We start from the raw sequence: 72,089 nt of genomic DNA on the forward strand, positions 1-72,089 counted from the left end.
TTTGTTTGCATCCACCAACAAGATCATGTATGGGTACCAAAGTTTATTGAAGTCTTATTTATCCTTGATGAACTATGTTAGTCATTCCAATCCGATGCAATTACACACAGTCCTTCCTTTCACATTTTCAGAGTAGGAGCCTGTAGAAGTCTAAAGTCCAGAATGTGTATGATTTGAGGTGTAAATAAAGTTACTGTGTACTGGTATATATTCCAAGTATGCACAGTTTAGCACTGAGGAGTACATTCATTAATAAACAATTCAAAATGTAATTCCAGAATATTTGAATATTTTTACATTTCCACATACAATGCGTTTCTCACTCAAACATTCGAAACAGGTATCTGGAATATCGAATGACATAATCTGATGCATAATTAGAGTTATGTACATTCTCTTCATTAATACTGTAAGAGTTGAAAGCTTGCATTAATAGTTTGTTTCTGTGATTTGATGCAAGTGTCATACTCGTCAAAAGCCTCCTGTGATTTTACTTTCCAGGCATTTAATGTGTCCATAGTTGTTACAGTGCTATGGCAATTATGGCACACTAATATATGACAGTATTTTGAAACACAGCCCTTTCCCCCGATGTCAGCAATTGTGATTTCCTCTAAGTTTGTTAAGGGTGGTGTTGATGACATGTAGCTTTTCAATTGAAAATATTTGAAGTTATTTTTCGGCTTTTGATATTGCTTACAAAAATATATTGGTAGCGATCCCCTATCTTTTGTACACATGTACTATTGCATAATCTAAATCAGGGGTGCTCACACTTTTTCTGCAGGCGAGCTACTTTTCAATTGATCAAGTCGTGGGGATCTACCTCATTCATATATATAATTTATATTTACTTATTTATGAAATATATGTTTTTGTTAACAAGTTAAAGGTGTTTAATGATAATACAAGCATGTTAAACACATATAGTTAATATTGTTAATAAATTAAAGGTGTTTAATGATAATACAAGCATGTTTAATACATATTAGGGACGGCGTGGCGCAGTGGAAGAATGGCTGTGCGCGACCCAAGGGTCCCTGGTTCAATCCCCACCTAGTACCAACCTCGTCATGTCCGTTGTGTCCTGAGCAAGACACTTCACCCTTGCTCCTGATGGGTGCTGGTTAGCGCCTTGCATGGCAGCTCCCTCCATCAGTGTGTGAATGTGTGTGTGAATGGGTAAATGTGGAAGTAGTGTCAAAGCGCTTTGAGTACCTTGAAGGTAGAAAAGCGCTATACAAGTACAACCCATTTATCATTTATATAGTTAATATTGTTTACAAGTTAAAGGTGTTTAATGATAATACAAACATGTTTAATACATATAGTTAATATTGTTAACAAGTTAAAGGTGTTTAAAGATAATACAAGCATGTTTAACACTTATAGTTAATATTGGTAATAAGTTAAAGGTGTTTAAAGATAATACAAGTATGTTTAACACATATAGTTAATATTGTTAACAACTTAAAGGTGGTTAAAGATAATACAAGCATGTTTAACACATATAGTTAATATTGTTAACAAGTTAAAGGTGTTTAAAGATAATACAAGCATGTTTAACACATATAGTTAATATTGTTAACAAGTTAAAGGTGTTTAAAAATAATACAAGCATGTTTAACACATATAGATTCCTTTCTTTCATGAAGACAAGAATATAAGTTGGTGTATTACCTGATTCTGATGACTTGCATAGATTGGAATCAGACAGTGGTGCCGATAATGTCCGCATTTTCGAATGGAGGAGAAAAAAAGTCCTCCTTTCTGTCCAATACCACATGAAAGTGGTTGGTTTTTGCCATCTATTCGTCCAGCTTCCATACTCCTTTGTATACACTTTACAAGAAATACATTGTCGGCAAACTCCGTAGCTTGCTAGCTTGTGCACGCCAGCTTTCTGAGACTCTTATTTTGTAAGGCAGGCAGGATGAAGCAACACTTTTATTGTGCAACTGTGCAGTCGGTCTTTGGCGTTTTGACGACAGGTACGGCGCCAGAGTCTGTTGAAATAAAGTGTTTCTCGCCTTTCAGTCGGTAATTTTAATGAGCTGGCAGCAGCCAGCGTCATCTCAGAAGACCCTCGGGTGCCGTGAATGTAAATCAGGTGACGAAAGTGACGTCATAGTGAAGCTTTATGATCGCTCATTTTAGGTCTATTTTTTTAATGCCTGGCTGGTGATCGACTGACACAATCTCCACGATCGACGTAGCTCGCGATCGACGTAATGACAACACGTCTATTTGGGACAACGACAATTTCACAATAAAGATAAGAAGGCAGTAAGATGGAAGATTTAGAATCTAAATCTTCCATCTTTACTGCCTTCTTATCTTACGTGTTGCCTTTGTTGAGCACTCTTGGAGACTAATACAAAACCCAAAACCAGTGAAGTTGTGTAATTCGTAAAGAAAAACAGAATACAATGATTTGCACATCCTTTTCAACTTATATTCAACTGAATAGACTGCAAAGACAAGATATTTAATGTTCGAACTGAGAAACTTTTTTTTTTTGCAAATAATCATTAACTTAGAATTTAATGGCAGCAACACATTGCAAATAAGTTGGCACAGGGGCATTTTTACCACTGTGTTACATGGCCTTTCTTTTTAACAACACCCAGTAAACGTTTGGGAACTGAGGAGACCAATTTTTAAAACTTTTTAGGTGGAATTATTTCCCATTCTCTCTTGATGTACAGCTTAAGTTGTTAGCCTGTTCACCTGTGGGATGTTCCAAATAAGTGTTTGATGAGCATTCCTCAACTTTCTCAGTCTTTTTTGCCACTTGTGCCAGCTTTTTTGAAGCATGTTGCAGGCATCAAATTCCAAATGAGCTAATATTTGCAAAAAATAACAAAGTTTTCCACTTCGAACGTTAAGTATCTTGTCTTTGCAGTGTAATCAATAGGTTGAAAAGGATTTGCCAATCATTGTTTTCTGTTTTTATTTGCGATTTACACAACGTGCCAACTTCACTGGTTTTGGGTTTTGTAAATGTTTCCCAGTTTACACACTAACAAGAACATTTTCACACAGTAACATGTATTTACAGTCAAGAAGCAAAACCTTTGTGGTATTATAGGCTTCATATTGCACAACACATTTTCAATGGGATACAGGTCTGGACTACAGGCAGGCCAGTCTAGTACCCACACTCTTTTACTATGAAGCCATGCTGTTGTAACACGTGGCTTGGCATTGTCTTGCTGAAATAAGCAGGGGCGTCCATGATAACGTTTCTGGGTGTTGTTGATAAATGGCTTTGGCTATGCATAGTAGAGTTTTATCTTGCACTTACAGATGTAGCGACAAACTGTAGTTACTGAAAGGGGTTTTCTGAAGTGTTTCTGAGCCCATGTGGTGATATCCTTTACACACTGATGTCTCTTTTTGATGCAGTACGCCTGAGGGATCGAAGGTCCGTAATATCATCGCTTACCATCCATCCATCCATCCATCTTCTTCCGCTTATCCGAGGCCGGGTCGCGGGGGAAGCAGCCTAAGCAGGGAAGCTCAGACTTCCCTCTCCCCAGCCACTTCGTCCAGCTCCTCCCGGGGGATCCCGAGGCGTTCCCAGGCCAGCCGGGAGACATAGTCTTCCCAACGTGTCCTGGGTCTTCCCCGTGGCCTCCTACCGGTCGGACGTGCCCTAAACACCTCCCGAGGGAGGCGATCGGGTGGCATCCTGACCAGATGCCCGAACTACCTCATCTGGCTCCTCTCGATGTGGAGGAGCAGCGGCTTTACTTTGAGCTCCCCCCGGATGACAGAGCTTCTCACCCTATCTCTAAGGGAGAGCCCTGCCACCCGGCGGAGGAAACTCATTTCGGCCGCTTGTACCCGTGATCTTGTCATTTCGGTCATAACCCAAAGCTCATGACCATAGGTAAGGATGGGAACGTAGATCGACCGGTAAATTGAGAGCTTTACCTTCCGGCTCAGCTCCTTCTTCCCCACAACGGATCGATACAGCGTCCGCATTACTGAAGATGCCGCACCGATCCGCCTGTCGATCTCACGATCCACTCTTCCCTCACTCGTGAACAAGACTCCGAGGTACTTGAACTCCTCCACTTGGGGCAGGGTCTCCTCCCCACCCCGAAGATGGCACTCCACCCTTTTCCGGGCGAGAACCAGGACTCGGACTTGGAGGTGCTGATTCTCATTCCAGTCGCTTCACACTCGGCTACGAACCGATCCAGCGAGAGCTGAAGATCCTGGCCAGATGAAGCCATCAGGACCACATCATCTGCAAAAAGCAGAGACCTAATCCTGCAGCCACCAAACCGGATCCCCTGCGCCTAGAAATTCTGTCCATAAAAGTTATGAACAGAATCGGTGACAAAGGGCAGCCTTGGCGGAGTCCAACCCTCACTGGAAACGTGTCCGACTTACTCCCGGCAATGCGGACCAAGCTCTGACACTGATCATACAGGGAGCGGACCGCCAAAATCAGACAGTCCGATACCCCATACTCTCTGAGCACTCCCCACAGGACTTCCCGAGGGACACGGTCGAATGCAATCTCCAAGTCCACAAAGCGCATGTAGACTGGTTGGGCAAACTCCCATACACCCTCAAGGACCCTGCCGAGAGTATAGAGCTGGTCCACAGTTCCACGACCAGGACGAAAACCACACTGTTCCTCCTGAATCCGAGCTTCGACTATCCCATACTTGCCAACCTTGAGACCTCCAATTTCGGGAGGTGGGTGCGGGGGGCGTGGTTGGGGCGGGGGCGTGGTTAAGAGGGGAGGAGTATATTTACAGCTAGAATTCACCAAGTCAAGTATTTCATATATATATATATATATATATATATATATATATATATATATATATATATATATATATATATATATATATATATATATATATATATATATATATATATCCCCGCGACCCCGAAGGGAATAAGCGGTAGAAAATGGATGGATGGATGGATGGATATATATATATATATATATATATATATATATATAAGAAATAATTGACTTTCAATGAATTCTAGCTATATATATATATATTTATATATATATAAATAAATAAAAGAAATACTTGAATTTCAGTGTTCATTTATTTACACATATACACACACATAACACTCATCTACTCATTGTTGAGTTAAGGGTTGAATTGTCCATCCTTGTTCTATTCTCTGTCACTATCTTTCTAACCATGCTGAACACCCTCTCTGATTATGCATTGCTGTGTGGAACGCACAAAAGTGCTTTCATCAAATGCACTAGATGGCAGTATTGTCCTGTTTAAGAGTGTCACAACATTGCTGTTTACGGCAGACGAACTGCTTTATTGTAGATGTTCTTTATATTGTGGGAAAGCGGACTCAGGTCCGCATGGAGCTGGAGGGGGCGTGGCCTCCAGCTCCGCCTGAATTTTGGGAGATTTTCGGGAGAAAATTTGTCCCGGGAGGTTTTCGGGAGAGGCGCTGAATTTCGGGAGTCTCCCGGAAAATCCGGGAGGGTTGGCAAGTATGGACTATCCGGCGTAGCCTCCTCTCCAGTACACCTGAATAGACCTTACCGGGAAGGCTGAGGAGTGTGATCCCACGATAGTTAGAACACACCCTCCGGTTCCCCTTCTTAAAGAGAGGAACCACCACCCCGGTCTGCCAATCCAGAGGTACCGCCCCCGATGTCCACGCAATGCTGCAGAGTCTTGTCAACCAAGACAGCCCCAGAGCATCCAAAGCCTTAAAAAACTCCGGGCGGATCTCATCCATCCCCGGGGCCTTGCCACCGAGGAGCTTTTTAACTACCTCAGCAACCTCAGCCCCAGAAATAGGAGAGCCCACCACAGATTCCCCAGGCACTGCTTCCTCATAGGAAGACGTGTTGGTGGGATTGAGGAGGTCTTCGAAGTATTCTCTCCACCGATCCACAACATCCGCAGTCGAGGTCAGCAGAACACCATCCTCACCATACACGGTGTTGATAGTGCACCGCTTCCCCTTCCTGAAGCGGCGGATGGTGGTCCAGAATCGCTTCGAAGCCATCCGGAAGTCGTTTTCCATGGCTTCCCCGAACTCCTCCCATGTCCGAGTTTTTGCCTCCGCAACTGCTGAAGCCACACACCGCTTGGCCTGTCGGTACCTGTCCGCTGCCTCAGGAGTCCTATGAGCCAAAAGAACCCGATAGGACTCCTTCTTCAGCTTGACGGCATCCCTCACCACCGGTGTCCACCAACGGGTTCTAGGATTACCGCCACGACAGGCACCAACTACCTTGCGGCCACAGCTCCAATCAGCTGCCTCGACAATAGAGGCGCGGAACATGGTCCACTCAAACTCAATGTCCAGCACCTCCCTCGTGACATGTTCAAAGTTCTTCCGGAGGTGGGAATTGAAACTCTCTCTGACAGGAGACTCTGCCAGACGTTCCCAGCAAACCCTCACAATGCGTTTGGGCCTGCCAGGTCTGTCCGGCATCCTCCCCCACCATCGCAGCCAACTCACCACCAGGTGGTGATCGGTTGAAAGCTCCGCCCCTCTCTTCACCCGCTTACGTGGAGGGATTTCTCCAGATTCTCTGAACCTTTTGATGATATTATGGACCGTAGATGGTGAAATCCCTAAATTCCTTGCAATAGCTCATTGAGAAATGTTGTTCTTAAACTGTTTGACAATTTGCAAACGCATTTGTTCACAAAGTGGTGACCCTCGCCCCATCCTTGTTTGTGAATGACTGAGCATTTCATGGAAGCTGCTTTTATACGCAATCATGGCACCCACCTGCACCCAATCAGCTTGTTCACCTGTGGGATGTTCCATATAAGTGTTTGAGCATTCCTCAACTTCCTCAGTCTTTGTTGCCACTTGTGCCAGCTTTTTTGAAACATGTTGCAGGCATCAAATTCCAAATGAGCTAATATTTGAAAAAAATAACAACGTTTTCCAGTTTAAACGTTAAGTATCTTGTCTTTGTAGTGTATTCAATCAATTATAGGTTGAAAAGGATTAGCTAATCATTGTCTCTTATTTTTATTTACGATTTACACAACGTGCCAACTTCACTGGTTTTGGGGTTTGTACTTCATGCAATATTTTTTATTTGTCTACACTTTACAGTCGTAAGAAAAAATGATATTTTGTTCTGATTCTTATTGTTGATTGATATGTTACTGTAATTGTGTAATACTAGATATAACTATTTTAAGTATGCAGCATTAGTTTGTGCAGTGCTTAAGTTAGTTTTATAGTGTTTGTGTACTTTTTCTGAATACCTCAAATGCTATGGGTTTGTCAAATATTTTTGTCATCTAAACCAGAGATTCTCAAACTGTGGTACGTGGGCTATAACTAGTGGTATGCCAAAGAAACGTTTGATTAAAATACAGTTTTTGTTTTAAAATACAGTTTTTGTTTTCCTAAATTCAAACACAGTGGTACTGTTCAATTTGTGTATACGTCTTGTCTCTGGTTTATAATTACACTATGTCCAGCACTGGCTCCCAGTACACTTGAGATGCCAATTGAAGGTTTAATTACTTATGTACAAAATATTCAACGGTTTAGCATAATTTTCTCTTGCTGATTGTATTGTACTCAATGTTCTGTCCAAAAACCTAGGTTTCAAGAACGCCGGCTTATTAGTGATTCTTAGAACCCCCAAAAATAATCTGCAGTCTCTACAGCGTTCTCTATTAGGGCCCCAGTACTCTGGAATGCCCTACCGGCAACAGTCAGAGATGCCACCTCGGTAGAAGCATTTAAGTCCCACCTTAAAAGTCATCTATAAAGTGTAGCTTTTAGACCAGTTGACCTGCCACTTCTCTTTTTTAATAATACCAGTCTGGAGGACGTGCTCGCTGTTCTAAGCCATGACCAAGTGTGGACCATCCAATAGACTGGACTCTCACATTATCATGAATACATTTGCAATAACTGTACCCAATTGGCATCCATTGCAGCCGGTCACCCAGGATGTGGGTTCAGACCAGTGATGTCATTTTGGTTTGTGCAGCCCTTTTAAACACCAGTGATTAAGGGCTATATAAATATATGATTGATTGTTACTGTGGCCAAAAATATGAAAATGTTTGTTAAATAAAACCTTTGCCTCATTTTTAATGAATACTTAGGCATCCTACGATACTGTACGTTAATGTTGGTCCTTATGGTGTTTTATAAGTGTTTTCTTATACTTTGTAAAAGAAAAAAATGTTTTAAAAAGTTTGAGAACTAGTGATCTACATTATCCCTTACATAAAAACGTCTGGCAAAAAAAGTTGAAGTTGAGTTTTACACATGTGTTTTGTATAGATTACAGTGGTGTGTACCTGACTGCAATACTCTGGTCATTTGAAGACTACCCGTGTTAGTGGCATGAGAACAAAAAACATTTGTATAAATATGTGTATGTTTTTAAAATATGTTTCTATATTTTGACTGAAATGTGTCATTGTGCAAAAAAATTAATAAAAATATGCCAAATTAATATAGTGGCTGGTAAATTGTGTGAATATGTTTGAAAAAAGAAGCCCTATTTTCATAATGGGAAAAAAAAAAGGAATAGATTCAACATTTCTAATTTGTAGTACTTTTTTTTTCTTTTTCTTTAAAAAAAATATTTTTTATGTTTTTTTGTAGAATGTGTGTTAGGGTCTTTGTAAAAAAAAAAAATTGCATTTGATTAATGCCCCGGGACAGCACCTTGGATTTGTCTGATCTAATATATTGTATTCAGTTCGAACAATCCATTACTGAAGACTTGACGCGTGGCGCCACCTAGTGTCTAACTTAGTTCATTGCATCACATAATAATTATTGTAAAACTAGTAACGCTGTACTTTAAAACTAAGTGGGTATGGTTGATTATAAGACTTTTGATATTGTATATATACATTATTTGCTCGCGATTTGTAGATAAAATACTATAGTAACACAGTAATGGGAACTCTGCAATTACAAGGACCGCCACTCGATGGCAGCAGAGATAGTAACACAAATAAGCAGGATAGTGACAACAAATATATCAATATAATCGATAGACTGTGTACACATTTTACAACCAGCACTCAACTATATTACTAAGTTGTATTATTCATTTCATTCTCATTTGTTTATTCAATCAATCATGTAGATTTTTGATGTGTTCATACTCTATTGATGGCTCCTACTTGGCCCTCGGTCATCAATTTCCTTCAAAGCATGTCAGTGTTTTTATTAGTATTATAAATAAACACCTTCAACCCTTTAATCTTGAATATGATTTACAGTATATGTATCCATTAAGTAGATAGTCAGCAATGATTGAAAAATAGGGCCTACTCCTGCATTTTGTGGCATCACATAACCACCAAAATCAATAAAGCCATCAATAATTCAGGTTGCGTGGTCGCATGCATGCACAAAATCCTGCAATATCTATTTCTTCCTTTTGGGACACAAGTTGCAGTCATTTCTGGGAAACTGTATGTCCCCTCTGGGATTTTTCTTCTTCTTCAACCATTTAAACCCATGCAGCCCAGGAAGCAGAAGGCTAACTGCTTCTTGTGCCAATGATACGCCACATATACTCCACATATACTCTATGTATACACTCCACATATACTCCACATATACTCTACATATACTCCACATATACTCCACATATACTCTACATATACTCCACATATACTCCACATATACTCCACATGTACGCCAGAACAGCAGAAAAACCACAACAATTTTATAAAAACAGAAAACAATTGAAACTACTGGCACAATTATCCATGTACACCTTGTCCATGCACGCTAATACTGTGTATCATTTATGTTTGCTTATTCAAGCAAGACTAGGTTCAAAATTCCCTTTTCCCCCATTTTCGGTGTGACAGTATAGGCTACAATATATCAATGTTGCTTTGTCACAATAAACACATTCTATTTTATTATATTCTATATAAATGCTATAATTACATCACTGTTGTCTCATGCCTGGCAGAGGGAGTACCGTGTGTGTGTGTGTGTGTGTGTGTGTGTGTGTGTGTATGTCATTTGTCAGCACTTTAAGCATCTGCCAGGCCCTCAGCACAAATGTGTTTACCAGCAGAGACAACGAGGGGATTCACAGATAAAAGCTCAATCAAAAATAAGAGCACAGGACAATCCACTCTTGTACTGGATCCACCGGGATCAATGTGGATCAATGTGGATCAGGTGGAAATGTCAGAAAGAATAGATTGGACTAAAAAAAAAACAGGCTGTTTATTCCATCCATCCATTTTCTATCGCTTGTCCCTTTCGGGGTCACGGTTTATTGTACACCAAAAATGAGTGCATGGAGCACGAAGGAGAATTATGTGTATTGAGGATTGGTGTCAATAAGAGTAAAACTGTCTTGTATAAAGCATGTGAAGGCCAGCCATATATAAATAAAAGTTAAGATACCTACCAGAAAAATATTTTAGTCTTAAAGGAGCAGCATTTGTAAAGTAAAAATGTACTGAAGTATAGAGAGTAAAAGTACATATGAGAAGTAATATCATATATTCATCATCACTGTACACTTATACTGTATGTCTTACTGTAAAGCTCTTTGATTTTCTACAGAAAAGCACCATAGCAGTGGTTCTCCAACTTCTTTCACCAAGAACCACCTCAGACAACACTTGGCTCTCTAAGTACCACAATAATGACCAGCATTAAAATACAGTAGTGTAAAAGGCCTCAGTATTCATTAAAAACCAGGCAGAAGTTTCATTTAAAAAGCATATTTGATATTTTGGCCACTGTAACATTACACACAATGCACTAACATATATATTTACAGAATTATTTGGCATACCAGTAAATGCAGCCACTGTTTGAGAATCACTACACTATATACCTGTAAATCCATCCATCCTCAACCACTTATCTAGAATCGGGTCGCGGGGACAGCAGCTCTAGCAGAGACCCCCAGACTTCCCTCTCCAGAGCAACATTAGCAACTTCCTCCTGAGGAATCCTGAAGCGTTCCCAGGCCAGAGAGGAGATGTAATCCCCCTATCTGGTCCTTGGCCTGACGCGGGGTCTCCTCCCAGTGGGTCGTGCAATGAGGACCTCCCTAGGGAGACGCTCGTGAGGCATCCGCACGAGATGCCCGAACCACCTAAGCTGGCTCCTTTCCAAGCGAAGGAGCGGCGGCTCTACTCCGAGTCTCTCTCGGGTGACTGAACTTCTCACCCTATCTCTAAGGGAGATGCCAGCCACCCTTCTGAGGAAACTCATTTCGGCCGCTTGTATCCGCGATCTTATTCTTTTGGTCATGACCCACACTTCATGACCATAGGGGAGAGTAGGAATGTAGATTGCTCGGTAGACCGAGAGCTTTGCCTTCTGGCTCAGCTCTCGTTTCGTCACAACAGTGCGGCAGAGAGACTGCAATACTGCCCCAGCTGCTCCGATTCTCCGGCTGATTTCCTTCTCCATCTTTCCCTCACTTGTGAACAAGACCCCGAGATACTTAAACTCCTCCACCTGGGACTCTCGTTCTCTACCTGGACTGTACAAACCATCGGTTTCCTGCTGAGAACCATGGCCTCAGATTTGGAGATGCTGATCCTCATTCCAGCCGCTGAACACTCGGCTGCGAACCGATCCAGTGAGAGCTGAAGGATATATATATATATCATCCATCATCCATTTTCTACTGATATACATCCATTTTCTACTGATATATATATATATACACAGACTTAAAAAAACAACAACTTACTGTTTGATCAATACCAAATAAAAAACTATAAAATATTATTACAATTAAATAATCTTAACAAATAATGTAGTATATATAATATAAAATTAGATGAAATTAATACAAATCAATAGATTAAAGTAAGAAGCAATACATGCCATCAAATAAAAAAAAATTAAATAAAAAAATAAAAAATAAATAAATATACATATTATATATATATATATATATATATATATATATATATATATATATATATATATATATAGGGCAGCACGGTGGAGAAGGGGTTAGTGCGTCTGCCTCACAATACAAAGATCCTGAGTAGTTGTGAGTTCAATCCCGGCCTCGGGATCTTTCTGTGTGGAGTTTGCATGTTCTCCCCGTGACTTCGTGGGTTCCCTCTGGGTACTCCGGCTTCCTCCCATCTCCAAAGACATGCACCAGGGGATAGGTTGATTGGCAACACTAAATTGGTCCTAGTGTGTGAATGTGAGTGTGAATGTTGTCTGTCTATCTGTGTTGGCACTGCGATGAGGTGGCGACTTGTCCAGGGTGTACCCCACCTTCCACCCGATTGTAGCTGAGATAGGCTCCAGCGCCCCCCCGCGACCCCGAAGGGAATAAGCGGTAGAAAATGGATGGATGGATGGATATATATATATATATATATATATATATATATATATATATATATATATATATATATATATATATATATATATATATATATATATATACATACATATATTTCTTTTTTTTCTTTTTTTTCTTTTGATAGTATTTGCATTTTTGCCTTTGTCCAGAGTAGACTAAAGGGATACCTTGTGTGTATTATACAAAATAAGTAATCAATACTTAAGTGATAAATAATGTAATAAATGATTAATTACTCCAAAAACAATCGAATATAAACCATTTATAAAATATCAATCAATCAATCAATCAATGTTTATTTATATAGCCCTAAATCACAAGTAAATCACAAATAATACATACAAATACAGTACTTAATGATATAAATACAATTAATTTAAAAACATGCTGTATTTTAAATTATATTATTTGTAATAAATGTATAATTACTTTTCCTACATGTTCAGACTTTAGGGACACATCATATAATAAGGGTTATTGCTGCGAGGGGTGGGCGTGACTTATTCGCATGACGTCACAGCACACTCCTCCCTCAGTGTCGAGCGGGTCTTCTCATGTCCTCTCATGTCTTATCAGGGTGCAGAGTTGAGTGTCTGCTTATCCCTTTCTCTGCTCCATTACAAGCATTTTCTCTTTCAGCGAGCTGGAAGACAACATGACGAACACAAACAACTTGTAGCGATGGTAACTACTTTTTTTATCATTACGCAGTATTTTTCTAAATAGTGTGTGGGCGCGCGCGCGTGGGTGTGTGTGTGACTGAGCATTTTATTGTGGAAAGTAAAACACATGAACACAACTTTATGTTGGTACTGCCTTTTAGCACTCATACTAAATAGCTCGCACGTGTGTTCAGTGAGTTTACATTGAAATTCAGCAGGCAGCTGACAACAACAACAGGACAGTAATATATTCTTTCACATTTGCATTGTTTTGTTGTCCAAAGTAACTAACATTGTACTAACATTGCACTAACGTTGTATTACAATTAGAATAACATTGTACTAACATTGGACTAACATTGTATTACAATTAGAATAACATTGTACTAACATTGGACTAACATTGTATTACAATTAGAATAACATTGTACTAACATTGGACTAACATTGTACTAACATTGGACTAACCTTGGACTAACATTGTACTAACATTGTACTAACATTGGACTAACATTGTACTAACATTGGACTAACATTGTACTAACATTGGACTAACATTAGAATGACATTGTACTAACATTGGACTAACATTGTACTAACATTGTATTACAATTAGAATAATATTGTACTAACATTGGACTAACATTGGAATAACATTGTAATAACATTGTAGTAACATTGGACTAACATTGTACTAACATTGTATTAAAATTAGAATAACATTGTACTAAAATTGGACTAACATTGGACTAACATTGTACTAACATTGTATTAAAATTAGAATAACATTGGACTAACATTAGAATAGCATTGTACTAACATTGGACTAACATTGTATTAACATTGTACTAACATTGTATTAAAATTAGAATAATATTGTACTAACATTGGAATAACATTGTACTAACATTGTACTAATATTGGACTAACATTGGACTAACATTGTACTAACATTGGACTAACATTGTATTCAAATTAGAATAACATTGTACTAACATTGGACTAACATTGGACTAACATTGTACTAACATTGGACTAACATTGTACTAACATTGGACTAACATTAGAATAACATTGTACTAACATTGGACTAACATTGTACTAACATTGGAATAACATTGGAATAACATTGTACTAACATTGGACTAACAATGTACTAACATTGGCTAATTTTTAAAGGGCTTTATAAATAAAGTTGGTATGGTATGATATGGTAACATTGTACTAACATTGGACTAACATTGGACTAATATTGGACTAACATTGTACTAACAATGGACTAACATTGGACTAACATTGGACATTTGGCATTAAAAGAGCATGGCTTCCCATTACAGCAGCATTATTTTATTGGGTGGTAAAAAAAAGGCACAAAGCTTTTAGTGAGATGTTATCTGGTAAATGGTAGAAGACATGTTATAGTACCTAGTTTTAGAGAAGTACATTTATTGCTGGTACGTTGCCAACTGGAGATAAAACGTAAAGTTGCAAAGTGAAAGAGCCTAATAAACTTAATTTTAGGGATTTATTTACACAGCAAGGCTGTCTTTTTCCAGTTAAAATCAAATGATGTGATTTGCCATTGGATAAATTATGTTTAGTACTTATATGTATTTAGAGTATTGCCGTCAACAAAGACTTCAAGAAGAGTAATCACGATGTCGCTGTGACTTAATATTGATTATTCTAAATATAATTCATTTTTAATTCAGGTGTTTCATTCTCAAGAAGAGAGAGTAAAGAAAAAAGGGACTATACACATGTTTATTAAATACATCTAACATGTTCACAAAAAACATGTCTATTCTTCGAAACAAACATTATCCAAACATTAATGTGGACCTGTTATTCCTTTTGTGTTATCAATGTGTTGTTTTAAAGTTGTCGTGCCTTTTTAAAAATAATAAAACTGCTTCCTGCAGGGTGTACAGTAGAGGCCAAAAGTTTGGACACACCTTCTCATTCAATGTGTTTTCTTTATTTTCATGACTATTTACATTGTAGATTGTCACTGAAGGCATCACAACTATGAATGAACACATGTGGAGTTATGTACTTAACAGAAAAAGGTGAAATAACTGAAAACATGTTTTGTATTCTGGTTTCTTCAAAATAGCCACCCCTTTCTCTGATTACTTTTTCGCACACTCTTGGCATTCTCTCGATGAGCTTCAAAAGGTGGTCACCTGAAATGGTTTTCACTTCACAGGTGTGCTTGAATCTCATCGAGAGAATGCCAAGAGTGTGCAAAGCAGTAATTAAAGCAAAGGGTGGCTATTTTGAAGAAACTAGAATATAAAACATGTTTTCAGTAATTTCACCTTTTTTTGTAAAGTATATAACTCCACACGTGTTCATTTATAGTTTTGATGACTTCAGTGTAAATAGTCATGAAAAAAAAAAAAAACGCATTGAATAAGGAGAAGGTGTGTCCAAACCTTTGGCCTGTACTGTACATAATATTTTATGTTGGTCGACTGTTGCATCATATTTTTTTGGACACCAATTGCCCATGGAAAGGGATCAAATTTTTGTTTAGCATCTTACATTTTGACTTGTTTGCTTCTGCAGCCTGTCACTGTCATCCACTCTACATTTATTCTATACATGTACATCGCTAACACTTCTTGGACAAACTGACACAAATGTCATTCTGCCCGATACCGATGGATTAGTCGTGTTAAAAATTTGGATCAGATTAATTCTGATGATGGATTAATTTGCATTAACTTGTTCATTTTGACAGCCCTACTAACAGCATCCTAGCTTTGCATGTAAACATTTCAACTTTTTATACTCACTGCTTCACTTTTTGCTATTTTTACCCATGTTTGTTGTGTTTTTTGTAATAATTCTATTTCTAAAAAAGTGCAGCAGGCCAATAAATAATTGTACACTTTTGCATTGCGGTTTTGACAGGAAGTGCATTGTATATAATATATATAAAATGACACTTTGCATGTTTTTGCATTTACAACAGGAATGCCCAAACGTTTTCCACGAAAGAACATATGAAAAATAATGTATTATTCACTTGATTATTTAATGTTTTTTTTCCTATGAAACACTACAAAACCATTCTAGTGTAGGTCTAATTTTGGTTGTTAAATATATGATTGTATCTATTAAATGAAGTTTCAACATCAAAATTAATCTATTTATTAATTCCTATATTTTTATGCTGAACTATACTTTTATATTTCTAAGGAGGTTCATTTGAGAATAATTTCGCCACACCTCGTGTATGTGTGACAATCATTGGTACTTTAACTTTAATTTATGTCTTCATTACAAAAGCTTTTTTTTTTACACTGAATTTATGCAACTGATTTTTTTGCGTGACTGCGTGGGTTCCCTCCGGGTACTCCGGCTTCCTCCCACCGCCAAAAAACATGCACCTGGGGATAGGTTGATTGGCAACACTAAAAAAATGGCCCTAGTGTGTGAATGTGAGTGTGAATGTTGTCTGTCTATCTGTGTTGGCCCTGCGATGAGGCGGCGACTTGTCCAGGGTGTACCCCGCCTTCCGCCCGAATGCAGCTGAGATAGGCTCCAGCACCCCCGGCGACCCAAAAAGGGACAAGCGGTAGAACATGGATGGATAGATGGATTATTTTAGTTTACATCAAATCATGCTGACAATTACATTGAAAAAACATTTAGTGTTTAAAAAAATCAGTGTATAAAAATTCAGTGTAAAAAAAAATCAGTGTATAAAAATTCAGTGTAAAAAAAAATTTGCGCTGAAAAATTTAGTGTCGAAAAATTTGCTGCTTCAAAAAGGAAGACTCGCTTCCGGTAAATCAAGACTGAAGCAATTGATCTTGTCTCAGAACAAGTCAATGAGGTGTGAAGTTTTAAGTCATGTGACAAGGGTCTTGCAAAACAGCATAAAAAAGGCAGTTAACTGGGCTATCTTGGCATAACACAACATAGTAAACACTTTAATGCAGCCCGTTGTATATTTTCAAACGATAGAAATTATTCCAATGGTTAGAATCTGTACTTTTGAGTGACATACGAAACTCTGCTTCATGCAGACCAGCACGAACAGAGTGGGGCAGAGTGGGCGGGGCTTGTATACAGTGCAGCGAGTTTCAGACAGAGGCAGATTTAAACAACAAAGTTCTGCAGACCAATGATTGTATATCGACGAAGTGGATGTTTTTTTGCCCCATCTGTTTATGTTTTGCCGTGCTTGTTGCATCTTTGTTGTTCTTGCTGGATTATAAAAGATGTCGATCAAGGAGGTGGTCTGCACAGAGGAGCAACGTTCATATATTCCCAATATTCAGTGTTTTATTGTTCATAGTTAATATTGTAAATCCCACATTATATAGTTGTATAGTAAAACAACTAAAGTTCATTCTGTTTTTGAGATGGTCTGTTTATTTTTTTACTAAAAAAAATATTTTTTTTTACATGAAATTACAGAATGTGGGATTTACAATATTAACTATGAACAATAAAACATCCATACATTTCTAAAACCATTTAAACCATCAAAATGTTGTGCTCATTTAGGATATGCAGGCTATCCTTCAACACGTACCAAAAAAAATCCCACTTTTTAGTTCTACATTTCCACAATTACCAAAATTGAAGTCTTTTGTATCTTGTTAAAACATTCAACATTTCAACTTATTTCTTCTCAATGCAGATTCTGATTCATTTTATGTATGGAATATTCCCCACAGGCCAATAACAATGGAGATGTGGGCCCAGCCACCTTTTGGATTCCCTTGCGTGCTAATGTTTTCTGCTACTTCAAACCAACAAACTAATTCAAAATAAACATAAACCAATAATTAGTTTTACTTTTGTCAACAGTGAAAAACTGAATCGACACTGTACTCTGTATTAACTACTATATGCACTTAAATTACTGATGTAACAGATGTGTGAACACCTCCCGGTTGATGGAGGATGGCAAACAGACAGGAAGTAACATTTTTGACACGTTCATTGTTAGTAACAGTGTTTGCTCCAGGTTTACAGCTTTGGGGGATGAATGCCTGCAACATAGCTTACTTCAAGGGGACCTATTGTGCAAAACCAACTTTTCTTACCGATCGGTACCAGGTTTTGTGTATTTGGGAACTTTATAAGTCCCAAACAATTTTAAATCAAACCATGTTAGCATGGCAGAGATATTTATAAAACAATCTTGCCTCCCTTTAAACTTCCTCCAAATTAGCCTTTTGGAATTTGCCCATTTTGTGATGTTTTTCAGCGGATATCTCCATAAATGGTAAAGATTGATCTGAAAAGCTTTGCGCGAGTCCACCATTGTAGTCCGACGCCGTGATCAACAAGTTGTGGGGCCGACTGTCTCGTACATACCGTTGTTGCCATTTCTGATACAAATGAGCGTGTAGTTCTGACTTATATCTGTCAGTAGACTCGCTATACAGGTAAAAGCCAGTAAATTAGAATATTTTGAAAAACTTGATTTATTTCAGTAATTGCATTAAAAAGGTGTAACTTGTACATTATATTTATTCATTGCACACAGACTGATGCATTCAAATGTTTATTTCATTTAATTTTGATGATTTGAAGTGGCAACAAATGAAAATCCAAAATTCCGTGTGTCACAAAATTAGAATATTACTCAAGGCTAATACAAAAAAAGGATTTTTAGAAATGTTGGCCAACTGAAAAGTATGAAAATGAAAAATATGAGCATGTACAATACTCAATACTTGGTTGGAGCTCCTTTTGCCTCAATTACTGCGTTAATGCGGCGTGGCATGGAGTCGATGAGTTTCTGGCACTGCTCAGGTGTTATGAGAGCCCAGGTTGCTCTGATTGTGGCCTTCAACTCTTCTGCGTTTTTGGGTCTGGCATTCTGCATCTTCCTTTTCACGATACCCCACAGATTTTCTATGGGGCTAAGGTCAGGGGAGTTGGCGGGCCAATTTAGAACAGAAATACCATGGTCCGTAAACCAGGCACGGGTATATTTTGCGCTGTGTGCAGGCGCCAAGTCCTGTTGGAACTTGAAATCTCCATCTCCACAGAGCAGGTCAGCAGCAGGAAGCATGAAGTGCTCTAAAACTTGCTGGTAGACGGCTGCGTTGACCCTGGATCTCAGGAAACAGAGTGGACCGACACCAGCAGATGACATGGCACCCCAAACCATCACTGATGGCGGAAACTTTACACTAGACTTCAGGCAACGTGGATCCTGTGCCTCTCCTGTCTTCCTCCAGACTCTGGGACCTCGATTTCCAAAGGAAATGCAAAATTTGCATGGTTGGGTGATGGTTTGGGGTGCCATGTCATCTGCTGGTGTCGGTCCACTCTGTTTCCTGAGATCCAGGGTCAACGCAGCCGTCTACCAGCAAGTCAAAGTGGAGACACGTAAATAAGACTGCCCACAGAACGGCGCATCCTGACGAGACAGTCAGAAAGCGGCTTGAAGATGGTCTGTTAAACATAATCTATGCAAACGTTTGAGCAAAGAAACATCATCACATGTTATGTAGAACACAAGAAAGTGTTTTAAATGTAGAAAAAAAACATGAATCGACCACTATAATGCAGTCGCTCCTCTACAGTTACATTTGGGGTGCACAGCGTGTGTGGAGGTAGGGTGATGTTTTGGCTGATAAAAGGTACAGTAGATCCTCACTATTTGGGCGGTATAAATGATAAATTATCAATTTGGCGGATGATAGAGATTTTAATACTATCGTCATTATGTGATAACACATGTTGAATATTGTTGTCCCCCAAATTTGACGGCAACAAGAAAACCGAGGCGTCCTCAACGCAACGTGGTGTCATCTAATGTTTCTCCACAGTGCGAAGCCGCCTCTGAATTGCTAATCATGGCCTCCATAGCAGAAAATATACTACGTTTCTTACACGTAACATTATCACTGGAGGACTAGATGACGAGCAAAAGTTAAACATGCTAAAGTATACACTCTTGGAGGATACAAGAAGCCATGCTGACCACTAAGCTAGAACCCTTGAATCTAAAACAGAGGTGGGGAATCGATAGAAATATCGATGGTTATGATACCAAGTTACAGTGTTTCCCCCAGAAAATGTGTTAGTTAAGGTGGTGTCTCTTTGGTGGACAGACCGGGGAAGGGTGTGGGTGGGTGTAAAGCTTGGTGTAACTCGGCCTGTCGCCATCACGTCTCCACCTCGTCGCTGCCACCACAGCCTGGGGGGCAATAGACTACAGACTGTGGTGACGTAGGCCAGCTTCGTCGCGTGAAGAAGCCTAAAATATTTGGTTGTGTTTTCTGCTCCATTTGCTGAATGGCGATATACGATATGTATCTCAATATTTTTTCCGTAAAGTAAAAACAAAACAGTCCTAGTTACCTGAGATACTAAGTATGTCATTATTATTACTTACTAAGTCAAAATAATGACTTACAAAGTCAAATGAATGACTTACTGTAAGTAAGCGTTTGCAATAAGCGTTTGAAAAAAAGAGTTAAAAGTGGGGCCACATGCTGACATATGCTTAACTCATCATGCTTAATTTATTACAGCATTTGGGAAGCCTGTAGTTGATTTTTGTTATGTAAATGTTATATTTTTATCAACATGTGATAGCAGGGACCCTGCCATTCAAAACTAGGCTGCTACATTACTAATGATTAATGTAACTATAGCTGAAAAAATAGTACAATAGCAATAGGAGAAACTATTCATCCCTGAACACCATGGAGTTCATGTAGGCTTTATGATGCATCCATCCATCCATCTTCTTCCGCTTATCCGAGGTCGGGTCGCGGGGGCAGCAACCTAAGCAGGAAAGCCCAGACTTCCCTCTCCCCAGCCACTTCGTCCAGCTCTTCCTGTGGAACCCCGAGGCGTTCCCAGGCCAGCCGGGAGACATAGTCTTCCCAACGTGTCCTGGGTCTTCCCCGCGGCCTCCTACCGGTCGGACGTGCCCTAAACACCTCCCTAGGGAGGCGTTCGGGTGGCATCCTGACCAGATGCCCGAACCACCTCATCTGGCTCCTCTCGATGTGGAGGAGCAGCGGCTTTACTTTGAGCTCCCCCCGGATGGCAGAGCTTCTCACCCTATCTCTAAGGGAGAGCCCCGCCACCCGGCGGAGGAAACTCATTTCGGCCGCTTGTACCCGTGATCTTGTCCTTTCGGTCATAACCCAAAGCTCATGACCATAGGTGAGGATGGGAACGTAGATCGACCGGTAAATTGAGAGCTTTGCCTTCCGGCTCAGCTCCTTCTTCACCACAACGGATCGATACAGCGTCCGCATTACTGAAGACGCCGCACCGATCCGCCTGTCGATCTCACGATCCACTCTTCCCTCACTCGTGAACAAGACTCCGAGGTACTTGAACTCCTCCACTTAGGGCAAGATCTCCTCCCCAACCCGGAGATGGCACTCCACCCTTTTCCGGGCGAGAACCATGGACTCGGACTTGGAGGTGCTGATTCTCATCCCAGTCGCTTCACACTCGGCTGCGAACCGATCCAGTGAGAGCTGAAGATCCTGGCCAGATGAAGCCATCAGGACCACATCATCTGCAAAAAGCAGAGACCTAATCCTGCAGCCACCAAACCAGATCCCCTCAACGCCTTGACTGCGCCTAGAAATTCTGTCCATAAAAGTTATGAACAGAATCGGTGACAAAGGGCAGCCTTGGCGGAGTCCAACCCTCACTGGAAAAGTGTCCGACTTACTGCCGGCAATGCGGACCAAGCTCTGGCACCGAGCATACAGGGAGCGGACCGCCACAATCAGACAGTCCGTTACCCCATACTCTCTGAGCACTCCCCACAGGACTTCCCGAGGGACACGGTTGAATGCCTTCTCCAAGTCCACAAAACACATGTAGACTGGTTGGGCAAACTCCCATGCACCCTCAAGGACCCTGCCGAGAGTATAGAGCTGGTCCACAGTTCCACGACCAGGACGAAAACCACACTGTTCCTCCTGAATCCGAGGTTCGACTATCCGGCGTAGCCTCCTCTCCAGTACACCTGAATAGACCTTACCGGGAAGGCTGAGGAGTGTGATCCCACGATAGTTAGAACACACCCTCCGGTTCCCCTTCTTAAAGAGAAGAACCACCACCCCGGTCTGCCAATCCAGAGGTACCGCCCCCGATGTCCACGCGATGCTGCAGAGTCTTGTCAACCAAGACAGCCCCACAGCATCCAGAGCCTTAAGGAACTCCGGGCGGATCTCATCTACCCCCGGGGCCTTGCCACCGAAGAGCTTTTTAACTACCTCAGCAACCTCATCCCCAGAAATAGGAGAGCCCACCACAGACTCCCCAGGCACTGCTTCCTCATAGGAAGACGTGTTGGTGGGATTGAGGAGGTCTTCGAAGTATTCCCTCCACCGATCCACAACATCCGCAGTCGAGGTCAGCAGTACACCATCCCCGCCATACACGGACGGTGTTGATAGTGCACTGCTTCCCCTTCCTGAGGCGGCGGATGGTGGTCCAGAATTGCTTCGAAGCCGTCCGGAAGTCGTTTTCCATGGCTTCCCCGAACTCCTCCCATGTCCGAGTTTTTGCCTCTGCGACCGCTGAAGCCGCACACCGCTTGGCCTGTCGGTACCTGTCCGCTGCCTCAGGAGTCCTATGAGCCAAAAGAACCCGATAGGACTCCTTCTTCAGCTTGACGGCATCCCTCACCGCCGGTGTCCACCAACGGGTTCTAGGATTACCGCCACGACAAGCACCAACTACCTTGCGGCCACAGCTCCAATCAGCCGCCTCGACAATAGAGGCGCGGAACATGGTCCATTCGGACTCAATGTCCAGCACCTCCCTCGTGACATGTTCAAAGTTCTTCCGGAGGTGGGAATTGAAACTCTCTCTGACAGGAGACTCTGCCAGACGTTCCCAGCAAACCCTCACAATGCGTTTGGGCCTGCCAGGTCTGTCCGGCATCCTCCCCCACTATCGCAGCCAACTCACCACCAGGTGGTGATCGGTAGAAAGCTCCGCCCCTCTCTTCACCCGAGTGTCCAAAACATGAGGCCGCAAATCCGATGACACAACTACAAAGTCGATCATGGAACTGCGGCCTAGGGTGTCCTGGTGCCAAGTGCACATATGGACACCCTTATGTTTGAACATGGTGTTCGTTATGGACAATCTGTGACGGGCACAAAAGTCCAATAACAAAACACCGCTCGGGTTCAGATCCGGGCAGCCATTCTTCCCAATCACGCCTCTCCAGGTTTCACTGTCGCTGCCAACATGAGCATTGAAGTCCCCCAGTAGAACGAGGGAATCACCCGGGGGAGCACTCTCAAGTACTCCCTCGAGTGAATCCAAAAAGGGTGGGTACTCTGAGCTGCGGTTTGGCGCGTAAGCGCAAACCACAGTCAGGACCCGTTCCCCCACCCGAAGGCGGAGGGAAGCTACCCTCTCGTCCACCGGGTTGAACTCCAATGTACAGGCTCTGAGCCGGGGGGAAACAAGAATTGCCACCCCAGCCCGTCGCCTCTCACTGCCGGCAACGCCAGAGTGGAAGAGAGTCCAGCCCCTCTCGAGAGAACTGGTTCCAGAGCCCTTGCTGTGCGTCGAAGTGAGTCCGACTATATCTAGCCGGAACTTCTCCACCTCGCGCACTAGCTCAGGCTCCTTCCCCCCCAGCGAGGTGACGTTCCACGTCCCAAGAGCTAGCTTCTGTAGCCGAGGATCGGACCGCCAAGTGCCCTGCCTTCGGCTGCCGCCCAGCTCACATCGCACCCGACCTCTATGACCCCTGCTATGGGTGGTGAGCCCATTGGAGGGGGGACCCACGTTGCCTCTTCGGGCTGTGCCCGGCCGGGCCCCATGGGGACAGGCCCGGCCACCAGGCGCTCGCCATCGTGCCCCACCTCCGGGCCTGGCTCCAGAGGGGGGCCCCGGTGACCCGCGTCCGGGCGAGGGAAATCTGGGTCCTTTGTTTTTATCTTTCATGGAGGTCTTCGAGCTGCTCTTTGTCTGGTCCCTCACCTAGGACCAGTTTGTCTTGGGAGACCCTACCAGGGGGCATAAAGCCCCCGGACAACATAGCTCCTAGGATCATTGGGACACGCAAACTCCTCTACCACGTTAAGGTGGCAGCTCAGAGAGGAGGCTTTATGATGCAGTTACATTATTATATCAACTATCAGAGACAGCTTCAGGAAACTCTTCATTTTTTGCTGCTTCAACACAGCTCAATCAACACAGAAAAAGGTCAAGTGAAATAACTTAGTTGTTAACTGTAGCTGTAGGTCAATAATGCTTGTCTTTCTCTCAGACAGACAGGGCTTTGCTGTCCGTAACACACACACACACGCATGCACACACACCGCAAAATGAGCTAACGTTACGCTAAAAGCCTTCACCTCAAGGACTGCGAGCGAGCTGAGCCGCCGCTTATGTTTCTAGAACGTCAACGGGCTCATAGTGATGTTACTAGTAGTTGACTGGGAGGTGTTTATTATAATTATGCTTACCTGCTAAACACCTTTCTGCTCACCGGACCGCAGGAGCACTGACTACATGCGCTCTGAATACGCACTGCTGATTGACTGTTACATGCGCTCTGAATACGCACTGCTGATTGGCTGTTACCACTCTGCGTGTAACCAATCAGATGGTTATGTGGGTGGGACAATGCTGGGTGCTGCAGAGACGTACTGACAGAGGCAGAGGCAGAACTAAGCGGCGCAGCTTGTTAAGACTTTAGTTTAGGCGGTGACTCTTTGTTGTTAAGGCGGCTGCCTTAACAACAAAGCGCTGCGGGAAACCCTGAAGTATATGGTTGACACAAGTGTTAACATCCTATTTTCCCCTGACGCAAACAAGACAACAACTTATCAAAACAATGGCACGTTGACTGAGACGATAACACAATTAACTGAAAATGTTCTCTAAGAATAAAAATGAGTTAAAAACGTTGACAGAAAAGAAAACCAATCATATGTATTTTTGTCTTGTAAAAGGGTGGGACAAGTTTGAAATGAAACCAATCACAGCTCTTTGAGAGTGTACATACTATAAGAAAGAGGGGCTGGGAGTTAGTTACGAAGGAGAGTCAATCAGATGCTTTTCCTTGTAAGATGAGGAAGTGTGATTTCTCACTACCGAAACAAAAATCTAAGATTTAACATGTTCCTCATCGTAATATGTGTACACCTGGGAAAAAGTGAAGAGGACACATTTAATTTTTACTGCTATGATGCCATCAGCGGCCAAGTCATCGATCGTGACATCGACACAACTGTAAATTAAAGCTAATTCTCTTGTATTACTTCTTTACAAAAAGTAATTTTCTCTGCCTCAAGGAATGGTTTATTTAATCGTAAATCTAAAGGCATGACAACTTTTAATGTGGTCCAACGCATTTCCCAGCAGGTACAAAACTTTTAAAAAATGTTGAGAACTTGTTGAATTAGGTCCTGACGTTGAGCAACTTAAACCTAACGTTGGAACAACGTGCTTTTTGACGACGTTTAATCAATGTTGGGTTGTGACGTTGATTTGACCATTAATTTTGGTCATTTTCCAACCAATATTCCACAACACAAATACAACATTGAAACATGTTTTTTGACAAAAATTGTTCAGTGTCAGGTTGTGACGTTGATTTGACCTTTGAAATTTGGCAATTTCACGACCCACAACGTGGATCCAAAGTTACACACCCACGTTGTCTCAGTTTGAAAAATACCACTATTTTGCAACGTTGTTCCAAAGTCAGTTTTAAAGGACATGTATGTATAATCATTGTTGTATCAACGTCTTGTGCCTGCTGGGTTACGTCACATGCGTAGCAAAAAGAGGAATTGGATGCAGCGTATCCTATTTACTTGTTTATTTTTTTCAAGGCGGACATGTATTAACAAATGAAAGGCTCCAGCCACTTCGCCATCAGTGTGTGAATGTTTGTGTGAATGGGTGAATGTGGAAATAGTGTCAAAGCGCTTTGAGTGCCTTGAAGGTAGAAAAGCGCTATACAAGTATAACCCATTTACCATTTACCATATCCGAGAGTGACAAGTGGTAGAAAATGGATGGATGGATGAAATTAGTCCCGCCACACATGTGTATTTGCTCCTTCCGGTTGTCCCGCTCATCAACAAATTATGATGAACGCATGCATCGTAACCATGTTCACAAGACACATACACACCTGCTTTGCTCTGTGGAGCAAAGACTGATAAACTATTTCATTCCTCACCATAAGATCATGCTACTTTTATGTTAAACAACTGCATTGCAGGTAGTCCAAAAGTGCTTTCAACGCAACATCAAAGAAATCCTATGTTTGATACTTTATATTTTAGTCCACTAAATGTACTGTAATTTTAGCTCACTAAAATGCTGTGTAATTTCATTGACTAAGACTATATCAATTTAGATTATTAAAGTTAGACTAAAACTAATATACATTTTTGTCAAAAGACTTTGACTAAAATTTAATTAAAAACTGCTGTCAAAAATAACACTGGTTGACATTAGAGCAGTGGTTCTTAACCTTGTTGGAGGTACCGAACCCCAACAGTTTCATATGCGCATTCACCGAACCCTTCTTTAGTGAAAAATAAAATGTTGTTTTTTTCAAATTCAAGACAAAGTTATATGTTTTTGGTAACACTTTAGTATGGGGAACATATTCTAAGTAACAAAGACTTAATTTAGAGTTATTTGGTTAGGGTTAGGGTTAGAGGGTTAGGGTTATAATAAGTCCTTAATAATAGTATAATAAGTACTTAATAATGACTAGTTAAGAGCCAATATGTTACTAATTTGCATGTTATTAAGCAACTAATTAATGGTGAATATGTTCCCCATACTAAAGTGTTACCATGTTTTTTTTACTGGTGCACAAAATGAACCGTGCATGAACATCACCTTGTTCAAAGAACAAAACCAACACAGTGCATAAACTCACAACACATTACACACCTGCAATTCAGTGTGATTTCTGCTGTTGCCGTATCCGTAATACGCCGATAGGGAGAAGTTTTTATTTACACAATGAGTCGGGTGGATCTTGACCTCCGCCGAACCCCTGAGCCCGACCACCTGATTCGATCGAACCCAGGTTAAGAACCACTGCACTAGAGTGATTAAAACAATATTTGTTTTACAATACATCCAAAACAAATGTGTCGTTTTTTTATTGTTTACAAACCTAGGGAAAGACTTTAGACACAATAGGAGCAAACATCTAAATGATTTAAATAAGAGCCAAAGGTTGTTTTTGCTTATGTTTAGTTATTTTGCACTAATTTTGCTCAAAATATTGTATGAACTAAAAGGGAATAAGGAAATAACTTAAATGTTGAATTGATATTGTTATACTACCATCCTGGGTTTTTGACTGCTTACAATTGTGATCAAGAGTAGAATCATTTAATGATTTTGAAAATTGTAAATATCAGCATCAGCATTGGTATGGCTGAGGGACGTGATCAGTATAGGTGGGTGATATGATGATATGATGTAGCTGGGTCTGCTGCCGCAAGGTTCTCCTGCCTTCAAAGTCAGAGATAGTGAGGTCGTGGTTTACCCTCTGCTGAGTTTATCAGCATGTAGCCAATATAATAGTTTTCAGCGACTTTTTTTACACCATGACTTTTAGTTTGTACACTGTAGAATCTACAGCCTGTGTAATGTATTTAGTGCAAGTGTGATGTAAATGGTAAATGGGTTATACTTGTATAGCGCTTTCCTACATTCAAGGTACTCGAAGAGCTTTGACACTATTTCCAAATTCACCCGCTCACACATTGATGGCGGGAGCTGCCATGCAAGGCGCTAACCACAACCCATCAGGAGCAAGGGTGAAGTGTCTGTTTCCTTTTTTCCTATATTATTTACTTCCTCAATAACTAACCCACATTTCTCCTGTCATCATTATTATTTATTTGTATTGCTTTACAATGTTACTGTGGAGGAGCGATTCCACTAGTCTGCTTTGGTTTCGCGTTCGTGAGACCCTGCATAGAGAAACTCTTCCAAGGTATGGAAATACAGGAAGGATGTTGTAATCTGTGAAGTGCACAGTACACAGTTTGCGGCTATTCAAGTTTGGTAAAAGTGCAAGTCGTAACACGTCTGGACAGTATGAGTATCAGTGTGAATAGCAGAATAAGAATCAGTATGAGTTTTAGTAAGGGGTGTAATGATAAGAACATTTCATAACATGTGACCAAAATTATCACGGTTATTATTCTTTAACGGTATTGTTGTGTTAAATATGCTTAAAAAGCACTTATATACACACACAGAAATCATCCATCCATCCATCCATTTTCTACCGCTTATTCCCTTTGGGGTTGCGGGGGGCGCTGGAGCCTATCTCAGAAATCAAGTTTTATTAAAAAATAAATAGACACACAATATGGCAGAAGACATGTGTTATTATGTTATTTATGTGATTAAATATATAATGTTAATTTGTAAAGGTTTTAAAGCAGGAGTGTAAAATATAGGGCCCACAAGATGAGTTTGCTAAGTATTAAAATGAGGTGCAATTTTCAAGAAAGAAAATGCTGTTCAAAATGAATCCATTGGATGTCACAATAGAAATTCTGTTAAGCAAGCAAACAGTTCATAGTGAGGCCAAGCAAGAGGTACACAGTAAAGCGGGACTGAAGGGCTGCGGCTCCTCCACCTCGACCCAAATAAAACGTAAAACCTGCCGTTTTACGTCCTCTGCTTTGAACACATCATGCTTTGGCATCCTCATTGCTCTTAAATGTCTTTGTCAAAAAACTCAACCCTCTTGAATAGCGACCGTGTACGTCGCCGCTATCCGTTTGGAGTAGAAAAATAATTTAACATTACAAAAAAACTTTACCCGTTTTTTGGTTTGATTATAAAAAAACAAAAAATGGATGGTTAACTATTACTGCTTTGAAAATCGAAAATGGAAATTTAAACGAGTGAAAACATATATTCTTTTCCTATGCCTGCGGATTGCACATGTGCAGTGTGTCTTTTAAGGATCCACGTCTGTGAGTGACACAGAACAACAGAAGAAGGAGACAAAGAACGATGTCGCAGTCAAGAGTTCCCTTCTATTTTTTTAATGTCCAGAGACATGGAAACTAAGTGACACATTTTATTGTTTCTCTATCAAGCAGGCAAACGTCGATCTTCTTTTTCTGTTGTCGCTGTTCCGGGTCACTCACATGCGAGGATACGGAAAAGATACAAAGCGCATGTGCAATCTATCATATCTCCAAACATTAACGGGGAATAGAGAAAAGTGTTTACCACTGGCTGTTTTAATTGCTATTTTTATATTCAAACTAGGGCTGCAACAACTAATCGATTAAATAGATTCAAATCGATTATAAAAATAGTTGGCGATTAATTTAGTAATCGTTCGTTGGATCTATGCTATGCGCATGCGCAGAGGCAATTTTATGTTTTTTATTTTGTTTTTGTAATAATTTTTGTATTTTTTTAAATTTATTTATTTTTATAAACCTTTATTTATAAACTGCAACTTTTACAAAAAACTGAGAAACAATAATCAAAATAAGTATGGTGCCAGTATGCTGTTTTTTTCAATAAAATACTGAAAAGGATAGAAATGTAGTTTGTCTCTTTTATCCGATTATTAATCGATTAATCAAACTAATAATCGACAGATTAATCGATTATCAAATTACTCGTTAGTTGCAGCCCTAATTCAAACACATTAATAAATTCGTATAATTTACAACAATCAATTTTTCGTTTAATGTGTCTTTTCTTTTTTCTTTTTTTTTCTCAAAATACGGGAAAAAAATATTTTTATGTCAAAAAATGTTTCTATTCTAAACGACAAATGGATGGCCGCGACATATTTGATACCTAATCTGATGCTTCTGTATTCAACATGTCATACCAGACCTGCTCCTAACAAATCTTCTGCTGCAGAGCCCATATTTGGTGTTTCCTGGGTAGGAGCCACTACCCCACACCTGATTGCTTGCAATCAGGCCTTCGTAAGCACTGCTGTTTCAAACCTGGTTACTGGATTGTCCCGCTGCCATGTCTGTTCAAGTTTCTGTAGTCTATGCCTGCTCTGGTTCCCTAGCCTGTGTTGACTTTATTTTCTGCCTGTCTTGTCAAGTGAGTTTTACTTTTACCTTTTACCAGTTTTTCAGTGGCTTCGCCCCATTTTTTTGCATCTTGTTTTTCTCAAACGTACAAAACCCAAAACCAGTGAAGTTGGCACGTTGTGTAAATCGTAAATAAAAACAGAATAAAATGATTTGCAAATCATTTTCAACTTATATACAATTGAATAGACTGCAAAGACAAGGTATTTTTAATGTTGGAACTGAAAAACTTGGGTTTTTTTTGGAAATAACCTTAAACTTAGAATTTAATAGCAGCAACACATTGCAAAAAAGTTGACACGGGCATTTTTATCACTGTGTTATATGGCCTTTCCTTTTAAAAACACTCAGTAAATGTTTGGGAACTGAAGAGACCAATTTTTGAAGCTTTTCAGGTGGAATTCTTTCCTATTCTTGATTGATGTACAGCCTAAGTCCGGTGTCTCCGTTGTCATATTTTACGCCTCACATTTTTAATGGGAGACATGTCTGGACTACAAGCAGGCCAGTCTAGTACCCGCACTCTTTTACTACGAAGCCCCGCTGTTGTAACATGTGCAGAATGTGGCTTGGCGTTGTCTTGCTGAAATAAGCCATGAAAACGACGTTGCTTGGATGGCAACATATGTTGCTCCAAAACCTGTATGTACCTTTCAGCATTAATGGCGCCTTCACAGATGTGTAAGTTACCCATGTCTTGGGCACTAATACACCCCCATACCATCACAGATGCTGGCTTTTCAACTTTGCGCCTATAACAATCCGGATGGTTATTTTCCTCTTTGGTCCGGAGGACACGATGTCCAAAGTTTCTAAAAACAATTTGAAATGTGGACTCGTCAAACCACAGAACACTTTTCCACTTTGTATCAGTCCATCTTAGATGAGCTCGGTCCCAGCAAAGCCGGCGGCGTTTCTGGGTGTTGTTGATAAATGGCTTTCGCTTTGCATACACACACTGATGTCGGTTTTTGATGCAGTACCACCTGAGGGATCAAAGGTCACGGCATTGTCGCATACATGCAGTGATTTCTCCAGATTCTCTGAACCTTTTGATGATATTATGGACCGTAGATGGTGAAATTCCTAAATTCCTTGCAATAGCTGGTTGAGAAATGTTGTTAAAATTGTTCGACCATTTCCTAACGCATTTGTTCACAAAGTAGTGACCTTCACCCCATCCTTGTTTGTGAATGAATGAGCATTTCATGGAAGCTGCTTTTATAACCAATCATGGCACCCACCTGTTCCCAATCAGCCTGTTCACCTGTGGGATGTTCCAAATAAGTGTTTGATGAGCATTCTTCTTAGTCTTTTTTACCACTTGTGCCAGCTTTTTTGTAACATGTTGCAGGCATCAAATTCCAAATAAGCAAATATTTGCAAAAAAAATAACAAAGTTTTCCTGTTCGAATGTTAAGTATCTTGTTTTTGCAGTCTATTCAATTGAATATAAGTTGAAAAGGATTTGCAAATCATTGTATTTTTTATTTATTTACGATTTACACAAGATGCCAACTTCACTGGTTTTGGGTTTTGTATTTACTCTTGGCAACCTTATGTTGTCGTCGCTTTTTGTCAATCTTTTGAACATAGTTGTTTGACTTTTTTCACACGCGTGTGCTCCCTTTTGTTAATAAATCGTTTTGTTTTGACCGTTGCCTGTGTCTCTGCTTTGGGGTCCGATTACGCCGCCAAACTTGAAGAGTTTTAATTATCTATTTGGTATTTTGTTCAATCCCAAATAGGCGGTGATTTAAAGTTGCATGGCTTTGTAAATACACTGAGAGGGAGTCCTAAGTTTATTGTGTCCTTTGTTAGATTTTGAAAACTGCACCATTTAGTTCCTCAGAATTTTCAACTAACTTGAAGTGGTTTGCTAAGAGGATTATTTGTATTATCTACATCTTCAGAATCTGCTTGTTCTATTTTTGGCCAACGTAAAACAAAGAAAACCATCTGAAGTTGTCTTTATTTCTAAGTTATTATGCCATGATTTTACCAGTCCGGCCCACTTGGGAATAGATTTTCCTCCATGCGGCCCGTGAACTAAAATGACTTTGACACCCCTGTTTATAGTGTCTTTTAACGATAAAGACAAAAAGAGAGTTAAACGTCCAGTTTATGTGAAGTTACGCGGGTTCACTTCCTGTTGTAGACATGTATAGATCTTCACATCTTTCTGGACTTTTCTGTTCTAAGAGAACATAGCCTGTTGGTTCAATTTGCACAAAAAAATAGGTTATTTGCTCAAACAAAAATGTCTTTATACAAGTTTAGTTTGGAGTATGATGTTTGTAATGGGGAAATACATTAATGTCGCTTGTATTCATGTTAGCATTTAAAGTAGCGAGCAATTAGCGTGCTTGCTTGCTTCTCTAGTAAATTAGTGGTATCACTGGTCTGTGAGTTTAATGAAGTGCAGTTATTAAACACAGTTTTATAATCATTTTGATCCAAAACAGTAATACTAACAATCAGGTTTATCATTAATATCGGTAATCTTCAAATGCTTAGTATCGGAATAATATACTGTAATATCAGATGTCATATATTGTGTCATATTTGTGTTGAAACAGGATGTTGGCTGCTGACAGCTTTGTGGCATCTTTTTGATGCCATTCTGGGAAGGTGAAGTCATATATCGGGGTGAGCTTGGCACAGTCTAAAAGCGTGATGGAGATATACGACCCGTGCCACAGCAAACGCTACATCGACTCCTGGGAAAGCCCTGTGATCAGCGCCATCATGTTTGCCACCGGCATCCTTGGCAACGTGGCCGCCCTGGTGATCCTGGAGATTCGGCGCCGGCGCGACATGAAGACTGCAGGCAGTCGGGGACGCGCACTCTTCCATGTCCTCATCACGTCACTCGTGCTGACGGACTTGGGCGGGACATGTCTGATCAGTCCACTTGTCCAGCTGTCGTACTCCAACAACATCACCTTGGAGGGAATGTCGCCAGATACTCACGGCGTCTGCTCCTACTTCGGATTCAGCATGACCTTCTTCAGCTTGGCCACCCTGTCACTGCTCTTCACCATGGCTCTGGAAAGGTGCTTGGCTATCGGCTACCCCTACCTTTATACCCGGCACGTCACCAAGAAATGTGCCTACGTCACCATACCGGCCGTCTTTTTCCTCAGCTTTCTATTCTGTCTCTTTCCTTTTGTGGGTTTTGGTACATACGTACAATATTGTCCCGGCACGTGGTGCTTCATTGACATGAACCCAGAGAGGACCGAGGACAGGGTCTACGCCAACCTGTACGCCACCATGATGTTGGTTCTGGTGCTGGCGATAGTGGCATGCAACGCCTTTGTGGTGTACCAACTGCTGCGCATGTACCAGCGCCGCAGGATCAACCGAGGCTCCGTCATGGCCAACGTGCGCCCAAACGGTGAGCGCAGGCCCATGTCTTTGGCTGAAGAAGTGGAGCATCTCATCCTACTGGTCATCATGACCATCATCTTCATCATCTGCACAGTGCCCCTAGTGGTAAGAACAATCTTTTTGGGGGGGGGGGCTTTCACGTGATCAGAATAACTGAATGCAAGATTCATGATTACAACAGACATGACCTTAGACCAGGTTGTTACGTCCTCAGGAGGACATCGATCGCACGTTTTTTCCACTGTTTCCTGTCTTAAGGCCTGGGTCTCAGCTGGCCCAACATTTGGAGATAGATTTTTCATTGCAGTCTCCGTAGTTTTGTGACAAATCTCCCTTCTACTCCTTCATAGGGGTACCGGGTTTTGAACCAGCAGAGCAAAGTTGTCAAATGCGTGAATGTTGTACCATTTTTATGTTTTTAGTGACTAAAAAACTTATTTTTGCATTAATTATTATTTTTTTCTATAAAACAATTGATGATATTAATAATAATAATAATAATAATGATGATAGTAATAATAATAATAATAACAAAAAAATTGAAAAATAAATATACATATAAATATATATTTTATTTGGTTATAGGTGGCAATAATGTAATAGTAGTTCAACTTTACTGTATTTTTATTCTATATTATACAGCATTTTTTTATTTTATGCTGACATGTGGCATTAAAGTAATTGTAATTTGAACTGTACCTTATGTTTTTTTATTTTATTTTATTTGGACTTATTATCTATAATCCTGACTTTGTCTTACAATTATGACTTTTTATCTAACAACTATGACTTATTGTCTTATATTAATTACTTTATCTCATAATTATGACTTTATAATTGCATAGTTTCAACTTTATCTCAATTTCGAATTTTTATCTATTATTATTTAGTTTTATCTGTGAAGCCCCTTTGAGACACTTGTGATTTAGGGCTATATAAATAAACTTTGATTGATTGATTGATTGATGTCTATCTGTGTTGGCCCTGCGATGAGGTGGCGACTTGTCCAGCGTGTACCCCGCCTACCGCCCGAATGCAGCTGAGATAGCCTCTAGCACCCCCCGCAACCCCGAACGGGACAATGGATGGATGGATGACGTGTGTATGTGTGCGTGTATAATTGTGATTGATACACTAATACAAAATTTGTGCACACATGCGTAGCCGACAGTACAGATACAATACACATACTTTCACAATAGAAAGCAATATTAAGACTCCACAAACAATCCACTAAATCAAAATAAAGACATGGTATTTAATGCATGTAAGTGCTCCATCACATGGGAGACGGTGAACCGATAATAAACTGTAAAAGTGATGATGTAACAGAACATAACCTGCTGCCATGTAAATCACATGATTTACATGGCATACCTTGTTGCAAGCCTTCCATGCAACTCCCAAAAAGCCAAAATGTGCATCGGAGTCCCCGTAGACCGCAGAGCTGTGATTGGTTGGCTTTTGAAGAGGAAGGCCCAAACCACAGGAGAGCATACTTTGGGTTTAAAATACTTAAATTAGCAACAGTGATTAAACATTTGTATGAAAACGGATATTGTGTACTTATCATCTCGGTGAATGTGTCGTTTTTCAGCATGTTGTGTTGTTATTGTGTTGTTGTTGCGTCCAGAAGAAAGTCACAAAATACAACACACTTTTAACTTTTATTATTGCCAAAAATCAGTAAAACGTGATTATACATATTAACACCAGGATGTCGTTAAAATAGTTACTTAACAGTTTTGTTTATTTACAATTACATGATGGCTTTATCTTGTCCCGTGTTCCGAACGACCGAATAGCGTTCCAAATAATAATAGCGTCCTCTGCAGCGACTCGTTCAGAAGTTGCACAGTCGATCTTCATGAACGTGTTTTCCTCTGGTTCATAAGTAAAACGTCCATTAAAAGTAAATGACTGCAGTAAGGTTATAAAAGGAAAAGAAGCAGAAACATAAACATGTTTATTATCCCTCTCTTATGACACTTGGATGATTAACATGTTTTTGTTAAAAATGCTGAATTGTAAAAAGAAAAGCCAACATTGTATAAATATCACAAAAGCATTATTTATCAGGCACTTCTTAAAAACTCAGATGCGGCAATATGATACTACTTGTTGGTACATACACAGGATCACATTACTTTTTCAATATAGCCCATGTGGTGTTTCCCACAGGACTGCAATCTATTTGGGGAATTTGGCATTGTCTGATCAGTATAATTTTTATGGACACTGTGAGATGGACAAAATGTGAGCAAAAACACAACAAGCAAAATAAGTGGGCTGTGTAGGTCAAAATCGAATATAATTGTTGACATTTTCAAAGTTTTTACTCTAAAATTTAAAAAAAAAAAAGTATTCTTGAAGGAGCAATTATAGGCAACAATAGATTTAAATGGCAGACTTCTAACTTTTAAAAAGCTATTTTAAGCTATTCTTCAATATTCAAATGAAGGCCATTACTATGTTTTTTTTAACATACTGTATTTATTTTTCTTTTAACTTATTAATCAGGATCAGCTTTATTGGCCAGGTATGTTCAACACACAATGAATTTGACTTGGTAAACTGCAAACAACAAATAACTACAATCATAAACAATTGCTTAAATAACTAATACTGTATGTAGAAGGCTAATGAGATGCAGTGGTGAATAGAGCATAGAGCAAAAAACATGACGACGTGAACAAGGTCGGGTGGGGTGGCGGAGCTTATCCCAGCTACACTCGGGCAGAAGACGGGGTACACCCTGGACAAGTTGCCACCTCATCGCAGGGCCAACATAGCCTGAGGAAGAAACTGTTTTTATGACGGGTTGTTTTGGCGTACTGTGATGTGTAACCCCTGCCGGAGGGGAGGAGTTTGAATAGTTTGTGACCAGGGTGTGTGGGGTCTGCAGTGGTGCTACCTGCCCGTTTCCTGACCCCGGACTAGTATAAGTCCTGGATGGGTGAAGGTCAACAACAATGATTTTTTTTTTTAAGTCCTAATTGTCTGTTGCAGTCTGTGTCTGTCCAGCTTGGTTGCAGATCCAAACCACACAGGGATGGAGGTGCAGAGGACAGGCTGAATGATAAAGGTGTAGAACATGATCAGCAGTTCCTATGGCAGGTTGAACTCCTTGAGCTGACGCAGGAAGTACATCCTCTGCTGTGCCTTCTTTCTGGTTGTGTCTATGTGGGATGTCCACTTCTGGATCCCAGGAACCTGAAAGAGTCCAAAGTAGACTCTGTGCTGTTCAGAATAGTGAGGCGGGGGGCTTCTCCTGAAGTCCACTGCCATCTCCACAGTCTTGAGTGAGTTCAGGTTCAGATGGTTCTGACTGCACCAGAGAGCCAGCTGTTCCACCTCCCGTCTGTAGGCAGACGGTATGAGACCGATGGCGGTGGTGTTGTCTGCAAACATTCAAGAGTTTCACAGAAGCTGATTGTCTGGGTGCTGGATGTGATGAGGTAGGGCAGAGTCTGAGTGTTGGGGTGATGTTGATGGGTTGGGTGAAGATTGTGAAAACCTGCAGTAGAAGCTGTGCAAATCCTCAGCCAGTTTATTGTTAACTGCAGGGTGGTGTGTAAGTTTCCTATAGTTAATGATCTCCCGCAGGCCTTTCCAAACTGCTGAGGGGTCATTACCTGAGAAGCTTTGTTTTAGCTTCTCAGTCAGTACGTGTCCATGCATTAAATTAGTCCGACTTCTCAAATAGTTTGGGTCTAACTAAGCATCCTATAGCCCATAGAAACACCTTAATCTGATTGTGTTCGGTTTTTGAAAAGTCGGACTAACACACCTGGATTATGGGATTGGAAACCAGATCTCTCGAGGAGGGGTGTGCGGCAGAAGAGGACCCTTAGTATCACGCGTGCGCCAGTCTCAACACGTGGGATACAACCCAGATGTATTTACATCTGGGTCAATAAAAACATAGCAACAAATGTAATGTAGAAGAGATGGTTTATTTGCTTCACAAATTAAAAGAACAACAACATTTTGCAGTGCATTAATGGTAGAAAAAAGAAACAGATTTATTTAAGAAGGTAGCTAAGGAAATCTAGAATTACGGCTTAATTTCGACTTCCGCATGAAATACGAATGAGATGAAATAAAATGAAGCAGGTATTTTTAAGGTGAATAGTAATAGAATAGAATAGAAAGTACTTTATTGATCCCTGGGGAAAATTCAGCACCACAGTTCGCTCACAATAGACAAGAATAATAATAAATAATATAATATATATAATATATTATATATATAATATATAAATAATATAAATATATTCTGCATATACTACATATACTCTACAAAGCGTATACAAACCTCTTTACGCTGCATTTGTGCAAGCCAAGTGATTCACTTTCCCCACAACGAGCAACATAGTCCAGAACAATAGCAACCTTCCTCTGGCTATCAATCGGACGGTCTTTTCCTTTGGATTTAAAACTCTTCCCATAAATCCACAGAGCCTTTTGAATGAACTTTGAGACATTCAAAAGTTTTGATTCCATGATTTTCGTCCGAAAGGTCATTCGAAAAAACTCTTACGCCGGTCTTTAATTGTATCCAACCTGCATCCGCACAGATACATTCTTGGTAATAGCGTCATCTTCGTAGCGCAATCCAAGATTATTTCTTAATGCTGTCTACTATTTAACATCGGCATAGCCATTAGAGATGTAATATTTGTAATCTGTGTCAATATTACAGCGGACATCACAAAAGAACAAAGGCGAGTCTTTTTGTTAGAAACCACAGACGCCTAGTGTGACGTCATATGTCAACTGGAAAATAAATAAACTGTGATAAAAGGAAATAAGCGCCCCCAGTGTACGGGAGGCACACTGCGTAATACCAATAGTCGTGTTATAGAAAGTGCATGGGCACTTGGACTTCAACGTAGGTGTGAAAAAAAATAATATATATTTTTTTGAGAAATCAGACTAATTTGGTGCATAGAAACGTAGCGAGTGTAGCTCCTTTTAGCTACCCTGATCTTCTTTGCCAATTTGTTCCTGGCCTGCTTAAACAAGACCTCAACCCCACTCCTGTAGACGTCCTCCTTGGCCAGACACAGCTTCATAAGCTGTTGTGCAAACCGGGATTTGTTGTTGTTGTACATGCAGAAGGTCCTGGAGCCTCATGTAACAAGCTTGCTCACGCACAAAATTCTGCCGTACGCCCTTTTTCACGGCAAAGATGAGATGTATCAAGACTGACGTTGACGTGGAAATGTGCAGCGCCTCATGTCAAATTCATGGCTGACGTACGTACATTTCTACAGGCTGTGGATACTCTGGCGACACACTGAGGTGGTTGTTAGGGCTTTGCAATGTAAAAAAAGTTTGAGGCAAGGGCACAAAATTTACTTTCTCGCGAATGCATCATGTTCATATGAATGTTTAGGGACGGCGTGGCGCAGTGGAATAGTGGCCGTGCGCGACCTGAGGGTCCCTGGTTCAATCCCCACCTAGTACCAACCTCGTCACGTCCGTTGTGTCCTGAGCAAGACACTTCACCCTTGCTCCTGATGGGTGCTGGTTAGCGCCTTGCATGGCAGCTCCCTCCATCAGTGTGTGAATGTGTGTGTGAATGGGTAAATGTGGAAGTAGTGTCAAAGCGCTTTGAGTACCTTGAAGGTAGAAAAGCGCTATACAAGTACAACCCATTTATCATTTATCATTTATCATTTGTGAGAATATACAGTATATCAATTTATCAAGGTGATCATTTTACCCCCTTTTGCTGTCAAAACGTGTAGCAACTACATCTTTTTCAACACTCGTCTGTTTTAGCGGTGTCCATCCACCTTTTTCCTGATGCCTGACCATCCATCCATCCATCTTCTTCCGCTTATCCGAGGTCGGGTCGTGGGGGAAGCAGCTTAAGCAGGGAAGCCCAGACTTCCCTCTCCCCAGCCACTTCATCCAGCTCTTCCCGGGGGATCCCGAAGCGTTCCCAGGCCAGCCGGGAGACATAGTCTTCCCAACGTGTCCTGGGTCTTCCCCGTGGCCTCCTACCGGCTGGACGTGCCTTAAACACCTCCCTAGGGAGGCGTTCGGGTGACATCCTGACCAGATGCCCGAACCACCTCATCTGGCTCCTCTCGATGTGGAGGAGCAGCGGCTTTACTTTGAGCTCCTCCCGGATGACAGAGCTTCTCACCCTATCTCTAAGGGAGAGCCCCGCCACCCGGCAAAGGAAACTCATTTGGGCCACTTGTACCCGTGGTCTTGTCCTTTCGGTCATAACCCAAAGCTCATGACCACAGGTGAGGATGGGAACGTAGATCGACCGGTGAATTGAGAGTTTTGCCTTCCGGCTCAGCTCCTTCTTCACCACAACGAATCGATACAGTGTCCGCATTACTGAAGACGTCGCACCGATCCGCTGTTGATCTCACGATCCACTTTTCCCTCACTCGTGAACAAGACTCCGAGGTACTTGAACTCCTCCACTTGGGGCAGGGTCTCCTCCCAAACCCGGAGATGCCACTCCACCCTTTTATGGGCGATGCCCGACCATTTCTTTCTTATTTCAGCCTGCGGTTCCCACAGCACACAGCAATTTCAACTAACCGCTGATCGATCCAAACATCAGAAAGAATTACCTCCCACTGACTTGTGATTGGCCACAACGTGCAGCGCCTAAGCACATGCCTACTTTCAATACGATTTGCGTATTTAAAAGGGTACGCAACCTGTATGTGGTCTGTGCGTGCCGTGTCACGCCAACTCCTAAGATCAATTCCACGTTGATTGCGATGTAAAAAGAAACGTGCTTGGCTTTGTGCGTACATCTGAATTTTTACTGGCATATGCACTTTTCTGCATTTTACATGTCTATTTTTAGTAGGAACGCCATGCAACTGTAGTTACATGAGGTCCCTGGTCTGCAGACACATGTCCTGACAGAAGCTGATGTATGATGTCACAGTGTCAGTGAGTTTTTCAAGATGTTCTAATGCAACTTCAAAGACACTCCAATCAGTACAATCAAAGCCTTATTCCTTTGTCAGTGTGTAGTCATCCTTGGTAATGTAAATTCATGCCTTATTTAATGCTATTTTTCTAAATTCAGCAGACCGATAAAAAAAAAAACGAGCTGCGGGCCAATTGTGGCCCCCGAGCCGCACTTAAGACACCATGCTTTACAGTCACCATCATAGAACATTTTGTAACTGTACAGACAGGTATTGGGCACTGCCAAGGTATTACTGCTTGGAACATGAGTCACCTTATTTCATGTCTATTATTCGAATCTTCAAAAGTTTTTTAACATTTCTTGCTGAGGCTGCTCCTTCTTATGGAATGATGGTTACAACAAAAACAAAAGCTAGAGAGAAATGAATCCAGCTGATACTGCCATGTGTTTGTTAAGTTTATTTCAACAGAGAGACGGAATGTAAATAAAAAATCCCAAATGATTAAATGGTATAAATCATTTAAGTAAGTATTGTGACCCCACAACACAGTTAGTGTCCATGAACCACACTAATGAGGCCTGTCCCTTTAAAAAAGTAATGCTAATCTCAACTCAATATGGGCTTGATCTACTAAAGCTGCGGTCAGCAACCAGCGGCTCTCGAGCCGCATGCGGTCTCTTTAGTGCTGCCCTAGTGGCTCCCTGGAGCATTTCTAAAAAAGGATTAAAAACGGAAAAAGATGGGGGGAAAATAATAGTTTTGTTTTAGTAGTTTTTTGTTTGAGGACAAACATGACACACACCTTCCCAATTGTTAGAAAGCCCACTGTTTAATATGTTTGTGTGTATGCTTCACTGATGACAGTATTTGGTGAGCATTGTTTTGTCCTACTAATTTTGGCGGTTCTTGAACTCACCATAGTGTGGACTGTGACGCAACAGTTTGTTTACATGTAAAATCTTCCACTCCTTCTTTGTCTCATTTTGTCCACCAAAAGTTTTATGCTGTGCGTGAATGCACAAAGTTGTGCTTTGTTGACGTTATTGACCTGTTGGAGTGCTAATCAGACATATTTGGTCAGTGCATGACTGCAAGCTAATCAATGCTAACATGCTATTTAGGCTAGCTGTATGTACATATTGCATCATTATGCCTCATTTGTAGGTATATTTGAGCTCATCTAATATCCTTTACATTTAGCCTGCCGTTTCCTTTAACTTGGACACACACATCTATTGCTTTGGCCATTAAAAGCCAGTCATTTCCAGAAGTTATCTCACCTTCTGAGTAGCCTCTGATTTACTAATGATTTCTAATGTAAAAATGTGTAGAATAAATATAAAATGTAACAATTTATGTCAACGAAGATCAGCCTGCGACACATAGTCATTTTGATAGTAGGCTATTGTAGCTAATATAGACACGTCATGTGGTACCTTCATTATAAGACTTATATACAGCTTTTCATTGTTTGCGGTCCAAACAGATTTGTTTTTTGTACTTTTGGTCCAATATGGCTCTTTCAACGTTTTGGGTTGCCGACCCTTGTACTAAAGGTTTGCATGTATTAAAACAAGTGCACACTTTTTAGCGCACTCAAGGCTGATCTACTATGCCCGTGTGCAGAGGATTGCATCTAGAAAATGAGCAAAATAGCAAACACTGAGAGTGTTTGCTCCCCTGTACAGTATATTAAGTATACATACTTATTATCAGAACTTGTACAATATTGGGAGAAGGAGATACAAATGTAATTATTTCGCGCCCATAATGTGATTCATCAAACCTGAAAGTTTTTCGGCCGCTGTTTTGTATTTACCACGTTTGAAATGCACCTGCTAATTGGCACAGTCAGCGCTGAGGTAAGAAGGAGGTGACCACTGCAACATGACAGACAATAAAGAAAGAGAATCATCCGCGCTCGTGTCGACATATTTCTGTCAGAAATAAAATTATTTGATGTATCTGTCTACTGGAGTTTTTTTTTTACATAATTAGTTGTTCCATATGAATATCCATTCATCCATCCATCCATTTCCCTTATCTCCTATATGAAAATAAATATAGGGTTTCCCAAAAAAATGTATACACCCATCATCAGCTGATAACTGAATGTTTTTTGTTGTTTTTGAAGATTAAACCCATTGGGGTTTTGGGTTTTGTAATAACAAACTAGTTGTTTATTATAATTGTATAATTTTCAAAATGCACAAATATTTACAAACGTCATGGACAGATGCTCTTGAAATTTCTACCTCAAGACAAGCTTGCCGTACAGACTTTCTTGGACTTCGTTGAAACGTTTCCAGTACTCGTTCTTCCTTTGTGCGGCTTGTCAATGTCCGTGGTGTTCCGAAACACTTCTTGTGGACGTTCTGAACACTTCCATCAACTTCAAATGTATCCCTAATTCGAGTGATAGTAACTCGCGTTGGTGGTTCTTTCTGAAACCCCCTCCGAAATTGTCTTTGCATTTCAACTGCATAGTTCCAGTAACATTTTAGAATCAATTCCCTTTCTTCAAAGTTTAGTTTGGCTGACATCATTGAGTTCAATGGGTTTAATCTGCAAAAACAAAACACAACTTTTTAGTTATCAGCTTCTGAAGGGTGTATAAATTTTTGGGGACACCCTGTATATATTGCAACATGCATTTTTTTGCATACGGATCATTCCAGTTATTTCAGTGTTGTGCTAAAAACACTGGTCTTATGGTCACTTTTGTATCATACGAATGATGTACTGTTATATATTTGTAAGAGTAAACTTAGTAGGTGATCTAGTAGTTTTTTTTCCCTCCAGTTGGTAAAAAAAGAAATGACATCCTACCTTGATCTGATTTCAGGTTCGTGTGTACATCAACTCGGTTGGCGTCCGCAAAGAATCCCACGACGTGGATCTGATTGCCCTCCGTTTCATCTCGGTCAATTCCATCATCGACCCGTGGGTTTTCATCCTCCTCTCTCCCGGTGTGCTGCACTTCTGTTGGGCCTCCACCTGCAAAACTCCATCAAGATCTTTAAAGGCTTCTGGATTCAAATCCTCAATAGACAAAGACATTCGAACAAACGTTGAGCTATCTTGTCCTGAACTGCAATACACAGAGTCTTGTGTGCCTCGAGAAAATGTATGACTATACAAGTCCTTTTTATTCCCTTCTATTTATTTCCGATGCTAAAATGTTACAGTGTTGGATATCTTTGATAACTAAGGCTCAGAGGTTCTGTCACTTGTGTTTATTTGCTATTGGGGGAGTTTATTCTTATCAGCTGGTGGCAGTCCCTTATCATGTTCCAGTCATTTCCACTTGTAGTTCAGTATTTTTCGACATGCTTTGTCAAGTATTTATGTGTCAAGTAGTCAGCTCAAACAATGATAAACAAAGAACAAAATGTTGGTTTAGGGTTAATTAGTATAACTAACTCAAACCTAAAGAGGTAGGGTTAGACCAACATTTGACAAAGAAACTGTATTTCCTGTGTTGCCATACCTCTAATGGTGCAAACCCCAGTTGAAATACTTCAAACCAGACATCTTTTGGCTTGGAAACAAAACTATTTGTAATCCGGCAAACCCCCGAGCTTTATTGACTCCAAGGCCAAACTGTGACCTGCTGAGGTAACCTTTAACCTCCCACAAGAATGTCTCTCAGTACTGCTGCGTTTTTTTCCTGAATGTGACACCAAGAGACATCAAGGAAGATCCCCCGTTTGCACCAAAAGTCCTGCATCATTTATCACCAGGAAGCCCTTCGCTCGGGTAAAAGATTTCCTGTTCATCTTTGTGGTTTGACCTTTCACCGCACCACAAAGATCAGGTGTTATTTTTTTCTTCTCAAATCAGGACGATGACGTGAGGCTGTGATTCTCAACCGTTGGGTTGAAGGTCTTTGCCAAGCAAATGTATATATAATGTGACAACCTCAAATACACATCACATTCTTGTCTTGCTACGCCGCCATGAGGGGCCACTCTCTTTCTGGGCGACTTTGTCACGCTTGAGCGGGAGGGGAAGGACGCAGAACGGGAACTTATCTGTCCGTGGCTCAGGAAATTGTGGGTTCTGTGAGGGATGCGGCTGCAGATATTTGCCATTATCTCACCACTGCAGCTCATAGAGTCCTATTCTCCCATGTGCTTGAATGAACAAAAAAAAATGCGCATATGTGCAGCAATCTCCCCCTAGATGTAATCATCGTCATCCAAGAGACGCACTCTGGGTGGAGCAACCCTAAAATGTACGCAAGGCCATGCATGTAACGATTTTGGCTGGACTGTGATCATTGAAGTATGCAAACATTTCATAGAAATAGAGTCCAAGATGTTATAAAAAGGACGAACAGGTCAACAACAAAAAATGTAGCAGCCTAACAGAACTATCCATCCATCCATTTTCTACCGCTTGTCCCTCACGGGGTTGTGGGGGGTACTGGGGTCTATCCCAGCTGCACTGGGCAGAAGGCGGGGTACACCCTGGACAAGTCGCCACCTCATCGCAGGGCCAACACAGATAGACAGACAACATTCACACTCACATTCACACACTAGGGACCATTTAGTGTTGCCAATCAACTTATCCCCAGGTGCATGTCTTTGGAGGTGGGAGGAAACCGGAGGGAACCCACGCAGTCACGGGGAGAACATGCAAACTCCACACAGAAAGACCCCGAGACCAGGATTGAACCCAGGACCTTTGAATTGTGAGGCACACGTACTAACCCCTGTTCCACCGTGCTACTCAATTGTTGTACAGTCAATGTCAAACTGTTATCCGTCATTCGAGCACGCAAACACACACACACAAGATACACAAACAGGATTTGTGACACGTCGCGGCTTCACAAACCATCCACCCATCCCTTTCCTACCGCTTGGGATCGCGGGGTTGCTGGAGCCTATCCCAGCTGCATTAGGGCGGAAGGCAGGGTACACCCTGGACAAGTCGCCACCTCATCACAGTACAGCTTCACAAACATTTCTACTAAATAGAAGGTTTAACATATTATCAGGGTGGTTACACTAAATAAGTGACACAAAGTTTCAGCTAAAGATTAATAGTTTCGCGCAGCCTGGACAAACTTGAAGTGTTATCTTTTCCGTGGATTTCAATGAAAATTAAAAGTGTCAGTAAAACTTCATGTTTAATATTTTTCAAATTACTTTAAGGTTAGTAATGAGGTCCCCTTTATTCATGGTTTAAAGGCCTACTGAAATGCGATTTTCTTATTTAAACAGGGATAGCAGGTCCACTCTATGTGTCATACTTGATCATTTCGCGAATGTAAACAATGAAACACCGGCTGTCAAGGGGTGCATTCTACGGCGGGGGTGCGTTATCCGGCACAACACCTGCCGCAATACACCGCTTCCCACCTACAGCTTTCTTCTTTGCTGTCTCCATTGTTCATTGAACAAATTGCAAAAGATTCACCAACACAGATGTCCAGAATAGTGTGGAATTTTGCCATGAAAACAGACGACTTAATAGCTGGCCACCATGCTGTCCCAAAATGTCCTCTACAATCCGTGACGTCACGCGCAGACGTCATCATACCGAGACGTTTTCAGCAGGATATTTCGCGCAAAATTTAAAATTGCACTTTAGTAAGCTAACCCGGCCGTATTGGCATGTGTGGCAATGTTAAGATTTCATCATTGATATATAAACTATCAGACTGCGTGGTCGGTAGTAGTGGGTTTCAGTAGGCCTTTAAGCACCTGTGCCTAACGTACATGTGTCCGCAGGCTGGATGTCAAAATATGAAAATCGGAAACGTACAAAACTTCATGCATGTAGAAAAACACTTAAGCGCAAAGAAGAGAATAGGGCTGTGGCCCGGTGCAAGTCACCCAAAGACTTCCAGGTACGACGGGAAAGAAGCCGGGGAAGTTTGTGGGCTTCTGGAATCCTGGTCATGACCTTAACCTTTTCTTAAAAGAAAAGTTTTACCTGAGTTGGAAACACAGCAAGGCTTTTCCAAAATCCTAGGGTACTTGAAAAGTGTTATTTTCTCTTGAAAACGGCATTTAAAAACATTTGAAAAGCTTTTAAAAACAGGACCAATCTTTTCATAAACTGTGGAACTTGAAACATGTATATGGTTACGTTGTGTGTGTTTATCCGTCTTTTGAGGACACAACAGTGTTGCCTAATCCTCTTTGTTGTTGTGTGCTGCTGACAGAAGAATGTTTATAGTTTACTGACTTACTGCTTCCTGTACATGTGACGTGTCAGAGCAGTGTGTGTATGTGTGTGTGTGTTCAGTGATGAACATATTGAGTGTGTGGTGAAGAATAGGAATAAAGGAATATTGTAATGTCTGAACTTAACGCTATGTAAAAGCTAACGTCAAGTGGAAGTCTAGTACCGTGTAATGACATTGTATGAAGTACAATAAAGTACTGAAGTTGAGCTCACTCGGGGTGTGTCATGCTTTCCTTTTGCTTTGTTGTCCTGCTTGTGTATACAGTGGGGATAATAAGTATGTGAACCCCTACTGATTTTGCAAGCTTTGGGCAGGATCAAAAAGCTGTCAAAGACTCAAGGGACAAGATGTGATACATCAGTAAAGTAGCCTGGCACATCACGTTTATAGTTATTTATAGTGCTGAAGCACTGGCTTAGTTTTCAAACATGAAATTATTGTGTTTTCATCAATGTTGATATTGTTCATTAAGAAGATCATGACCTTCTAGGTAAAATATTGTTTTTAAATAGTTCCTAATCTCATAAATTTTTTATTATAAAATTGAAAATATTGGTACCTTTGTTTTATAAAAAAGTAAATGCACCTATTCTCCTCCAGGAAAACTTACTTTGCTGTAATTGTATAGAAGTATTATTGTAGCAAAATTATTTGCAAACGTGTATCTCATTCTGTGAGCGTGTAATCCAATTCGAGTGTGTGTATTCAGAACGAATGTTTTAAGTTGTCTGTGTCATCTGTGCAAGGCACTGGGCGCATGCAATCAATCGCCAGCAATCAACGCACCTGACGCTGATGAGAAGACCTGCCTTCTTAAGCCAGCACAACCTGCTCTCCGGGGCCAGAATGTAGTTTCCTATTTTGTACAGTAAAACAACTCGTTTCAAGCTCTATGCTCTCCCTCTCTGTGTTTTCTCCTCCTCCGTGTTCATTGTGCATTGTCCTGTGTCGTGTCATTTTAGCAGCATTTCCTCCGTTCCCGCGTTACGAGTTGTGTGTCTCGTCTCCCCGTATTCCCTCTGGTTCCCTGGCTGCCTCTTGGATCTCGACCTCCCGCCTGGACACGGACTCTGACGCCTCGCTATTGCCCCCGACTTCCTGCCTGTCTCGGGGACCTTCGAGGCTGCCATGCCCCTCTTGGTCTTCCGCCTCTTGCTCAACACTACCAGTATCACTCAACAGCTAATCACCACACATAGTCACACACCACACATATTTGGGTTAGTTTCACACGTCATTTATTATTTATATACATTGTGTATATATATAAATAAATATAGAGCTAAAACGACGTCCCTGCTGTCTGTGCTGTCTCCTTCCTCCTGAACACGTAACAGAATGTCTGTCCCTAATCAGACCAACCACAAAAGAAACTACGCAATTTAAACCAATCAGAAGCAACATACACCTGAGGTGTGTGAAAGATAGACACCAAAACCAGCCTTACGTTGTTTCTGATTGGTTTGAATTGTGTAGTGTCTTCTGTGGTTGGTTAAATGTAGGCACGGTAGATTGATGGCTTGGTCTAGGATTGGTTAATTCGATCCGTCTATACAGCGATTTGAACGTGTAAAGAGAGTTTTCTGTCTGTAACTCCTCGTTGCCTTTCCTTATACCAGGGGTCGACAACCCAAAACGGTGAAAGAGCCAAATTGGACCAAAAATACAAAAACAAAAAGTCTGTCTTGAGCCGCAAAAAATGAAAAGCCGTATATAAGTCTTATAAGGAAGGCAACACATGACATACGTGTCTATATCAGCTATAATAGCCTACTATCAGAATGACTATGTGTCGCAGGCTGAAGCAAATCTGCCTTGACAGAAATGTTGAAATTTAATATTTATTCTACACATTCTTACAACATTAGAAACCATTAGTAAATCAGAGGCTACTCAGAAGGTGAGATAACTCCTAGAAATTACTGGCTTATAATGGCCAAAGGTATAGATGTGTGTGTGTCCAAGTTAAAGGAAACGGCAGGCTGTCTTCTTTTGATAGATTTATTACAATCTTTGGCAAGCTAGGCAATGTTTGCTGTGGTCTGGAACAACATGGCACACAAACAACCATCTGAAATGCAGCCAGTATTACATATAGATAATGTGTCATGAAACATGCAAAATTAAATGATATACAAAGAGGATAAAAGTAAAGGATATTAGATGAGCTCAAATATACCTACAAATGAGGCATAATGATGCAATATGTAGATACAGCTAGCCTAAATAACATGTTAGCATTGAGTAGCTTGCAGTCATGCACTGACCAAATATGCTTGATTAGCACTCCAACAAATCAATCACATCAACAAAGCGCACCTTTGTGCATTCACGCACAGCATGAAACTTTTGGTGGACAAAATTAGACATTGAAGGAGTGGAACATCTGCGGTCCCCTCCAAGGTTCCTCATTGTAATCCCATTGGGTTGAGTTTTTTCTTGCCCTGATGTGGGATCTGAGCCGAGGATGTCGTTGTGGCTTGTGCAGCCCTTTGAGACACTCATGATTTAGGGCTATATAAATAAACTTTGATTGATTGATTGATTGATTAATTGCTAAGTCTTATTTTCAGGATCAAGAGCTCTGTTTCACCTTGCCAGCCTTAACCACCAGATAGCACCACATTGAGATTGCCATAATAGCAAGATGTACCATCCCCCCATTGGTTTTCAACATTGCAATGGAAGTCATGAAAAGGGCCTCAAAGTGGGTCGTAGAGTCCGTCTACCACCCATTACGGCTTACATGGGTGACATGATAACGGTGACAACCAAAGCCCCATATACCAGGTGCCTTCCAGAGAAGCTTCAAGCAAACATCACTGGGCCAGCATGAAATTCTAGCCATCCAAATGTAGAAGCATCTCTACTAGAAAAGGGCAATATTCTTTATTGACCAAGAACCAATCTCAATGATGACAGAACAGTCGATGAAAAGTTTAGGAAGGTGGTGCAACTTAAAGCTTAAAGACTCCAAATACATGAACTTCGATAAAGTTCAAATATCTGATTACCATCGAAAAAAACATGGCAAGCTCAAACTCTTTGGGCTGTTACCTCACATAATGACATAACCCTCACAACAGTTGAGAAGATGGAAAGGAAGATTAGATCACTATGTGAGAAAGTGGTTAAGGGCGCCCCAATGTCTGAGCATAACCACCTTGCTCAGCAAAGGGCGACTCCAACTTGCTCTCTCCAGCCTCACAGAGGAATCCAAATGTACTAAAGTGAGGATTTAGATGACCTTAGCAGAGTCAAAAGACTGTGTGATTGGACCTGCTGCCCCAAACCTGTTGACCAGAAGGAAGTAGACACCTACGGATGCAGTCCAGGAGGTTTGGAATCGGTGAGAGACTACCCTGCTATTTAAAGCAGCCTATAAAAACGGAGAAAGTTGGTTATTGACAAATTCCGGCAACAGGAGGAGTCCAGCAGGTGTGTCAAGGCAGTGTCACAGACAGTGGATGAGATAGGAGAGTGTGGAAAAGATCAGCTGAAAGGACACAGGGGATATGGAGGCAAGCAAGGTAAGTTCTCTCATTTGTGCCACTTATGATGTTCTTCTATCACCCCCAAATCTCAACCATCATGCCCACTATGCACAGCTCCAACTATAGCAGTGACGTGCGGTGAGGTTCATGGCTGGTGAGGCACTGACTTTATCACAGTCAGATTTACAAACATATGAACCCTAAAGAGTATCTTATTCACCATTTGATTGGCAGCAGTTAACGGGTTATGTTTAAAAGCTCATACCAGCATTCTTCCCTGCTTGGCACTCAGCATCAAGGGTTGGAATTGGGGGTTAAATCACCAAAAATGATTCCCGGGCGCGGCGCCGCTGCTGCCCACTGCTCCCCTCACCTCCCAGGGGGTGAACAAGGGGATGAGTCAAATGCGGAGGACAAATTTCACCACACCTAGTGTGTGTGACAATCATTGGTACTTTAACTTAACTTTAACTTTACACATACAAACTGTAGCACACAAAAAAGCACATTTAATAAAAATAACGTTATTATGGTCTTACCTATACTTATAAATGAAGTCCATGCGCCGCTGTTGTGCTGGATTAATGAACCCCTGCCGTAGAATGCACCCCCTCACTTAAACTTTCCACGTGCAAGATTGAATCTATTTAAAAAAGTGCAACTGAGGGTTTATAAATGTCGCCTATACTGTATGAAACTACAAAATAACAAACACGGCGGCTCCAGTTTACACGAGGACCACTTTATTTACCTTCTTTCAAAAACCTCCGCTCCACTCCAACGTGTCATCACTTCCGCTCTTAGCGCCAAAAAAATAAGAGCTCAAGGCATATACTGTATAACAGCGCATAACAGGAACTTAACATCACAAAGAGGAAAGCCCATAAAAATAGGTTACAAAAGTTATTTAATAAGAAGTCAAAAAGTGCAAAAACAATAATGTTCGTGTTGGAGGAGTTGTGAATTAGGTACACTTGCAGTCTGCAGGTGTACCTAATGTTGTGGCCCTGCAGTCATTCACAACTCCTCCAACACGAACATTATTGTTTTTGCACTTTTTGGCTTCTTATGAAATAACTTTTTTAAATAGATTAAATCTTGCACGTGGAAAGTTTAAGTGTGGGCTTTAGTTGATATAACACTCCCGTCAGGGGGTGCATTCTACGGCGGGGGTGCAGGAGGCGGGATTACTGCGAGCCTCAGCCAGTGCGTCTTTTGCAGCCGTTTTATGATCGCTCAGCACAAGAAATACATTACACACATACAGTTGTTGACAAAATACACTGTACATTATATATCTCAGCTAACTAAACTATGGAAATGTATAATATAGTTCATATAGCAATACGGTCTCACTGCACAGCAGGCCAGCAGTAAGCCGAGTCCGCAATCCATGGTGAGGCACAACTGAGTGACGTGCCTCAACTGGCTGCTGTTCACCGCACCGTCTCTTCTCAGTATTTGAAAGGCAAATGTGAAAATTCAGCGATTTTGAATAAAAATAATCTAAAACTGTGAATGTGAGTGTGAATGTTGTCTGTCTATCTGTGTTGGCCCTGCGATGAGGTGGCGACTTGTCCAGGGTGTACACCGCCTTCCGCCCGATTGTAGCTGAGATAGGCTCCAGCGCCCCCCGCGACCCCAAAAGGGAACAAGCGGTAGAAAATGGATGGATGGATGGATGGTGAAGTTAAATGGAAAATGACTTTATAGTATAATCACTGGATACATATAACAATTTAATTTTTTTTTTTTCTTTTTACATTTTTTTTCTTTCCATGATGGCACGTGAGGCCCCGCCTCACCTGCCTCCAGTGACTGCACGTCACTGAACTATAGCTATACTCTGACTCAACCACCTGGATGCAAGGTAAGCCTCTGCCAAGGACCGTACACCTGGAGACATAAACAAGTGCTGAAATGTCTGCCAGGAACCCTGGAAAGCAAGAGGACCCCCCATCCATGTAACCGTGCAACGAGGGACCCGATACCCATCCACTTCTCAAAGACAATTTTTTTTCACTTGTTTACAATTCATGAACGCACACTCCAATTGAATATTCATTTTTTAATTAGCCCTTCATCTCTCGTTGATTTTAGTTTGTTACTTATGAAATATTTTTTTTTAAAATTCCATTTTGAAATAAAAGCTAAATTGTTACGCTGTGGTCGCATGGTAATGCGCGGATCGTTCTCCCAAGATGCATACGGAACTCTGGATGCAGTGTGCAGGTAAGAAAATTATTTAATGTCCATAAATCATTCAACATACAAAAGTACAGCGTGCCGATAGCACGGGAAGCTAATGGAATAGCTAATAAGAAAACAAATGTCTAAGCTTAGTTCAGGAATCCAAAGGTAAATCAACGTAACTTGTTGCATAGAAGCAAATAAGAAAGCCAGACTGAGTGTGGCAAAAAGCAGGGAATAAGTAGCTCTCTGATTAGTGCCCCAAAAGCAGGTGAGCATCCTGAACACTAATCAGAGGCAGGTGAAAACAATCTGCAATCATGGCAACTAAAACACAAACCCTGGGGTGCTCAAAACAGGAACTGGTGGAGTCAAAATCTAAACAAACATGATCCGGGCAGCGGATCATGACATAAATTCTCTTCCCATTTGTCTAAAATAGAAAGTGCAATAACATATGTTTTACATAACATAATGAATAATCGTGGCTAATATTCGTAATGGTAATATTGATAAAAAATAATTGTGATTATTATTTTGGCCATAATCGTGCAGCCCTGGTCTTTATGCACTTTGGATGCTTTAAATACTTGCACTATGAATCTTGCAGGTGGTCAGACTTGCTAATCAATATGATAATAGCATGTCCACGGGGTCAACAAAGCATGTCTTTGATTTTTGCTGCAAAGCATCTTGCACATGGAAGAGTGGGAAACCTCTAATGACTCCAGGCAGGTATGATGGTCTCTTCCTCTAACAGTGTTGGGACTAACGCGTTACTGTAACGCCGTTATTTTCGGCGGTAACTAGTAGTCTAACGTGTTATTTTTTATATTCAGTAACTCAGTTATCGTTACTACATGATGCGTTACTGCGTTGTTTTACGTAATTTTTTATGTAGTATCGGCTAGTAACAGAAGATCTGAGTGTGTTTTATTGGAGAGCTGCAGTGCCGTCCTTCTGAATCTTCCTGTGTCATAAGCGGGAGAAGAGAAGAGGTGCGGTGTGTGTGTGGGGGGGCGTGTCTGTGTTTACTAACAAGGCATCATGGCGGAGCCGAAGTCGCGTTTCTTAACATTGACATATTCTCACTACTTTTCTTTTGTCGAGCACAAAGAAACAAACATTTTAGTTAAATGTAAGTTGTGTCTTGGATCAAAGATCCTATCTTCTGCCCAAAACAGCAATTCAAATCTGCTGAAACAGCTACAAAAGCAACATGCTTCGACAAAGCTAGTAAAGAGAGACACAGACTACGATGCCAGTTCACCTCCACCACCACCTCCACCTAAGGATTTTAACAGAGGCACTGCTAGCCAGGACAACGTTGGTAGAGTCATTGCAGCGTATGTGCTAGAACAATGGTCCCCAACTTTTTTGTAGCTGCGGACGCTTGAAAATTTGTCCCACGGACCGGGGGGGATTTTTATTTATTTTTAATTGTTTTTGTCATCACTGTATCCCTGCAGACTGTATTGATCTATATTGATATATAATGTAGAAACCAGAAATATTAATAACAGAAAGAAACAACCCTTTTGTGCGAATGAGTGTGAATGAGCGTAAATGGGGGAAGGAGGGTTTTTTGGGTTGGTGCACTAATTGTAAGTGTATCTTGTGTTTTTTATGTTGATTTAAAAAAAAAAAAATCAATAATATTTTTTAATGTAATTTTTTTTTAATTTCTTGTGCGGCCCGGTACCAATCGATCCATGGACCGGTACTGGGCTGCGGCCCGGTGGTTGGGGACCAATGTGCTAGAAGACATGCAGGCTATTTCTGCAGTGGAGTCACCCGATTTCAGGCAGCTAATTAGCATGATACCGGCGTCAAACAGCAAATGGCACGGAAAACGTTTTCCAAGTACCTGGACAGTTGGGGGTGTCGGGGTTTGGTGGTAGCGGGGGTGTGTATTGTAGCCCGGAAGAGTTAGGACTGCAAGGGCTTCTGGGTATTTGTTCTGTTGTGTTACGGAGCGGATGTTCTTCCAAAATGTGTTTGTCATTCTTGTTTGGTGTGGGTTCACAGTGTAGCGCATATTTGTAACAGTGTTACATTTGTTTATATGGCCACCTTCAATGTGACCTGTATGGCTCTGGATCAAGTATGTCTTGCAGTCACTTACGTGTGCCTGCGGAAGCCGCATACAACATGTGACTGAGCCGGTACGCTGTTTGTATGGTGAAAAAGCGGAAGCGACGACAGGTTGTAGAGGACGCTAAAGGCAGTGCCATCACGCCCTTAATATTGTTGTCGGGGTGAAAATCGGGAGAAATTCGGGAGAATTGTTGCCCCGGGAGATTTTCGGGAGCGGCACTGAAATTCGGGAGTCGCCCGGAAAAATCGGGAGGGTTGGCAAGTATGTCATAGACTTAGATTGGTCAGATCTAGCCTTAGTGCTTGTGCCAAACCCCCAACAATTTATATTTTAAGAAGAAGTGAGTGTTTTCCCCTCGTTAGCATTTCAAAATGACAAAATCAATCTTCATATTTGCAGTCCTTGTTTGCGTTTGTCTTCAGGAGTCGGACACTTGAACAGAAGAGTTATTTTTGATGGGATCATGAAGGGATCTTTGACACTCAGTCAGAACTGAGTTGCAGTCGTTGCATTGGCGTTTGCCAAATCATATGACAGAATCATTGATCAGAGGGACTCATGTCAGTAATTCTCCACTGTCAATCAAGGAAGGATTGTCTTTTTCTTTGAAGCTGGTTCACCACGCTGTGTGAATTAATCAATCTGTTTCTCAGAACTCATAGAAATCTGTCAGCATAAAGAATGTCGTTAACCTAGAGAAAATATGGTACTTTCGTCCACCTTGTCTCCATCTCATCAAATAAATACTAACAGCACCGAAGTAGTATTTGTGATGACAATGCATGTTTGTTTACTACATCGCCAATGTGTCCTACTTACATGAATCTAAAGTACTTCAACAGCATACAGTATACTGTAGTACCATAAACACATGGCCATTTCAGCTTTGTGTTATTCAAACTGCTTTGATAGCTTCTCATCTGATAACATTTGGTTTATAGTTTTTATTTTCACAATGAGCCCCTGGGCCACACTTTGGAAATCCAGTTTTTAAAGACAAGATAAATAATATTTGAGTGTGCATGTAAGTAAACCCTCTTTAGAATATATATTTTTTTAAGTATCAAAATGGTCCTTTTGGGTCTTTTGAGTTTTCAGTAGACGGTCCTTAGTTTAAAACATTTGGACAGCCCTGCTCCATAGACAGTTATATTCCAAATATGAACATTATAGTGATTCCACTTGTATTCAAATCTGTGAAAATGCTGAGTGTCTTCATCCAGGAAGCAGTGTTTGTTTTATAGCTCATTTAGCACCAGAAAACAACAACAGATTCAATTTCCTGATGTAATGTTTTCTTCCTTCATCTTCTTCGGCCATTAGCTGGTCATTGTGAGATAATTACATTTATCGAGGGATATGATGCGAGAGTTAAACGCCAGCACCAATTTGCATGCGCATTTCCCGTTGCCATCTCTTTGCCCTCTTTTCATCTTCTAATAAGCCAAGTAGCCTTAGGCAACAAACAACATTGTGCTAACGACTGTGTATCATAGAAAGGTTATGCAACGTGTTATTAAGATTGAGATTAAAGACTTCAAAGTACAGTATGGGAAAGTTAAAGCTGTAAAAAAATGGTCATTTACTGACTCATCAAAATTGTTCAATTGACAAAAATATAATTAACGACTTTAACGATGCCCTGCGCAACGCCATTGATAGTATAGCACCGCTAAAGCTAAAAAAGGCCCTTAAAAGGCATACACCCTGGTTTACAGAAAAAAAAACAGAGCGTCGACTAACCTTGAGGTTTTCCATCAAGCATGGAGTGATAGTTTAACAACTTATAAACGCACGCTTACCTTAGCTAAAACTAATTACTACTCCAATCTCATCCGCCTCAATAAAAACAATCCTAAATATTTGTTCAGTACAGTAGCATCGCTAACCCAACAAGGGACTCCTCCCAGTAGCTCCACCCACTTGGCAGATGACTTTATGAATTTCTTTAATAAGAACATTTCACTCATTAGAAAGAAGATTAAAGACAACGTGTTCCAGCTCCAACTGGGTTCTATTAACGCAGATACCAATGTATTTACGATGAAATAACATTAGAGGAACTCCAGCGATGTGTAAATGGGATCTTTATTTGACCAACTTCCTGGGAAGCGTATCAAGGAGGTGTTTCTAATATTAGGACCATCAGTGCTAAATATTATTAACTCATCACTTTCCTCTGGCACTGTTCCCCTAGCATTCAAAAAAGCGGTCATTCACCCTCAGCTCAAAAGACCTAACCTCGATCTTGACCTAATAGTAAACTACCTGCTGGTGTCCCACCTTCCCTTTGTCTCGAAAATCCTTGAAAAAAATTGTTGCACAGCAGCTAAATGAACACTTAGCATCTAACAATCTCTGTGAACCCTTTCAGTCCGATTTCAGGGCAAATTACTCTACTTAGACAGCCCTCGCAAAAACGACTAATGATCAATTGCTAACTATGGATGCTGATGCATCATCCACGTTGCTGCTTCTTGATCTTAGCGCTGCGTTTAATACCATGGTTTATAACATTTTATTAGAACGTATCAAAACACATATTGCTATGTCAGACTTAGACTTTTCTTGGTTTAACTCCTATCTTACTGACAGGATGCAGTGCGTTTCCCATAACAATGTGACCTCGAAGTATGTTAAGGTAACATGCGGAGTTCCACAGGGTTCGGTTCTTGGCCCTGCACTCTTCAGCATCTACATGCTGCCGCTTGGGGACATCATACACAAATATGGCGTTAGCTTTCACTGTTATGCTGATGACACCCAACTCTACATGCCCCTAAAGCTGACCAACACGCCAGATTGTAGTCAGCTGGAGGATTGTCTTAATGAAATTAAACATTGGATGTCCAGCAACTTTTTGTAACTCAACGCTAAGAAAACGGAAATGCTGATCAGAAACGGTCCTGCTAGACACCGACACTTATTTAATAATACCACCTTCACATTTGACAACAAAACAATTATACAAAGCGACTCAGTAAAGAATCTCGGTAATATCTTCAACCCAACTCTCTCATTTGAGTCACACATTAAGAGTGTTACTAAAACAGCCTTCTTTCATCTCCGTAATATCGCTAAAATTTGTCCCATTTTGTCCACCACCGACATTGAGATCATTATTCCTGCGTTCTTTACGTCTCATTCTGATTACTGTAGGGTATTATTTTCGGGTCTCCCTATGTCTAGCATTAAAAGATTACAGTTGGTAAAAAATGCGGCTGCTAGACTTTTGACAAGGACAAGAAAGTTTGATCCATCCATCCATCCATCCATTTCCTACCGCTTATTCCCTTTGGGGTCGCGGGGGGTGCTGGAGCCTATCTCAGCTACAATCGGGCGGAAGGCGGGGTACACCCTGGACAAGTCGCCACCTCATCGCAGGGCCAACACAGACAGACAGACAACATTCAGACTCACATTCACACACTAGGGCCAATTTAGTGTTGCCAATCAACTTATCCCCAGGTGCATGTCTTCAAGCCTATATTAGCTCACCTGCACTGGCTTCCTGTGCACTTAAGATGTGACTTTAAGGTTTTACTACTTACGTATAAAATACTAAACGATCTAACTCCATCCTATCTTGCTGATTGTATTGTACCATAAGTCCCAGCCAGAAATCTGCATTCTAAGAACTCCGGCTTATTAGTGATTCCCAGAGCCCCCAAAAAGTCTGCGGGCTATAGAGCGTTTTCTATTCGGGCTCCAGTACTCTGGAATGCCCTCCCGGTAACAGTTAGAGATGCTACCTCAGTAGAAGCATTTAAGTCCCATCTTAAATCTCATTTATACACCCTACCCTTTAAATAGGCCTATTTTAGACCAGTTGATCTGCCGTCTCTCTTTTCTGCTCTGCCCCCCTCTCCTGCGTGGAGAGGTTATTAAGTAACCACGGATAAAGCACTAACTGTTCAAAGTCGGGATCCAGGATGGACCACTCCTTATGCATCAGTTGGTGACGTCTCTGCACTGCTGACTTGTCTCCATTCAAGAAGATCCCTTGCTGGCCTCCCAATGGACTGGACTTGCACATGAAGTCGGGACCCGGGGTGACCACTCCTTATGCATCAGTCGGTGACGTCTCAGCTCCCCGACATGTCTACTTGCAGGAGGTTCCCCTGCTGGCCCCACTATGGACTGGACTCTCACATTATTAACCGTATCTACTCGGCATCCATTGGTCCCCACATCTGCAGTCCCCTCCAAGGTTTCTCATGGTTCCCATTGGGTTGAGTTTTTTCTTGCCTGATGAGGGATCTGTGCCGAGGATGTCGTTGTGGCTTGTGCAGCCCTTTGAGACACTTGTGGTTAAGGGCTATATAAATAAACTTTAATTGATTGATTGATTCATTAATTTTCTCTAACTACAGTAAAAAACACCATCTAAAAAAAATAAACATTGACTTATGTGTTGTTTGGGAATATTTGGTAATAGTTAAGTGAAGTGGAACGTTTATGTGTTCCTAAATGTGTGTTCCACGTCTTAGATGAAGAGAGCAGTTATGATTTTGGTTTACAGAGTAAACAACTAAAAACTAAGGTTTTGTGCAACAGGAACCCTGTTTGAAAATCAAACTAAACATTAACTTCCCGACATTAAAACTGCTGACACAGAATTAGAGATGACAGAAAAATATTTGCCTTGCAACAGGAAACCAACCGCAAAGTAACTAATGCTAGTGTGTGAGAGTGTGATGACATCTCGTGTCATAAGATTGCACAAGATTAAAAAGTGATGTTTCTCGCTTGGAGAAAAGCTTTCCCATGGAGAGAACGCACTCAAATGTTATTTTTTTAATTAACATTAACAATACTAATAAATGTGATGTGGCCCACCTTCAACCATGAATGACAAAGGGATTGATAAATGTTTGCTATAAGAAGAATACTATGACGATCTGTCATTGCACTCCTGTTTTTGTTTCCTTGTGTTGTGTTTGTTTCCTGTCAGCGCTCATATTTGATTTCCATTTTCTGCATGTCTCCTCTGAGTGCTGGTTTCCCTCCCCTGTCCCTGATTGGCAGCCCAGCACACCTGGTTGCAGTTGCCAATCAGGCTGCTATTTAAGCAAGCCTCGCCTGTTCATCAGTGCTCAAAGATTGTGATTATGTTTAGGATCTCTGCATGCATGACTGCTTCTCCCAATTTTGAGGTAATAAAAGACCTGCATCTTGGGGTCACAACCGCCGCAGCCATGCGAGTTCCCGACAAATACATTGTATAAAATATTTGCAACACAAAGCAGTATACAATTGTGGGGGGGGGTGGGCGTGGCCTGTGGACCTGCAGCGAAGCGGGGTGTGCCAGGACCGGCTTCGAGATCAGCGACAGGTGCGTAGATGACACAGCTGAGAGTGTTTGTCTGATCACCTGTCGCTCTGTTAAAGGCAGCAGTCGGGAAGGAGAGAGAGAGTTGTTGATGGTGGAAGACGAGAACGAGCACGAACGAGAGTGAGAGCGAGACGACAGAAATGACTGAAAAAGAACAAAAAGAACATTTATTGCAAAATAAATCATTGTTCACAAAGATAAACGCGGCTGTCATGTCCGTCATTGGTGGTCCAAGGAACCCGGAGGAGCAAGACCTCCACAACAATATAAGCAGAAAATAAGCACAATACGTATAAAAACAAGCTAACCAACATTTTGGTAGAAAGGAATACTATAGTCATTTATCAGACAGAAACAAAAATAATATGAGAGGAACATGGGACATCTTGAATAGTATGATATTCACGACATTTGTAAAGTTACAAAGGACTTAAAGTTAGTATTATTTGCGGACGACACAACTGCCTTTTGTTCAGGAGAAAACACACACAAGCTAATACAAATAACAGAAGAAATTAAAAAAATAAAGAGATGGTTTGACAAAAACAGACTATCTTTAAAGGGGAACATTATCACAATTTCAGAATGGTTAAAACCGGTGGCTTATTATATTTTTCAAAGTTTTTTTCAAAATTTTACCCATCACGCAATATCCCTAAAAAAAGCTTCAAAGTGCCTGATTTTAACCACCCGTCCATTTTCCTGTGACGTCACATAGTGATGCCAACACAAACAAACATGGCGGAAAGAACAGCAAGCTCTAGCGACATTAGCTCGGATTCAGACTCGGATTTCAGCGGCTTAAGCGACTCAACAGATTACGAATGTATTGAAACGGATGGTTGTAGTGTGGAGGCAGGTAGCGAAAACGAAATTGAAGAAGAAACTGAAGCTATTGAGCCATATCGGTTTGAACCGTATGCAAGCGAAACCGACGAAAACGACACGACAGCCAGCGACACGAGAGAAAGCGAGGACGAATTCGGCGATCGCCTTCTAACCAACGATTGGTATGTGTTTGTTTGACATTAAAGGAAACTAACAACTATGAACTAGGTTTACAGCATATGAAATACATTTGGCAACAACATGCACTTTGAGAGTGCAGACAGCCCAATTTTCATCAATCAATATATTCTGTAGACATACCCTCACCCGCGCTCTTTTCCTGAAAGCTGATCTGTCCAGTTTTGGAGTTGATGTCAGCAGGCCAGGGAAGCTAGGGTCGATAGGGGGTTTAGCTCGCTCGTCTGCGGGAACAAACTGCCGCCATTGCTTGCCGTGCTAGCGAGGTCCTTTGTCCCTGAATTGCTCACACACTCCGGCAGATTCAATGGGGGTCTGGCGGCAGATTTCTTTGACTTTATCATTGGAAATGCATCTGCTTTGAGTGTCGCAGGATATCCACACATTCTTGCCATCTCTGTCGTAGCATAGCTTTCGTCGGTAAAGTGTGCGGAACAAACGTCCAATTTCTTGTCACTTTCACATCTTTGGGCCACTGGTGCAACTTGAATCCGTCCCTGTTCGGGTTGTTACACCCTCCGACAACACACCGACGAGGCATGATGTCTCCAAGGTACGGAAAACAGTCGAAAAAAACGGAAAATAACAGAGCTGATTTGACTCGGTGTTTGAGAAAATGGCGGATTGTTTCCCGATGTGACGCCACGTTGTGACGTCATCGCTCCGAGAGCGAATATTAGAAAGGCGTTTAATTCGCCAAAATTCACCCATTTAGAGTTCGGAAATCGGTTGAAAAAAATATATGGTCTTTTTTCTGCAACATCAAGGTATATTTAAATCTCAGTAAAACTAAAATATTGTTATTCAGTAACAGGAGAAGAAAAAGTCAAATACAAATAGACGGAGTAGATATTGAAAGAGTGCAAGAAATCACATTTTTGGGTGTAATAATAGATGATCAAATGAACTGGAAATCTCATAGAAAAATATACAATAAGGTGGCGAGAAATATTTAAATAATGAATGAAGCAAAATATGTTCTACACCAAAAATCACTTCATATTCTCTACTGCTCTATGGGGAAATAACTACAAAAGTACGATACAATCACTAATTATGTTACAAAACAGATCCACTAGAATAATACATAATGTTGGATATAGAGAACATACAAACCCTTTATTTATCAAATCAAAAATATTGAAATTCAACGATATAGTGAATTTGCAAACAGCTAAAATTATGTGCAAAGCTAATATGACCTGCTACCTAAGAATGTACAACAATTCTTAACAAAAGAGAAGAAGTATAAGAAAAATTTAATTTAAAGCATTCGTATGCACAAAAAACATTTACGGTAAGACCTTTAGCATATCTGTATGTGGAAAAAAATATGGAATTGAGTGAGCAAATAACTCAATGTGCTAACTTTATGCAGTTAAAGAGGCTATTCAAGTGTTTACAATGTATAAGGAAGAAGAACAATGATATTTATTGAAAGTAAGATATGATTCATCTCATTATGTGAATCATTACTGACTTAACTATTTATGAAGAGAACTGTTGTATTTAGATAACATTGATATAACTGTGCTAAAAAATTAAAACAGAAAGTGAATGTATATGTGTAAGAAACTGCTATGAAGTGGAAAAGGGGTAGGATTAAATAAGCTCTGCTTCTTCCTACTTCTTTTTGAGCATGTTGTAAAGAGAAATGGAAAACATGTGATGTATCATGTTGAAACTGCTATCATGTGTGAAATAAACTTCAACCAACCAAGATGTTGCAATGAGCAATACTTTTATACACTATATTTAATAGACTCATATACACAGGGACGTGCACATGATTATAGAGGGGCAGGGGCTCAAAGTCAGAAAAGGGCAGGACATTTTTTTTTGGTCCTTTACACAATATGTAAATTAATGTAAAATTTAATTTGCTAATAGGAAGCTAACTATTTAGCTGTGTGTCCTTTGTAGGTAAAAGTGATTGCCATTTCTTTTGTGTCAACAAATTATTGTCATAATGAGTTAATTCACATTATCATAGGCTTGGAAGACATGAAAAGCAACAAAACACTGGTTTATTATTAGGCTATTTATTGTTAAAGATAAGCACTTTAATATTGAACATTGAACAGTGCAACATCTCAGGTGTGACACTTTCTGAGGTCTGTGGTCTTTCTTGAATTCTGGTGCAGTACTTGGTTTTAGCCATGCATTAAGAGGTCTGCTACCCTTAGCTGCTTCCTGGCGCTCCTTCTCCTTCCGTTTCTGTATCCTTTCTTTTTTTTGGCATTGTGCTGCAGGCATAATCAACATGAATCAAGTTTAAATACAGATGGTAATATTCCTAACAGATAACCTACATCTTATATCCCCAGAATGCTGAAATTATTATTATTATTAATAATAATTATTATTATTATCATTATCATTATTATTATTATTATTATTGTTATTATTATCATTATTATTATTATTGTGTTAACCCACACAGTAATAGCAAAGTCACAATAAACTTTATATCTAAACCTCTACTGTGAGAGAAATGTGATCCTCCGTAAACACAGTGCATTTTATTTTGAAAATTAACCCGGTGTTTTATTTTGTATTTTGTACACTACTTCCTGTCCCGCACGATCCGCTCTGCTCTGTGCGGAATTGATGTGCCGTGCTCCGACGTCCGGCAAAAACAGAAGCTGACTCATTGAATAATAGAATAATACAGCGTTTTCCTAAAATATTACCCACATTAGATGCTGAATAAGTGAACGGCGACTAGACCGTAACTCACAGGTTCAAGTTGCTCCACTGTCACGTCTCCTCTCACTTACTCACTCACTCGCCCTCTCTCTCTCTCTCTGGCGGAAGCGGCAGGCTCAAACAACCCGGTATTACAAGAAAACGTGGAGTTTTTGTACCGCTGTTATTTTGTGTGTGTTTTTTACATCCCTGACAGGAATTCATTAATGTTGTTTAAAGAAGAAAAAAAAAAAGGAAAACAAAAACACACACACAGGCAGAGGGCACTTTTTAAGACGAGGCAAAAAAGGGCAGGGGCTCAAGCACCCATGGGCCCTATGTGTGCACGTGCCTGCATATACAGAATGTATTATTATTTTCTAATAATTTTAAAGTACACAGAAACTCAAAGCAGGTGGCAGGCAGAAAAGAGTGATGGTCAACCAAAACTAAAACTTGAACAAGAAATAAGACTACATTATCCACAGTATGAAGGGGATTCATATGGCCCCATTGTTCACGGTTTACCTGACACATGAAACATAACAAATTTGGAGCGTGCACTATCCACTTTAGCCGCCAGACGGCAGTAATATTGAATATCTTAAATGTTTTGTGGCAACTCCAACTTTCACCACAGCATCAGTGGCTATGTAGAGTGGCACCCCCTTGTTTTTTTAGTCTGTAACAGAAAAGATTTAAAGTGCATTCACTTGCATGAAGTTAAACAAAGAAAAGGAAAACTTATTTAAACTATCAACACTGTTTTGGCCAATTTTAAAACATTTAATACTGAAAAATGCATTTAAATAAAATCAATAAATAACACAAAATCCAAATCGATCAACAATATTAACTTAGGAACACAATATATAAGACACTTTCATTCACAAAAAAAAAATAAAGAAAACAATTTGAGCTGATTTTTATTTTATTTTTTCAATCAAAATGAGGACGTCAGCATTAATGGCCTTTTAGCGAGTCTCAAGATCTTAGCTGCAGAAAATATGAGGATGGAGCTGACACTTACAGTTGCAAAGAACTTCTTAAAGGGGAACATTATCACCAGACCTATGTAAGCGTCAATATATACCTTGATGTTGCAGAAAAAAGACCATATATTTTTTTAACCGATTTCCGAACTCTAAATGGGTGAATTTTGGCGAATTAAACGCCTTTCTATTATTCGCTCTCGGAGCGATGACGTCACGTTGTAACGTCACATCGGGAAGCAATCCGCCATTTTCTTAAACACTGAGTCAAATCAGCTCTGTTATTTTCCGTTTTTTGGACTGTTTTCCGTACCTTGGAGACATCATGCCTCGTCGGTGTGTTGTCGGAGGGTGTAACAACACGAACAGGGACGGATTCAAGTTGCACCAGTGGCCCAAAGATGCGAAAGTGGCAAGAAATTGGACGTTTGTTCCGCACACTTTACCGACGAAAGCTATGCTACAACAGAGATGGCAAGAATGTGTGGATATCCTGCGACACTCAAAGCAGATGCATTCCCAACGATAAAGTCAAAGAAATCTGCCGCCAGACCCTCATTGAATCTGCCGGAGTGTGTGAGCAATTCAGGGACAAAGGACCTCGGTAGCACGGCACGAAATGGCGGCAGTTTGTTCCCGCAGATGAGCGAGCTAAACCCCCTGGATGTCTTGGCTCACACCGTCCCTTATGCCACCGAAGATGATCAAGAGAAGAATATCGACCCTAGCTTCCCTGGCCTGCTGACATCAACTCCAAAACTGGACAGATCAGCTTTCAGGAAAAGAGCGCGGATGAGGGTATGTCTACAGAATATTTTAATTGATGAAAATTTGGCTGTCTGCACTCTCAAAGTGCATGTTGTTGCCAAATGTATTTCATATGCTGTAAACCTAGTTCATAGTTGTTAGTTTCCTTTAATGCCAAACAAACACATACCAATCGTTGGTTGGAAGGCGATCGCCAAATTCGTCCTCGCTTTCTCCCGTGTCGCTGGCTGTTGTGTCGTTTTTGTCGGTTTCGCTTGCATACGGTTCAAACCGATATGGCTCAATAGCTTCAGTTTCTTCTTCAATTTCGTTATCGCTACCTGCCTCCACACCACAACTATCCGTTTCAATACATGCGTAATCTGTTGAATCGCTTAAGCCGCTGAAATCCGAGTCTGAATCCGAGCTAATGTCGCTATACCTTGCTGTTCTTTCCGCCATGTTTGTTTGTATTGGCATCACTGTGTGACGTCACAGGAAAATGGACGGGTGTATATAACGATGGTTAAAATCAGGCACTTTGAAGCTTTTTTAGGGATATTGTGTGATGAGTAAAATTTTGAAAAAAACTTCGAAAAATAAAATAAGCCACTGGGAACTGATTTTTAATGGTTTTAACCCTTCTGAAATTGTGATAATGTTCCCCTTTAAATCCATAGAGTCTCGTTGAGAAATGTTGTTCTTAAACTGTTGGACAATTTGCTCACCCATTTGTTGACAAAGTGGTGACCCTCGCCCCATCCTTGTTTGTGAATGACTGAACATTTCATGGAAGCTGCTTTTATACACAAGCATGGCACCCACCTGTTCCCAATTAGCCTGTTCACCTGTGGCATGTTCCAAATAAGTGTTTGATGAGCATTCCTCAACTTTATCAGTCTTTTTTGCCACTTGTGCCAGCTTTTTTGAAATATGTTGCTGGCATCAAATTCCAAATGAGCTAATATTTGCAAAAAATAGCAACTTTTTTCAGTTCGAACGTTAAGTATCTTGTCTGTGCAGTTTATTCAAATGAATATAGGTTGAAAAAGATTTGCAAATCATTGTATTCTGTTTTTATTTACGATTTACACAACGTGCCAACTTCACTGGTTTTGGGGTTTGTATTATTATTTGTATCATCAATAAAATTAAACTAAAGCTGTTGTTAAAGGTGCGTGTAACTTAACTTGGTTCTTAACACTAACAAAATCTAAGAAATAATTGTAGACTTCCGCAGGAAAGGGCAAAACAAACACCCTCCACGTTTAATTAATAACAATCTCGTAGAAAGGGTCAAGCATTTCAAATTCTTAGGGGTGAACATAACAGAAGATCTATGCTGGGACATTAACACTGCTTCTACAGTCGGAAAGGCCTAACAACGTCTTTTTTTTTTGAGGAAACTAAAATGCGCAAACATTCCGCAGAAATCAATTGTCAACTTTTACAACTGTGCCATCAGCAGTGTCCTCACTTACGGATTTTTAGTGTGGTTTGCTAGCTGCACTAAAGCGAACCAACAGAAAATTACAAGGACGATACTCCCAGAGATGAGTGCCATGTACACAACTCGCTGCCTAAAGCGAGTACACAACATCCAGAAGGACAGATACCACCCAGCACATGGCCTCTTCAACCTGCTACCCTCTGGAAGGAGGTATAGATCGATTTGCGCCAGGACCACCAGAATGTCTCACAGTCTGTATCCCCAGGCTGTGAGACTGCTAAATGAACAGCCTTCCCCTTTGCTGCCCCGGACCATCTTATTACCTCACTCTTCACCACCTCAATAATTGTGCTCTGGACATTGCATTGCTGCAACATCAACGTAACACCCATCAGACATCTGACTGTTCCCACCCCCACAACCCTCTTATCGCGATCTTCCTGACAATGCTAAAATGTAAACTATTGTCAACCTGCACATCAATGCAGTTTCTATGCCGCTGGACAAAGCTCAAACAAAATCTCGTTGTTCATGTATGACTTAAGTGTTATTATGACAATGACAATAAAGGAATTGATACCTTGATTGATTGATACCTTAATACCTTGATACCGTGTGAGTCTGTGTGATCATTGTTTGCTGTGTTGTGTGTACCCACTAACCTGGTGTGTGTTGTCGCTGTGAGAGCAAAGAAGCAAATTGAAGAACACCGAACGAGATTAGTCATGGTGTATCCTGCATGAATGAATGAATGTCTGACTAACAAACAATTAGTATCCAGACACCGGGAACAGAAACACATAAGTGAGTTTATTCAACATTATTGATTCACTGATCATTAACGCGGTTCACTTAATGAAATCATCTCTTAAGTCAGAGGAAGGATTGAATAACAGTTAGTACTTTCGGGACTGCTACTTCACTTTTGGCTCATCATGTCCGAGAGTTTTAATATCGTGAGACTTTTGTTTTATCCAACCTGTCCGACTAGCTCTTAGTCATGTGACACTGTGCGGGAACTTTGTCCTTTTCATTCCTCCAGCTGTGTCTCTGCTTTACCAACATATGCTCGCTATAAACCAGATCTGGCCCGCGAAATGGTAATAATATGCTTTAATTAAGAATATTTTCTTACTAAATGTATGTGTTCTTTTCATTTTGATATTCAAAAGATACATGAACTGCATGCTTATCTTTATATACTGTACATATCTTTTAAAATGTTATATTATCTAATAATGCGACAAAATGTTTTGTTTTTTAAATAAAAATACGTACTTGAATATCAGCTTGACTTATGATTTCAAATCAAGTTATCAAATTGTGCACTGTAAAAATCGACTTTTCGGTAAAACTCTGGCAACTTAGCTGCAATTTTTTTTACAAAAAACAACAACTTTGGTACTGTTTTTGTTTACAGTAATACACTATAAAATCAACAACTCTAGATTTTACTGTAAAAAAGAGTGGTTCTGTTTTTCCATTCCATTTCCAGTAATATGTCGTAAAAATGACGATAAAATTCTGGCAACTGAGCAAGTATTTTTTTACACTAAAATGTATTTCGGGCTTTTTAAGCGAACGTTAAAAAAAAAGCGAATAACCAAATGCTTAGGCAATAATGCAATATCATGAGCTGAATCCTCACTTTTTAAAAAATCATATATTTACAAGTGGCCCTCTGAGGGCAGACATAACTGCGATGTGGCCCTCAATGATAACTAGTTTGACTCCCCTGCTATAAACGATCATAAACTACGCCAAAAAGTAAAACCTCCTCCGGAAGAAGAAAATATTTTGCGACCCCCCCCCACTCTCCTCCATGACTATAAATAGTATAATTGTGTGAATGCTCCAAAACATTCACACATATGTTTTTTTCTTCTTCTTCTCCAGATTTTGGCGCGCTCTACTTTCCACATTTTTCACCCGATTCAAACCGTTCCAACTTCAAACTGGTCAGCCTATTCGGGAATCGCAAGTTTTCTCTTGACAAATTCCCAGATTTCCCAGAATTCCAGGTTTTCCGGGACACTTTTCCCATTCAAAATGCCATTTTTCTAACTTCTACCATTTGCACATTTTTCAACCAATTCAAACCATTCCACCTTCAACACATTCCACCATTCTGGGAATTCAAACTACCCTTTTTCCAAGTGCAAAGAAATTCCAGGATTTTCCAGAGTTCCTGGAAAACTACTCCTCCCACATTTTTCAACCCACTTCAACTGTTCCACCGTCAAAACATTCCTCTTAATTAGGACAAAAAACAAAGTTGTTTTTTTGAACTGGAAAAAGTCCTGGTTTTCCCGAAATTCAAAGAATTCCGTAATACCATTTCTCAATTCAACATGTTAATACTTTAACCTTTCTCGACCGATTTGAAAAACATTAACACCAACCATTTCAACTCATTCTGTAACGTTTTGGTCGCATGATGATGCGGGGGTCGTTCTCCCAAGACGCAGACGGACTCCGAACACAGCGTGCAGGTAGGAGATGATTTATTTTAGCAATAAATCAGGCAGGAACAAACAAAGCGTGCACCATACTTGCCAACCCTCCCGATTTTCCCGGGAGACTCCCGAATTTCAGTGCCCCTCCCGAAAATCTTAAAGGCCTTGCCTTTGCGTGCCGGCCCAATCACATAATATCTACGGCTTCCCAAAGAATGCAATGCATACTTGGTCAACAGCTATACAGGTCACACTGAGGATAGCCGTATAAACAACTTTAACACTGTTACAAATATGCGCCACACTGTGAACCCACACCAAACAAGAATGACAAACACATTTCGGGAGAACATCCGCACCGTAACACAACATAAACACAACAGAACAAATACCCAGAAGCCCTTGCAACACTAACTCTTCCGGGACCTACAATATACACACCCCTACCCCCTACCCAGCCCCCCCAACCCCGCCCACCTCAACCTCCCCTCTATCTCCCCCCTATCTCCTGAATTCGGAGGTCTCAAGGTTGGGAAGTATGGCGTGCACATAGGAAGACAGAGCAAAGCAGAGCCTAACGTGGAAGCTAACATATGAAGAGGAATCAAAAACTAACCGCCATCACCTGTTGCGTGAAGTAAACTAGGAAGCCAGAGAGTGTGCGGCGAGCAACGTGAATAAATAGCACTTTGATTAGTGCCTGGCAGCAGGTGAGCATCCCAGACACTAATCAGAGGCAGCTGCAACCAATTGGCACCCACGGTAACAGAAAACAAACCCAGGGGTGCACAAAACAGGAACTGAGGGAGTCCAAAACCAAACAGAACATGATACTGGTAACGGATCATAACACATTCAGATAATTCAAGTTGTATACCATTTTCCCAAAAAAATCCCGCTTTTCCTATAATTCCCAAATTTTGGGGGGGAATTCCCATTGAAATCACTGGGACATTCTTCAAACTTCCACAAATCCCACATTTTTCATCTGATTCATCCATCCATCCATCCATTTTCTACCGCTTATTCCCTTTGGGGTCGCGGGGGCGCTGGAGCCTATCTCAGCTACAATCGGGCGGAAGGCGGGGTACACCCTGGACAAGTCGCCACCTCAAACTGTCCCAATTTCAAAATATTCAGCGTGTTTGGGAATTGTGTGCTATACTTCAACAATCCTAAAAAGAAATTCTAGGATTTCAGTTCAACTTCAGCATTGGAGCATTCACACGCAGTTCCTTCAGGAATTGCCTCATTTCGTTTGTCTATACAATTGTTATAACTATACCTTGTAACATTGAAGGAAACAACACACCGTGTGTTGCCAAGCACTACATTGGCTTCATCATATTCTGGTTCCCCGAGGTCACAGGGAGACAAGCCCTACTATTTGAGAAGGACTGGACTACTGTATACCCACGTCCTTCATTGCTGCTACCAACTTCCATCCACACCTTCACATCAAGGGGGCACATTCCTCAGATGTAATGACGTGTGTATGTGCTCTAGATTGGTTTTAGATAAAAGCGCCTGCTGAGAAGAAAACGTCTTCTTAAAGTAGTCACTTTTTTAAGTCATCATTTCAATATTTAAGCGGTTTACAGAACAGTTAGACACAGTGAGATGTGCAGCAGCGTTGGAGGTTTTTATGTGCGTCACCAAACTGGATCAAGTTTAACAACATTCACACGGGCAATAAACACATTCCTGATAAATTGTAACGCAACTGTTAAAAGTGCACAACCATGACCTCAGTTCTTGTCTGCAAGGATATACGATATTAGGACGTAAAAGGTACAATGATATCAGGGAAAGGTATTTAAAAGGTACAAGGACACAAAGTGTAAGATACTGCACTTATACATCTACAGCATGATCCAATGTTGCACATCTGTTTGTCATCAGCCAAACATTGTGCTAACCTAACCAAAGCTAAGTACCAAGGCCGCATGACGGTAGTTTATTGGAACAGAATATCAGCAAAAACAAAATCCAGAAAAAAATATAAATGTTAAAAATTCAATTGTACTAAATGGAGTAAAATAAGTATTAGATCCGTCAACTTTTTATGTGCATTCTGTAAGTAGAATATATATATATATATATATATATATATATATATATATATATATATATATATATATATACATATATATATATATATATATATATATACATATATATATATATATATATATATATACTTACAGCATGCATGTAAAAAGTTGACGGAGGTTTTTAGAATATTTTTGAATATTTTCTAGAGGTCTTTATTGAGATAAAGGAAATATAATAGAAAATATTCAAAAATATTCTAAAAACCTCCGTCAACATTTTATATGCATGCTGTATGTATATATATATATACATTCTCTGAGCTGCCACCTTAACGTGGTAGAGGAGTTTGCGTGTCCCAATGATCCTAGGAGCTATGTTGTCCGGGGGCTTTATACCCCCTGGTAGGGTCTCCCAAGGCAAACTGGTCCTAGGTGAGGGATCAGACAAAGAGCAGCTCGAAGATCTCTATGAGGAACACTGACAAGGAACCCAGATTTCCCTCGCCCGGACGCGGGTCACCGGGGCCCCCCTCTGGAGCCAGGCCCGGAGGTGGGGCACGATGGCGAGCGCCTGGTGGCCGGGCCTGCCCCCATGGGGCCCGGCCGGGCACAGCCCGAAGAGGCAACGTGGGTCCCCCCTCCAATGGGCTCACCACCCATAGCAGGGGTCATAGAGGTCGGGTGCGATGTGAGCTGGGCGGCAGCCGAAGGCAGGGCACTTGGCGGTCCGATCCTCGGCTACAGAAGCTAGCTCTTGGGACGTGGAACGTCACCTCGCTGGGGGGGAAGGAGCCTGAGCTAGTGCGCGAGGTGGAGAAGTTCCGGCTAGATATAGTCGGACTCACTTCGACGCACAGCAAGGGCTCTGGAACCAGTTCTCTCGAGAGGGGCTGGACTCTCTTCCACTCTGGTGTTGCCGGCAGTGAGAGGCGACGGGCTGGGGTGGCAATTCTTGTTTCCCCCCGGCTCAGAGCCT

The 72,089-nt window shown here is 40.9% G+C and overlaps 2 protein-coding genes across 2 annotated transcripts in view; one reads left to right on the forward strand and one right to left on the reverse strand.

The window, feature by feature from the left end:
• nid2a (nidogen 2a (osteonidogen)) overlaps positions 1-1,990 on the reverse strand; it is a 129,558-nt gene extending 127,568 nt beyond the window's left edge. Inside the window, exon 1 of the mRNA XM_061978517.1 lies at positions 1,681-1,990. The gene's annotated coding sequence lies outside the window, so the exon portion shown is untranslated. The remainder of the gene's footprint in view (positions 1-1,680) is intronic.
• A 10,890-nt stretch (positions 1,991-12,880) lies between these two features.
• On the forward strand, positions 12,881-46,771 carry ptger2a (prostaglandin E receptor 2a (subtype EP2)). Its single transcript, XM_061978540.1, has 3 exons — positions 12,881-13,027; positions 32,645-33,563; positions 43,224-46,771. The coding sequence occupies exons 2-3, from the start codon at positions 32,742-32,744 to the stop codon at positions 43,509-43,511; spliced, it is 1,110 nt and encodes a 369-aa protein (XP_061834524.1). The 5' UTR covers positions 12,881-13,027; positions 32,645-32,741; the 3' UTR covers positions 43,512-46,771.
• Positions 46,772-72,089: the final 25,318 nt, after the last annotated feature.

The sequence above is a fragment of the Nerophis lumbriciformis genome, linkage group LG01 (genome assembly GCF_033978685.3).
Source record: "Nerophis lumbriciformis linkage group LG01, RoL_Nlum_v2.1, whole genome shotgun sequence".
Taxonomy (NCBI): Eukaryota; Metazoa; Chordata; class Actinopteri; order Syngnathiformes; family Syngnathidae; genus Nerophis; species Nerophis lumbriciformis.

Excerpts from the sequence above, each read along its gene's own strand:
- ptger2a (XM_061978540.1), top strand. The coding sequence starts at position 32,742 with ATGGAGATATACGACCCGTGCCACAGCAAACGCTACATCGACTCCTGG. Across the intron at positions 33,564-43,223 it reads TCTGCACAGTGCCCCTAGTG|GTTCGTGTGTACATCAACTC; the intron begins GTAAGAACAATC and ends ATCTGATTTCAG.